The 72,089-nt window shown below is 41.1% G+C and overlaps 3 protein-coding genes and 1 pseudogene across 3 annotated transcripts; 1 reads left to right on the top strand and 3 right to left on the bottom strand.

Moving 5' to 3' along the window:
* Positions 1 to 1,640: 1,640 nt before the first annotated feature.
* LOC148481264 (olfactory receptor 1M1-like) lies at positions 1,641 to 2,570 on the bottom strand. The gene has a single exon (XM_088453722.1). It carries the CDS (start codon positions 2,568 to 2,570, stop codon positions 1,641 to 1,643), a length of 930 nt encoding a protein of 309 aa, XP_088309848.1.
* A 24,233-nt stretch (positions 2,571 to 26,803) lies between these two features.
* LOC148481263 (olfactory receptor 1M1-like) lies at positions 26,804 to 27,784 on the bottom strand. The gene has a single exon (XM_088453768.1). It carries the CDS (start codon positions 27,782 to 27,784, stop codon positions 26,855 to 26,857), a length of 930 nt encoding a protein of 309 aa, XP_088309894.1. The 3' UTR covers positions 26,804 to 26,854.
* Positions 27,785 to 29,825: 2,041 nt separating this feature from the next.
* LOC148481262 (NACHT, LRR and PYD domains-containing protein 12-like) lies at positions 29,826 to 56,142 on the top strand (annotated as a pseudogene).
* Positions 56,143 to 56,186: 44 nt separating this feature from the next.
* Positions 56,187 to 57,014, bottom strand: LOC148481261 (olfactory receptor 5P68-like). The gene has a single exon (XM_088453721.1). It carries the CDS (start codon positions 57,012 to 57,014, stop codon positions 56,187 to 56,189), a length of 828 nt encoding a protein of 275 aa, XP_088309847.1.
* Positions 57,015 to 72,089: the final 15,075 nt, after the last annotated feature.

Genomic DNA, 72,089 nt, shown 5'->3' with positions numbered 1-72,089 from the left:
TGCGAGGAGACCCTGTGGTAGGGTCTCTGCTCTCGCAAACCGAGTGGACTTCCTGCTCTAATAGAGCAGGAAGTCCACTACTGACATCACAAGTGATGTCAGTAGGGTCACCCACAAATGCCAGGCATTCCTAAGGGAATGCCTATGTTTGTGCAGCCACCCCCCTCCCTGCCTACAAAATTGGGCGAGCTGTCAATCAACATCAACAGCTGCCCCATCTTGTAGCGAGACCCATTGCAATGGAGCTGCCATCGCAGTATGGGTCTGAGCACACCGGAGTCGGTGGATGCGCAGTCAGGGACCATTGACCCGGTGGTGAGCGCTGTGTGCTCATGAGTGCATCTGAATCAGGCCCTCAGTGCACATCCCCTGGAAAGACAGCACAGTGCCTGGATGGATAGCACAGTTCCTGGATAGCACAGCCCCTGGATGGATATCACAGCCCGAGGACAGATTCAGCACAGCCCATACAGCACAGCTTGACTGAAGCAAATGGCGCCAATCATCGTGGGGAGGGACTTATATGTAATCCAAAATCCACAAGAATCTGATGCAGGATTGATGACATTCTACCTCATTTTCAGATCTGAGTCAGGTGGGAAGACCTGAGCCCAACTCGGATCCAGTTCGTATCTGCAATGTTTGGGTGGGTCCGGTTCTCAGAGAATTATGTAATTTGGTCATGTTTACTTGCAATCCAAAAATGGGATTCTGTTGTTAAATTTGAGTTCAAAACTTACAGCAGACCCAAGTTGGTTCTTTGTTCTACTCGGATCCCCAACAGTGATCTGAGCCAATACTTGATCTCACTCAGAACCCCAAAGTTTGTGTGTGTTTGTTTTTCAGCAAAAAAGAACTGCACATCTCTACTAATAATAATACACAAATGTTACATTTATTTGAAGGCATTTTGAAATAAATATATACAGTATGTGTACATGTGCTCCTTAATATATCCATCTGCATTGCATCATGTAAATAGACTATAAACAGAGATCTTTCATTATTTAAATAACACTGCTCTACATAATTTTTGAGGTTAAGTTTTTTTTATGTTATCTTTTATAATTAGTACTAATACTAGTATTAGCGACTTCAAAAATATAACAAATTTTGCTTAATCAGGTCAGGTTTATTGCTCTCTCAAGTTTAAAAAAGTTCTTATTTCATAAATAAATTATACAACGGTTTGTGAATTATAATGTTTATAGTTTCAAAGTAGACTTGCATCAATTATACAGTACATATATATGAAATGGTACACAAATACAGTTATTCTGGAAAAAATTACCTTTTCAAAGACTTTCATGTGTTTTCCACATGGAACACCTCTCTTGAGGCACTAGCAATAGTCCGCAAGCATACTTGCTGTAATTTTGAGTTACATAGATCTTGAAATACATAAGTTTGAGATGTCAATTTTGCACCTACATATACTGTACCATTGCAATTTTTTTCGTTATTCATGATGATGATAATGATTGCTACATCTTTGCCCTGGGCTCATCTATGTGCTAGACTTTAGGTTGAACGAATGTTGAGATGTGTCTAACACCAAATACAAGTATGGAAACACCACATGCATCTTTCAAGGATCTCTAGATCAGGCCTTCAAGAAGATGAATGTGTCCTGGATATTATCATTCTTCTAATTTGTGTGACATGAGCTTATAAATAGCTTCCTTGACATCCTTGTTTCTTAATGTATAAATGAAAGGGTTTAACATAGGAACAATAACCGTGTACATAAGAGCAAGAAACTTGTCATACTGACTGCCTTTTGGGTTTATGTAGACAATGATGACTGTACCATAGTAGAGGCAGGAAACTGTTAGATGGGAAGAGCAAGTGGAGAATGCTTTGTATTTTCCTTCCACGCTCTTAATTTTGGTGATTGTAATAATGATGTGGATGAAGAATCCTATGATAAGAATGAAAGGAGTAAGACCTGCAAAAAAAGCTGCCACACTGGTCGCTATGTTACTAATGATGGGATTAGAACAAGCCAGGTTCTGTACTGAGGCCAAATCACAGAGAAAATGGTTTATTTCATTAGGTCCACAGAATATTAAATCAGCTGTGAAGATTGTGGGAAATAAAATGATGATACAACTGAGGATGAAAGGCAGAACCACTGAAAGATAAACAAACAAATAATTCATGATTGATGAGTACCTTAAAGGATGATTAATTGCCAAATCTCTGTCGAAAGCCATTACTGCCAGCAAGTAACATTCTGTTATCCCTAGTGCATTGAAGATATATAACTGTGCAAAGCATCCAATAAAAGAGATCTTCTTCTTGCTACTGTCAATTAAATTCGCTAGAAGTTTGGGAATGGTAGTAGACACGTATAAAATTTCAATAGCTGCAAATACAGAGATAAAATAATACATTGGACAATGAAGTGAGGTTCCAGTCTTCACAAGAACAATGACTGCAAAGTTTCCCATGATACTAGTAATAAACATCAGTAGTGTAACAATGAAAAGTAAGATTTGAAACTGGTGGAGTTCGGAAAATCCCACCAGTATAAATTCTTTGACCGTTGTTTTGTTTGATTCTTCCATTGTTTATAACTTGGATACCTAATGAAATAATATGATAAATAATATGATAAATAATTATATTTACAAGTGATTTTAAAATGTGCACATTTAAGTTAATAACTGTCTTATTTTCTTAATGCATACAGTAGATGAAATAAGTAGCCATCATGCTCTGGTCTATTATTATAGTTACCCTTTAATTATATGGCACCACAAGAGTTCTGCAGTGCCTTACAAAATACATAAGCAAATGAGCACACAAGAAAACAATTATAAACAATACAAAACAATATAGGATAAGGTTTATAAATATTGCTGTATTAGCAATCATGACACTTAAAAAAAAGCAGCAGGGCAACATCAACAAAGTATTAAGTGCGGTTGTGAGGAGTTACGATTACATGATAATATAAGGAAGGGTAGGAGAAGCACATGAGGGAAGAAGGCCCTGCTCGTGAAAGTTTACATTCCTCAGGGAAGAGGCAGACAGAAAGGGGTAACACAGATGGTGTATACAGTGTGGAAGGAGCATGGCAGTTTGGGTTAGGGTAAGAGCTGAAGGCTATGATGAAGAAGTGGGTCTAGAGAGTCCTTTTGAAGATTTGTAGAGAGACAGAGAGTATTATAAAGATAGGGGGAGAATTCCAGAGGTAGGGATAAGCATGGACAAAATCTTGGAGATGGGAGTGGGAGAAAGTAATTAGTTGACAGGAGAGGCAACATGTATTTATGGAGTGAAGTGGGAAGGTTGGTGTGTGAAGAGAAATTAGTTCAGAGGTGTAAATGGGAGAGGATTAGGTGAGGGCTTCATAATTGAGTGTGAAAAGCTTGATATGGGTTCTCAAGGGGATGGGGAGCCAGAGCAGAGCTTGTAGGAGAGCGGAGCCAGATGTAGAACATATGGAGGGGAAGATGAGCCAAGCATCAGCATTGAGGACAAATTGGAGTGGAGGGAGGTAGGGGCCAGGGAGGCCAGATAGGAGGAGCTTACAGCAGTCCAATGTGGAGATGACCAGTGAGTGGATGAGAATTGTAGTAGCATCCTGTGTGAGAAAGCATCTGATCCTGGAAATATTTTTGAGATATAAATGGCAGGACTGCAAAACGTACTGATTTGTTGTTTGAAGGAGAGTGAGGAGTTGAGGATATTTCCAAGACAGTTCACTTAGGAGCTAAAGGAGATGGTTGTGCCATCAATAGATAATTAAATTGTTTTAAGTGAGGTTAAGCAGGAGGGTGGGAAGACGATCAGCTCAGTCTTAAACATGTTTAGATTAAGAAAGTGCTGAGACTTCCAATAAGATGTAGCAGAGAGACAGTTGAAGATAGGAGTGAGAAAAGAAAGGGAAAGGTCAGCAGAGGAAAGGTAGATTTGGGTATCATCAGCATAGAGATCATATTGGAGACCAAAAGAGCTGATGAGATAACTTAAAGAGGACATATAGAGGGAGAATTGGAGAAGTCCTAGAACAAAACCTTGGGGGATACCTACTGTTAGTGGAAGTATAGGAGGAAGAGAAGTCATGAGAGGAGACAGAGAAGAAGTGGTCAGAGAGGTAAGAGGACAGCCATGAGAGAACAGTATCACATTGACCAAGGGAGTGAAGGATTTGTATGAGGAGAGGATGGTTTATAGTGTTAAAAGCAGCAAAAAGGTTGAGAAGAAAGAGCATAGAGTAGTAGCTTTTGGATTTGGCAGCAAGGAGATCAGTGTTGTCCTTCATGAGGGCAGTTTCAGTGGAGTGGAGAGGATGGAAGCCAGACTGCAATGGATCAAGCAGAGAGGGGGAGGAAAGAAAGGTGGTAAGGTGATTGTAAATAATACACTTAAGGAGTTTGGAGTCAAAAAGGAGGAGAGAAATTGGTCAGTAGTTGAAGAGAGTGTTAGAATCAAGAGTGGGTTTTTTAGAATGTGTAGACAAGTGCATGCTTGAATGCAGAAGAGACAGTACATGATGAGAGGGAGAGATTGAGGAGGTGAGCAAGATAGGAACAGGTAGGAAAGAGGCAGTAACTGAGGTTTAAGGGGATAGGATTAAGGGTGGAGGTGCATTGGGGAAGGACCAGATGAGGGCCATGACTCCCTCTACAGATACAGAAGATAAAGATGTCAGTGTTTGTGAGATGGATGGGAAGGGGTGGTCTGGGAAAGGAGGGGGTGGTGTGCAGAGGGCCTGGTGGGATGCCATGTCTTGACATATGGAATACATTTTAGATGTAAAGTAGGTGGCTAAGTCAAGGGCAGAGAGTGAGGAGGAGAAGCAAGAAGGTGGTGGGTAGAGGAGGGAGTTAAAAATGGCAAAGGGACACTTGGAGAATGTGAGGTTTAGAAATACAAATGTTTAGAGAGGGAAAGTTCAGCACTATGGAAATAGAGCATAATTTGAACTGGAAGAAGTCTGCCTTAGAGCATGATTTCCTCCACTGTTGCTTGGCACTTTTGAAGGTATTTGGTGTATTTTCAATGTCGGGGCTGAGGTGTGAATCTTCAAGAGTGGGCAGCACAGACGGTGTAATGGTTAGCATTACTGCCTCACAGCAATGAGGTCATGGGTTCAATTCCCACCATGGCCCTAACTGTGTGGAGTTTGTATATTATCCCTGTGCTTGCGTGGGTTTCCTCCGGGTACTCCGGTTTCCTCCCACACTCCAAAAATATACTGGTAGGTTAATTGGTTCCCCACCAAAAATTAACCCGTGTGTGTGCATGTGGTAGGGAATATAGATTGTAAGCTCCACTGGGGCAGGGACTGATGTGAATGGCCAAATATTCTCTCTGTAAAGCGCTGCGGAATATGTGTGCGCTATATAAATAACTGATAATAATAATAAGAGTGAGTAGTGATTGCCAGAGCAATAGAGCCAAGAGCAGAAGTAAGGAAGGCATTGTATAGGGAAATGGCTTGTTCAGAGCAGCAGAGAGAGAGAGAAGTGAGTCGAGTAGGGAGGATAAGGAAATGGTATCAATAGTCTCAATATTAAGCTTAGTGATGATGGCCTAATGAGGCAGAAGTGGAGAAAGATAAAGGGATAAGTGAATAAAGAGAAGGTGATGGTCAGAGAAAAGGAATGAGGAATTTGCTTAATCAGAAATATTACAAATATCACCTCCTCACCCTTCCATCTCTATTTACGTGGGAGGGTGAGGAGGTCAATTGGGTTAGACCAAATGTTGATGTGACGGTAAGGAGTTTAGAGGCAGAGGAATCTGTGAGGACATCGATATGAATATTAAAGTCACCTAATATGAGTATGGGAAGGTCTGAGGAGAGGAAGTGGGGGAGCGAGGAGGCAAGGTTGTCAAAGAATTTGGAGGTAGGGCACTTGATCACCTCAAAATATCTTCCTACACTAGTACATGTATATATATCCTCATGCCTGGACTCCTGCAATGCACTCTACCTGGGCCAAAAAGCAAAAGAATTGCACCACTTTGAGCTGTTACACAATGGAGCAGCCATGCAGTTAACAAACCATGCCTGTTCCTGCGACATAACATCCATTCACTGCACCCTACGCTGGCTTATGGATTTTCAAAGCACTACCCAACCAGGATCCAAAGTACTTAAAGCAGACATTGATGCCTTATGATCATAGTCACATACCTTGATTAGCATATAAAGCACTATTAGGAGCATCTAGAAAATCCAATAATTTCTTTGGGGCTCGAGGTTTTAGCTTTTCTGCTCTAACTGAACACTTATCTGTATATGCAAACTTTTTACTCATATGCATGTATAAAAATGTTCAACATTTTCAAAATAATTTTTGCAACTTCCATGCCTAAACTATGGTATAGTATTTTGTTAGGAGTGTAGAGTTGTAGCAAGAGTGGTACTACCCATTAAAAATAGTGATTTTGTTCAACAGATACCAGTTTTTCCCTGTAATACCTCTGCAGGTGTAGACACAGAATATTTAAATATGCTTATAGTGTCAGAAATTAAGTTAAAATATTTTAGTTTCATTTTTTTTTTTTTGCTCAGATAACTATCATAGAGAGTGTGATTGAAATGTTGGGAGAAAGAGTGGGGCTTTTAAACTTTTTTTTGCATGTTTGATTGCTTTATGTGCCTTAAGTGGAGGTATGGGATACTGGCATGGCCGTACCATTACTATGCAGCATGTGTGTCACTTCCTTAATTCCTTCATTGGCCAAAATCCACTGCCAATTAACTGGTGATCGGGGGCAGCTCTGCTTAATTTGTTGAACACAGCTGACTTACATGTAAAAAACTATTTCTACATATAGTGCAATGCTATATAAAATAACAGAGCACTGCAAAAACTCTACCCCAATACAGAGAGCACTGACTGTCTAACTAATAAAGAAAATGTAAAATCTAAAAACAAAGGAGATTAATGTTTCAATAGCAAAATCAATCATCAGTTTCCAATAATCAATGCTAAAACTAGATGTAATACACCAATAATAAAACATACAAGACAAGTTAAAGCATTAACTAAAACACAGCATACATATAATCAGATCAAATATCAATTTGCAGAATTAAGAAAGATAGTGAAAAGAATTACAGTAATTAACAAAAGTAAATGGTTTATATTTTGGATATATACTTTTTCATACATTTTCTAGTATGTTATTTTAGTATTGCCATATTTGTTAGCATATTTATTGTACTACAGTACATGGTATAGCCTCAGTTCCTGCTTGATAATAAACAAATAATAATATACATACAATATTAGTCTATAGATTCAGTAAAAAGATCATGCTGTAGACATGTAGGACCTCATTTAGAGATTGGAGTAAATACAGATAAATGGTACAAATTGCAGACCCCTAATAACACAAAATCTACACATTTTACATTTGTCCTCCAATGCAGCACAACATGGCTTTGCCAAGGTGAAAAACTGCATACTCTCACTGGACCTGCTCTTAACTCTGCATTAGGCCCAGCCCATAGTGTATTATTCAGCCTAGTCATCCATGCATATAGACTTGTGTAGGCAGATAGGACTGAAATATGTGTAATAACTGTTCAATTGAAGACAAAGTGGGTTCCCAGAGTGTTCCAGAATTTCAGTATGCTACTTTACAGTAAGATACCTTAGGACAGTTGTATCAGGGTATCAGGAAAAAAACTTTCACTGTAGGTCACTACCAAGCTTATAGGGCACAGGGAAAAAGTTGACGGTTACTTGTATGCCTGTTGACAGTCAAAGGGCCAAATGTAATAGGGTGAGTTTAGAAAATGTGAGAGTTTAGCAGTAAACTCTCACACTTTTAAACTCGCCTAATTTAATAGAGTCCGAGAACATGCAAGCTCGCATTTTTTAGACTAAAAAAACTCTCACGATTTAAACTCTTACCCTGATGTTTTCCCATTTTGAAGATAAAATTCCACCAATGTAATAGTTTACTGCTAAACTCTTAGTCTTAGACACTTGGAAAAATCTTACAGAACATGAAGATTTATAATACACCATTACTAAATAAAGTGAGCCAAGTACATGTTTGCCATATTTTTAAAATGGCAATCACTTTAAAGGCTAAACCAGTTTAGTTTAGCCTGTAAAATGATTGCTGCTTTAAAAATACAGGGAGACTCACAAAAATTCCTGCAGCGGCTGAAGATCACAGGCTATTACATTTAGCCCTATATATGGAACATACAAAGCATAGTCATGTAGTTACCAATGACTTAATGGACTAAGGTCATTTTCTGTAGATCCCTAATGATGTGTTTGTCTAAATAGTCCTCTTACAACTGTATACCGGTGATGCAACTCAGGGACAGCTGCTGTACTTACTTGCAGAATAGTGATTGCAGATTGGATTGCCTGTAGAAAGTCTGGATAACTCATGCAGACATACTTATACTTTCTAGGCAAGATAATTAGAGAGCAAATAATGTGTCACTTGGGGAAAATAATGTCCCTTATCACCAATAATTGCTACATGGAGCTCTCTGTGAACTTACAGCAAATTAATTGATGATTAATAAGACCCATAGTGCATATATATTTATTTTTCATTAAAACATAAAACTGGAAAATTTATATAAAATTAAAATAAAATCTAATTAAACATAACTAATGATATTATTAACTTAGATGATCATTCAAATATATTTTCAAACCTTCATATTTAGAGATATATCACAATTATAAACATAATGTTTATCGTTTAATGGAAATGAACTGTCCCACTGCTTTCGTGACATTCCAATGTAATAGCACACATATAACTGTATAATACACAGAACATAGGATTTAATAACCATAAAACAAGATCACAGGAAATGGAGCCAACTGGCAATGTGAATGCAAAACATTACTGGAAAATATGCAATACAGTATTTTAGCATAAGTATATTTCAATTGATCAATATTGTTTAATATTTCATATCTATCACATTCTTCCTGTGTTTTATAAGTACCTCACACTAGTAAATAAATATGTGTGATCTGTCCCCAATGTACTTGTATTTAGGAAATCTATCTACCATTGGTATCAGCCATCAAGTGCTTGAATTGCTGAATTTGGACGCTTTATAGCTGTAAACTGAAGTTAAACACCATCATTATCAGCCACCTCTATAGGAGCAGCATTTGGCACATCCAGGGCTGTAATGGTGGGGGGAGTGAAAGTGGTGCCATTGTCCACGAGAGCCCGTATATTTGCTGCCTCATGGCACCTGTATCTGGCTTGCTGGCTACCATGTAAATAGATCAAAGCCATACAATGGTTACATTTACTTTTTTTGGAATAGCAAACACCCCCATTTCACACTTCTATTAATATAAAAAATCTTCCGTTAGTAATTCAATGAAAATCTTCAAGTCTTTTAATTGGAAATAGCAATAAAAACTTATGAGAGGTACATTACATTGTTTCCAATGAGCCCTATTGCAGAATAATAAAAGTACCAATTGATTAATAGTGTCATTAGTCATCCCGTAAATCCTGAGAAGTTTACCTCACTAGTTTCAATAAAATCCACTACAAATTCAAGTGCTCTGTTGAAAAACTATTTCAGTATAAATAGTACATTTATTTATTGCAACTTTAGCTGCCAGTCCAAATAAAATATACAGTTTTTCAATGGGCTTTAGTTTATATAGCAAACAAAAAACACACACTGGACGTGCGCTGCTAAATAATAATAATAATGACAATATTTAATATATAAATGACATGGCCAAATGCACATATAAAATTATTAAAAGAAACAATGATGGCAATACATATAAATGTACATACAATAAACCCCAACAATGGTCCTAAATCTGCAGATGTATCTAATAATGGCTGAGTGTCATGACACTAGGTAAATGCTATCCAATTACTGGTAGTTTAGTTCCTTGGAGGAAAAAACGTATGATAATAGGAACTCCACTTGTTGCCAAAAACTGTGACAGTAGCTATAGCATAGTAACAATGTATCCTGTGTGAAGAAATAGACACAAATGTCAATAGTGCTAATGCACAATAGCCATACGGCCTTCTGGATACCCGACAGTGAAGAAAAAAAGGTAATAAAAAATGGTCACTTAGAAAACCAGCCTCAATGTATGGGCTTATAACTCACGGTTACAAATATAGATGAGGACGTCCGAGGTAAGCTGTATGACAGCAATCGCTATAGTAGCCGGAGAGCTCTTCCCACATAGGCACGTGTCCAGCGGGTCAGTTACCATGCAAGTAGACGTGTATATCACGGCAGTGAATTCCGGGCATCCCCGGAGACAACCGTGAGCAGGGACTCCACATGGTTTACCGCGGGCAAGTGCAAAGAGGCTTTCTGGAACAATCAAATGTCCTGGCATAGATGAACGTCCTGGTCCTAGTCAGGATAACCGGAGTGTAGTGTACCGCTATGTGTAGCATCAGGTACAGTCGGGTGTTCAGATGGTAGACACTGGTAAAAAGTCAGGAAGCCCTTTGACGCGTTTCGTCACATTCACGTGATTTTCTCAAAAAGGTGTGGCTACTGACTTCAAATGCTCCTTATATACCTGTCGGTATGATGTAAGGTGAGCTGTGTTTCTCAGGTCAGAAGCAGCAGAAGGGAGGGAGAGGGGAGGTTCCCAGGTACCGAGCTGCCAGATTCTGATTACACAGGATACATTGTTACTATGCTATAGCTACTGTCACAGTTTTTGGCAACAAGTGGAGTTCCTATTATCATACGTTTTTTCCTCCAAGGAACTAAACTACCAGTAATTGGATAGCATTCACCTAGTGTCATGACACTCAGCCATTATTAGATACATCTGCAGATTTAGGACCATTGTTGGGGTTTATTGTATGTACATTTATTTGTATTGCCATCATTGTTTCTTTTAATAATTTTATATGTGCATTTGGCCATGTCATTTATATATTAAATATTGTCATTATTATTATTTAGCAGCGCACGTCCAGTGTGTTGTTTTTGTTTGGTATCTATTATTGGAACTTTCACAGTAGGTTCCATCTGGACTTGCAGCGGAGTATTATTTTACAGTAATGTTTTAATACTTTTTCTAGGGGGGACTAGTTAAGCGCCGTGTTTATTTATTTTTTTAGTTTATATAGATACAACAAGACAAATTTAGGAATGATTGGCATTTCAAATTAATAATAACTAAAAAATAGTTATGTTGAGTGCATATATTTATTATTATTTTATTTATTTTTTCTTATTTAATGCCAGCATATTCTGTTGCATGCTTTAAATGCATCGAAAAGAATGTTTTTTTCTAAAATGTAAAAGTTTAATAATAGTAAAAACACATAATAATAAAAATTAATAATAATAATAAATTAATAACAAACAATAAAAACAAATATGTCATATGTATAACAATGATGTCCTAAATTAGCACAATAGTTACAAAATAGTATGCATGTATTTCGTAGGGAGTTGAGAGTCTCATATCTTCGGAATATAGATAAATGATGATTGATTTAAAATCTTTGATAATTGTCTTGTAAAAGTTTAATTATCAGTCTTGTTTAGGGATGCATTGTTCACCAATTTTTTTGAAGCTCAGAGTACAGTGAAACACAGTCTTATGAAGAACTCATCAAAGTGTTCATACTTAAATAAATATATGGATGACCACCTATCAATACTCTTGCTTGCTGTCAACAATCAATGTTAAAGTTTAGTATTCTCATGAGGTTCCACAAAGTCTGAGTTACAGTAGTTAAATCCCACTCCATACATCTCCAAATCTCACTCTCAGTCTTGATTTCTCAGTGCAATTTCGGCTGACTTGTTTAGTCGGATGAGGGTGCTTATGATTTTTTTTTGTGGGTTTGTTATTCATAATGATGTTTGAATATGGGCACTACTTATGTTTACGTAGAAAAATATAGGCTGTATGATGTAATGTTTTTTTATTTATTAAAATGTGTTAAAATAAAAACAATTGTAAACAATACAAAACAATAAATACAATAAGGTTTATAAATATTGCTGTATTAACAATCATCACACTTAAGAAAGCAGCAGGGCAATAGCAAAAAAGTGTTAAGTGCGGTTGTGGGGAGTTAGGATTATATGATAACATAAGTAAAGGTAGGAGAAGTACATGAGGGATGAGGGCCCTGCTTATGAGAGTTTACATTCTAAAGGGGAGGGGCAGACAGACATGGTATACAGTAAGGGAGGAGCAATGCAGTTTGGGTTAGGATGAGTGTTGGAGGACTGATGAAGAAGTAAGTCTAGAGAGTCCTTTTGAAGATTTGTAGAGAGATGGAGAGTATTACAAACATAGGGGGAGAGGCAGCATGTATTTATGGAGCGAAGCAGGCAGGTAGGTGTGTGAAGAGAAATTAGTTCAGAGGTGTAAATGGGAGAGGATTATGTGAGGGCTTTGTAATTGAGTGTGAAAAGCTTGATATGGGTTCTCAAGGGGATGGGGAGCCAGAGCAGGGCTTGTAGGAGAGGGGAGGCAGATGTAGTACATATGAAGGGGAAGATGAGCCAAGCATCAGCATTGAGGACAAATTGGAGTGGAGGGAGGTGGGGATCAGGGAGGCCAGATAGCAGTAGATTACAGAAGTCCAATGTGGAGATGAACAGAGAGTGGATGAGAATTGTAGTAGCATCCTGTGTGAGAAAGGGTGTGATCCTGGAAATATTTATGACACAGAAATGGCAGGACTGCAAAAAGTACTGTATTGTGGTTTGAAGGAGATTGAGGAGTCGAGGATAATTCCAAGACAGTGCACTTAAGGGCTAGAGGAGATGGTTGTGCCATCAATAGATAATTCAATTGTTGTAAGTGAGGTTATGTGGGAGGGGGGGAAGATGATCAGCTCAGTCTTAGACATGTTTAGATTAAGAAAGTGCTGGAACATCCAGGAAGAGGTAGCAGAGCGATAGTTGAAGATAGGAGTGAGAAAAGAAAGGGAGAGGTCAGCGGAGGAAAAGTAGATTTGAGTATCATCAACATAGAGGTGATGTTGGAGGCCAAAAAAGATGACAAGTTTACCTAAAAAGCATGTATAGAGGGAGAATAGGAGGTCCAAGAACAGAACCTTGGGGAATACCTACTGTTAGTGGACATATGGGAAGAAGAGGAGTCATGAGAGGAGACAGAGAAGAAGTGCTCAGAGAGGTAAGAGGACAGCCATGAGAGAGCAGCATCACATTGATAGTGTGGGGAGTGAAGGATTTGCATGAGAAGAAGGTAGTTTACAGTGTCAAAAGCAGCAGAGAGGTTCTGGAGAATGAGCATACAGTAGTGGCCTTTGGATTTGGCAGCAAGGGGATCAGTGTTGTCCTTCATGAGGGCAGTTTCAGTGGAGTGGAGAGGATAGAAGCCAGACTGTAATGGGTCAAGCATAGAGTGGGAGGAAAGAAAGGTGGTAAGGTAATTGTAAATAAGATTCAATCCAGGGAAAAGAGGGAAAAGGAGAACCACTGCACTAACAGGTAGAATTACAAACGTGTCCCTATAATAAATTGGTTGATCAAAAGATCATGTATAATAAATGGGGGTGCTGCCACTGACAATATGGGGAACCATATAAGTTAAATTCTAAAGACAGAAAAAGAAAAAATAAATTGTACAATGTGGCGCACAAATGTAAGAGTATTCATTAACTAAAACATAACTTTTAATACTGTATTAAAAGTTATGTTTTACTGAAAGGGCTGAAAGTGGTGCCATTGCTCAAGAGGCCTGTACATTTGCTGCCCCGTGGCACCTGTATTTGGCTTACCTGGTTACCTTGCTAATCACTAAAAACTGCAAAATCATGCAGCAGGCTCCGGAGTGCTACTTATGGTGCTGATACTGAGATTCAGTTGCTATTCACAACATACAATTTATAGGAGCATATAATATTACTTTACACTTAACCCGAGCACGTTCTTTAATGCTAGTCACAACATTCAATTTATATGGAGTATATAATAATAATTTACACTTAATCCGAGCATGTTCCTTAAGTTTTTTTATTTGTATAGAAGGTTTTATTACAATAGAAAATTTGAGCATACCAATTATTTTTATATCAGGTTATTCACATACAGTAGGTCATATTACAATTTTATGTATTAAAAAATGCTTTTTACTGTGTGCAAACAAATAAGTTCTATTACTTTAATATGATGTTAATATTCTATGTTGCCTTTTTCTTAACACTTATTTGATTTCTCTTTGCATAACTGGGATTTTTGACTAGAAGTTTGTGTGGACCCTGTGTTGTGGTTATGGTTTATTAAAACTCTTTAATTGTTTTGGCTTGGTTTCCCTTTTGGATTTCTTTACATATTGATAAAAACAGCTAAAATCATGTAACCTGGTCCTGTTTTTATTCCTATAGTATTATTAAAATAATTGACATTCATTCCCAGTCACTTTCAGTCAATTTTGACCACCTCACAGCACCCAAAATCACAAGGGAGGGACTTATATGCAATCCAAAATATGTGAGATCCGTTTTTTAGAGTCGAGTTCCAAACTTGTTGTGGAGACCAGATCGGGACTGGTTCTACTCAGAACCCCATATGATCAGAGCCAGTACTTGGTTCTACTGGGAACCCCAAAGTCCGGGCGTGTTCAGTTTTTAACAAAACCGGACCACTCATCTTTATATTTGACAGTCAGCTAATATATACTCTACACTCCTCCTTTACTTTGATGTATTTCATGTCTGGTGTACCTGTACTTTGCATGTGATGGAAGACTCTCTCGCACGCATGTGGGAAAAGAAAGGAAACATTCAGTGCCTATAGAAAGTCATCATACCTTGACAAAATGCAGACATTTAGTCACAATACACCCTGGAAAATAAAATACATTATATCAAGTTTGTTCCAGCTTTATTTACAAATTATAACCCTCAACACTATACTGAAATTCACATTTGCATAAAATCTTAACAATTAATATAATGTAATTACAAAAATTATTGGTTTGTGTCTCTACACATGTGTATAATGAATACTCTATGTGTACAATGACTAGCTTACCCTCACAATGCCACTGACAGGATCCCAGCATGGGTTTAATACTGGGATCCTGTAGCGTTTTACCCATGCTAGTGTTATAACTTTAAGTATGCTGCTTATTGGCTGAATAGAGCACTAAACCCATGTTGGATCACAGTGCCTGTATTGTGAGGTCAACATACTCACTGTACGCATAGTGTACTCACTATAGGATTTATGATATATCTATAACAAACTTGTTGTCTAAGGTGGCTGTGTACCATACACCAGTCTGACAAGTATAGGTTCCTAAAATACTGAAAACAGGAAACTGGGAGTGTTAATGTATCCAAATATAATAATTTAATATCTAAGTGGAAGTGTTTGTATGAAGTATCAAAGAGCATAAAGTCAGCACTTAAAATAACCTATAGATGGACGGTCTCAAAATACAAAATACATGTATATTTATTTCATTATATAAAATTGACACTCAAAGAATGCATGTATCCATGCAGAATAAATTCATAAAATAATATCATAAAAAAAACAAATTTTAAAATGAGAATAATAATACAGGGTACAATCATCCCCCAATGCATAGTTAGTGCATAGGCAAATGCAGGGGGATTCCAGTTGCCTGGAAACCGCCCTCCCTAGCCCACACCATGACCACAATAGAAATAGTAGTATAGAATTTTACTAGTGCTGCATGTTCTACTCAGTATCACAAATGAAATAATTAGCACCACCTGTGGATCTTTTAACATGTCAGCCAATAGTAAATACACCTGTGAACCAACTATGAGATATGGAAAACATGCACTGTTAGGGGAACACTGCTAAAGACCACCTATGAGGTTAATTATTAATACTGTATATACTCTATCCAGTGCAGAAGGAGACCAATATGTACATATATGTACAGGCCAGTGCTAGATTCTTCTGCTGCAATCCAAGACTCCCGGACTTGTTCCAGTGCTCTGTAATGGTGCCCACATGTGAAATAAAACCATTCAGCTCAGGCAGGATGGCTTACTGTGATCCCTGGTCCTGTATATGCTGGAATTATGACACATAATACACTTTGTATGACGCATATTATAGCTGGATAAGAGCTAATTCTGTCCTCTTCATGGACTGGCCACACTCACTCTGAAATCCTGCATTTGCCACAGTAGTGTATTAGTAAGTAGCTGCAGTAGGTTAATGGCAGTATAGTGTTAACCAGGGCTGCCATCGGGGGTGACAGCCGGGACTGGAGTCCCGGGCCTGGCCTCTGGCTGCACGGGGGGCGAGGTGCCGGGGCCTGCCCACTACCACACCTTTGCAGAGCCTGCAGCCTGAATTACCCCCTTGAAGAGAGGGAAGAGGGCCTGGACTGCTTCTGCTACCGCCCGCCGACCCATCCCCGTTACTACTGATGGAGCTGGAGGAGGCAGCCCAGCCCGCTTGGGCTACTCCTCCACCAGCTTATAGTGGCACAGTCAGACTCCAAACCAAGCTTTCAATAAAGCTTGTTTTGGAGTCAGCACGTGTGATGTCATGACGTCACGTGCGCCACTGGAGGACAAGGTCGACATCGAAGGAGCTGCAGATCAAGAAGAGGAGCTGCAGTGGACTGTGGAAGAAGTAGTCACCACCAGATCTCATCGCAAACAAGGTAAGTGGGGAAATTGCGCACAATAACAGGGGGGAGGTAATAAAAAAAAGGCAGGAGTCGGACCATGGATGCACCACTGACTGTGTATAGACTGCAATAAAGGTGGAGAGAGTGAGGTGCATTCAAGGGGGGGTAAGAGTGAGGTGCATTCATGGGGGGGAGAGTGAGGTGCATTCAAGGGGGGGGAGAGTGAGGTGCATTCAAGGGGGGGAGAGTGAGGTGCATTCAAGGGGGGAGAGTGAGGTGATATATATATATATATATATATATATATAAGGCAGGGCGCACCGCAAACAGACTGCATTGAATGATGGGAGGGGCCTGCCTATTCTGTCAGTCCTGGGCCCCACAATTTCTGATGGCAGCCCTGGTGTTAACAGTGGCATCACAAAGGGGATGTGGGCTGCACCCGGGTGTAACACGCCGAGGGGTGACACCAAGGTATAGACTCCCCCTCAGTGACAGGAGCTGGGTGCTGCACTGTATAATAAGTGCAGCACTCGGCTCCTGGCAACGGTAAGGGAGCTGGCCGGCACTGTACACAGGGCAGGCCACAGTGCACCTCCCGCACCCCCCCTGCACCCCAGTAATAATGGGATCACAAGGGTTCAGCCGTGAGGCCACACCCTGTCTGCGAAGCCACACCCCTCCCCGCACTGGGTGACACCACAGGGAAGGACGCCACTGACTGTTAATCCATATGCGCAGTCACTATGCTCATTGTAAACATAAAATCCATATAATCCAAAGTGAATACTGGGAAGTGTAATCCGTTAGTAAGCAGCAGCAATAGGTTAGTGAAAATATCGTAGCAATCCGTATATACAGTACAGTCAATTGAAAAAATACGCAATTTACTATGATCCCTAAAAAACAAAGGGGTTGAGCCAGTAACAGAAACAGGGCGAAATGAAACATAGTAGAAAAAATTGAAAAAATATTAAGTATGGATAACAATGCAGCTAAAATCTGACATGTGTGAGCATGCATGCTGCAGTGTACCTGTACTCCTGGTGGAGACTCCTAGATGAAACCGTGTGGACAGGTTTCTCTGCAGGCCGGCAATCACATTCCAGGTCCATGTCTGGTGGTATGCCGTTGTGAATGGAGAGGCTTCTCCTATGTTCTGGATGGAGCAGTCTTTTTGGGATCATAGTAAAATTTTATATTTTTTTCAATTGACTGTGTATACGGATTGCTACAATATTTTCACTAACTTACTGCTGCTGCTTACTAACGGATTACACTTCCCACCTTTCACTTTGGATTATATTGATATTCTTTTTAAATGAGCACAGTGACTGTGCATATGGATTAACACCATACTGACATTAGCCTGCTGCTGCTATTTTACTAATGCACTAACTATACTGCGGCACAGGGCCGCCATCAGACTAACTATACTGCTGCACAGGGCTGCCATCAGGGGGGGTCTGCCGGGCTTGGAGTCCCAGGCCCGGAGAGAGAGAGGGGGTCCGGTGACAGCAGGGCAGAAGATGTGAAGAATCAGGCTTCGGCAGCCTGGGAGAAACAGTGCAGCGCCGCCGACGGTATTTGAAACATGGCACCATCCGCGAACATTACAGCTCGCGGACCGACAACCAATCAGGAGTGGCCACGATGGCCGCTCCTGATTGGCTGCTGGTATGCGAGCTGTGATTGGCTCACAGCCAATGCCATATTTGAAAGACCGCCAGCAGCACTGCGCCGTTTCTCCCAGGCTGCCATTGTATATCTGCACCGCTGTCCCCAGGGCCCCGCTGATGCTGACAAACAAGGTAGGACTCAAAGTCCTTGCCTTATGCCCCTCCACCTAGTGCAGCTGGCCTTTCCTACCCTAACCCTCTACTCCAGCCAGCCTTTGCCTGCACTGTGCTCCCCTTGTCCAGACAGACTTATCTGCCTTGTGCCCCCTCAGTCCAGCCAGCCTTTCCTGCCCTGTGCCCTCTAATCCAGCCATCTTTCCCTGCCCTGTGCCCTCTAATCCAGCCAGTCTTTTCTGCCTTGTTCCCCCTTCCCAGTCCAGCCTTACCTGCCCTGTGCCTCCCCCCTAGTACACCTAGCCTTCCCTGCCCCCCTCTAGTCCAGCCAACTTTCCCTGCCCTGTGCACCCCCAGCTCAGCCTTTTCTGTGCCCTCCCAGTCCAGGCTTCCCAGCCGTGTGTCCCCACGTCCATCCTTCCTTCCCGACCCCAAACTTTGAGAATTTTTAAACTGGTTCAATCATCAATTGATGTCCCACCCCACAGTGTAACTCCACCCACATTATACACAGCTCCACCCACCTATGCGCCATCCCCCAGGGGAACCCTGCCTATTTTGTCAGTACCGGGGCCCACGATTTCTGATGGCAGCCCTGCTGCTGCATATAAGTCAGACTGCATTCACTTGTTTGTCTGTTACTTGTGGCCACAGTGTTCCATATTTATGTGTTTGCTCTTACTGGGTATAGTCAGCTGCTAGTCCTGTGTTTTATGTTGTCTGTCATGTGTTTATTTTATATCTTTATTGTTATATGCCAGATCGTCATGTTATAGTGTATGTTCCCTCCCGGGTCATACACATCTTTGTTTCATACTTCATACAAACACTTCCAATGAGATAATCAATTATTATATTTGGATACGTTAACACTCCCAGTTTATAGTTTTCATTTTTTATCTAATTTAGGGGTTAGCCACCCTTTTCTGGTAGAGCTACTATAAGGTCCCACAATATCAGGCCTATTACTGAAGCGCCTAATATATTTGTTGTTGGTTTCCTAGAACAAAAGTCTGCATGCCTGTTTGTATGTCTATGTGTGTTAGTGTGTGTGTCTATGTTTGTGTGTGTGTGTGCTCTGATGAATACCTGAAGTGAACAAATAATAGAGGTCTTCAATTATAGCAGATGTTTTTCCCTTAAAACTCAATATATGCTCACCAATTCTCAAGTGCTCCAGAACATTAATCCATGTAGAAGAGGCTTTTCACAAATGAGGTATTATTGTGTTTTATAGGTAGACAGGACACTAAGACAAGGACTTTATATAAAAAGCAGTGGCATTTTGAAGGTGTCGATTGTCAACATTTTTGCCCCCAAAAATAAAAACAGCAATACCATTAAGTACAAGCACAAGCATTAAGATTTGCACATAATAGTATTGCTGTTTAAATCCTGCGTACACAACCACAGATAATCTGCAGCTTTGAAAATGAAGGATTTTAGTTCCCTCTATCACCCCCATCATAGAATGTAGCTTACCTCTTTCAAATTATGTTGTTCTCTAGTAGATTGTCTTTGTGAAGATGCCCAGGTGTACTTCAAACTTTGTTCATCCTTGCTCACTGGGACAAATAAAGTGTAATATTGTTTGAAGTACACCTTGTGGAATAGATTTAATTTTTTTTAATCACTTACTGTATTTTCATTCTGTTCACACATAACATTTATATTTTTCTCTATTTTTTACTATATGTTTGTCTCCATTATAGAGGAATCGAGCCCAGGATGTCTAGCATTGATTCCATTTCTATTATTTATGTACTAAAAATTATTAGGGATGTGCACAGACCACTGTGTTTCGGTTTTGTCAAAAATCATTCTGAAATTTTTTTGTTTGGACTCGGTTTTGGATTTCTTTAATATTAATAAAAACTAGAGATGTTTGCTGGGCCAGTTTTGCTAAATTTGGTTTTGGATCTGTATCTCCTTTGTGTTTTGGATCTGGATTTGATTTTGCAATCCGCCCTTGAGAGTTTTGGATCTGGATTTTTTGCCAAAAATTATAAAAACAGCTAAAATCATGTAATTTGGGACTGTTTTTGTTCTTACAATATTACCTTTCTTAATAACAATAATTTTCAGGCATTTCCAGTCAATTTTAATCACCTCACAGCTCACAATATTGTTTTCACTATATTTCACCAATATAGGCCAATGGCTGCAGCGAGCTGGCTGGCTAAAGTAAGCGACAGAGCAGTGGCACAAACACACTGCAGTTTGAAAAAAATATAGGACATCTATGAAACATTACCACACAGCTGTAGCAGACAAAATGGTAGTTTAATAAACTATAAAACGTCAGTAAGCAATGTCCCAAATTGTGCAAAAAGAAAAGAGGTGCAAGCTGAAATTGTCCTTGGGCCCTCCTACCCACTCTTATGTGAGATATTAGAAAGGACATACACAGTTTAACAAACCAAGCACTTTATTGACAAGGACTGTTACTTTTGTGGCTGAAGTCCTTGGTTTGTTTGAGCTCCCAAAAAATATTTTCTTGGAAGGACTATCTCCAATTATTAAGGAGGAGGTTGATGATGAGGGAGTTGGTGGGGGAGATTGCATGTGCTGGTCCAAACTGCTGATAGCTGATTCTGGACTGCTTGTTATTAATTTACAAATTATAATAATTTTGCTACATAAATTGCATGAACTCGCTGGAAATTATGTAAAAGGGAGGAGGTGCCTAGATGGTTAACGTCTCTACCTGTAATAACTTTGGCTTTTCAAATGGTACAGATGCTTTTACAACTGTTGTCAGGATTTCTAATTCCACACCCAAGACATGGCTTTTCTGGTCTTGGGCATGACAATGGCTGTTTTTTTTATCACAAGCAGGAATTGCTGCCACTGGCAGTGGATTTACACAAGCAAGATCTGAATCATCAACATCCTCATTAGCTTTAGATAGGACACAAATATCCCCCTAATCCTCCTTTGGCACTTCCTCCAAACTATCATCATCAATTTATACTATTTCACCATCTAATACTAGTATAGCTGTCATGAGACCTATGATCCATTCTGCAACTGAGTGAAAGCTGCTGTTATACTTGTTTCATCTATCAAAGGATTGTTTAACAGTCAATTGTTTTCTTAAACTACTACTAGTAGTAGTCTTCTTGGTCCCGTTCTAGCATGAAGATCCACCTCCAGCAGCAGCAGCAGGCATAGCACTCAAAGATTCTTCTGGGGAATCCTGGTTAAGGGAGGAGTCTTCTAGACTTATTCTGGATGCAGAACTACCGCTGATCATTAGTGAGGATATTGATAATGAAGGTGTTGGCAATGGAGATTGCAGGTGATGGGATCTAGCTGAGGGAAGGGAGCAAACTGATGCTGGACTGTCTGTTGTGATTTTTTTTAGCACCAGTTTTTTATTTTTACAAAAACATTACATGAACTTGCTGCAAATAATGTAACAGTGAGGAGGTTCCTAAATGGTTAAGGTCCCTACCTCTACTTACTGTGAATTTGCAAATGCTACAGATGGCTTGACAATTGATGTCAGGAATTGGGTAGAAATAATTCCATACATAAGAGGTGGATTTTTTCATTTTATGCACAGGCATGACAATGGGCTTTTTCTTAACATGGGCAACAACTGTTTCCATTGGTACCTGACTTGCACAAACAACCTCATCAACAACATCCTCATCAACATCCTTATTAGCACTGGTGTCAGCTACAAAAATATCCCAGTGCACTTCTACATCAGCATTTTGACATGTGCTGCTCATTCCCACATTTGCAGAGGGTGCAAAAATGGTGAAAGGATGGTCCTCTTCAAGTACAGTACTGGAAAGGTCAGGCTCACACATTGCACTCTTGGACACACTTAGACTCTCCTCAGGAATTTGTGATGTTTCTGAGCACATAGTTGGCTCCTGTGCCTTAGTGGTTTTCATTTGACACCTCTTCAAAAGTGAAAAGAGTTTACATCATCATGAGAGGAAAAAGAAGATGCCTCACAGTTGCAGAACTACCCCTCGTAAATAAAGGCCAAGGCTTTAGCCTTTCCTTGTGACTTTGTGTGGTGAATGGTATATTGTAAATGTTATCATTTTCTGCACTATACTTTATTAAAGGTGTTTTTTTCTTTACCACTGTAAAATAATGATTCTTTGATTTTAGATGCCCTGACTTAAACCCTCTATGCCCTTGGGCGTCGGCTTTAGTAGATTACGTTGAAGGACTAGTATTGTCATGACTGGTGGCAGCAGCTGCAGCAATTCGTTTGTTGCTCCTGCTCTTTTCTTCTAAACTCATCATTATCCATTTTTCAATTTGCAGCTCAGCTACAACTGCAGGGATTCACAAGGCTTTGTACGTGAACAAATTCACTGTGGTACAGCACACAGAACTGTACAAGTAACAATAGACCCGAAGATATATATATTTATTTTTTATACTTGATTTTATAGACTGACACTGCTTGGAGTCACAGTGCTTATGCAAAGTTAGTGAATGCAGTGGACTATGGCTTGTGGAGTCACTGCAGTATCAGACTGTGACAGGACAGGGAGTGGATTCCTAACACAGCACAGCCACTGAATAGAACAGTACAACAACAAATATATATATATATTTTTACTTTTTATTAACTTTTTAAAACTTTGTTTGCATTTGACACTGTGGAGTCACACCACTTATGTGAACACAGTGGGGTACTGCTTACAGCGTCACAGTACTTCTATGGAAACACAGGGGTATGGTCTGGAGCATCACAGTACTTCTATAGTTACACTTGGGTATGGCCTGCAGCATCACAGTAGTTCTATGGATATACTGGGGTACTGCCTGCAATATCACAGTACTTATATGGATACACTGGAATATAGTATAAAAAAAACATTTTTTTTCCTTTTTTTAACCTATTATTTTATTTACTTTTTAAACTTTTTGAATTTGTACTTTTTTTTACTTTTTAATTTTTTTTTAACACTGGAACAGATGTACATCAGACAGGTGCATTGGCAGCACTGGAGCAGATGGACACCAGACAGGTGCATCAGCAGTACGATGAATACTGGACAGGTGCATCTGCAGCACTGGAGCAGATGGACACTGAAATGGTGTATCAACAGCACTGCAGCAGATGGACACCAGACAGGTGCAGCAGAACTGGAGCAGATGGACACCGAACAGGTGCATCTGCAGCCCTGGAGCAGATGGACACCGGACAGGTGAGTCAGCAGTGTCAGGGCTCAGCCGGGGATCGGCTCCCGCTTACCGTGCCGCCGGCTTCCCCTGTCATCCTGGGTGGTCGGGCAGCTTGCGTGATGGCGGGGGAGAAGCTGAGTATTCTCCCCGCATGCAGTGGCTTCCTGGTGGGCTGGTGTCCGGCATCGCAAGTCTGGACATGGGCGCCGCCATGACAGTCAGCCCATGTGACTGTATCCTTCTCCCTGATAGGTCCGTGATCAGCTGATGCTGTTCACCTGTCTAAGGGTTCCCCTGGGTATAAAACTGTTCCACAGGTTATAGGAAATTGCCTGAACAACGGTTGTCTCCTAGCGTGCTTTAGAGAGTTTCCCGGTCCAGGTTCCTATTTTCCTTACAGTAGCAGTGTTACCATCTTTACCTGTGTGCCTTAAACATCTCTGGTGAATACCCGTGCAGCAGCGTTACCATCTTTACCTGTGTGCCTTAAACATCTCTGGTGAATACCCGTGCAGCAGCGTTACCATCTCTACCTGTGTGCCTTTACGTCCCTGGTGAATACCCGTGCAGCAGCATTATCATCTCCACCTGTGTGCCTTTACTTCTCCAGTGAACATCCGTGCTACAGCGTATACCACCTTTACCTGTGTGCCTTCTATCTCTGGTGAATTCTCAAGTAACCGTGAGTCGCTCCCAACTTGTAATCCTTATTATTGATCCTCGTGTCAAGGTGTATTACTGTACAGTGTTTTAAAGGAATTGCTTTGTGCCTAAGCAGGCATAACCTCTCTGGGCCATGGGTGTAGTGTCTCTATCCCTGCAGGGCTTGGGTACCTGGTCAAAGGACCGCGACCTGCTCACGGGGTGCAGCTAAGCCCAAATCCCAATTGGGGGGGTCACTGGCGAACACCATCCTGTGGGTTAGACTCCGCACCTCTGCCCAGGTCTCGCCAACACTCAAGACCTGTGGATGAGGAGAACATATATCCAGGCCCCTCATCTCCGCTTCCTTCCCCAACTTAGACCCATCACGTCCTCTCCTCCAGTCTCAGACGTAACAAGCAGTACTGGAGTGGATGAACACTGGACAGGTGCATTAGCAGCACTGAAGTGGATGGACACCTGACAGGTGCATCGGCAACACTGGATTGGGTGGACACCAGAAATGTGCATCTGTAGCAATGGAGCAGGTGGACACTGGACAGGTGTGTTGGCAGCACAGGTGCAGATGGACACTGGACAGGTGTGTTGGCAGAGCTGGAGTGAATAAACACCAGACAGGTGCATGTCAGCAGCACTGGAGCAGATGGACACCTGACAGGTGAGTTGTCAGCACTGGAGTGGATGGACATGAAGAGGAGCATTTGATAGCACTGGAGCAGATGGACACTGGAAAGGTTCATTGGCAGCACAGTAGAGGATGGACACAGCACAGCACTGAGCACAGTAGCAGCCAATGGAGGTCATGGACAGGACACAGCACAGCCCATGGCTGGACATACCTCAGCCCCTGGATAGCCAGCACAGCCCCTGGGTGGACAGCACAACCCCTGAATAGACTCAGGGACTGATTCAGAGCCACTCACTGTTTGCAAGTGCTTGCTCTGAATCAGGGTGTATTTTTTTTGGCCTCCAGGTCGCTCGCTAAGCTGTGGGTGACCACCCACAGCTTTTGCGAGTGGCCTGGTGATGGTCATGTTTATCGGGCTTGCGAGGAGACCCTATGGTAGGATCTCAGCTGTGGAAAACCTGAGTGGACTTCCTGCTCTAATAGAGCAGGAAGTCCACTACTGACATCACGAGTGATGTCAATGGGGCCGCCCACAAACGCCAGGCCTTCCTAAGGGAATGCCTGCTTTTCTGCAGCCACCCCCCCTCCGGCCTACAAAATGGGGTGAGCTGTCAATCAACATCGTCAGCCGCCCCGTCTTGTAGTCACAGTATGGATCTCACGCATGCGCACGCCGGAGGCAGCATATGTGCAGTCAGGGACCATTGACCCAGTGGCGAGCACTGTGCGCTCACGAGCACGTCTGAATCAGGCCCTCAGTGCACATCCCCTGGAAAGACAGCACAGTGCCTGGATGGACAGCACAGTTCCTGGATAGCACAGCCCCTGGATGGATAGCACAGCCCCAGGACAGATTCAGCACAGCCCATACAGCACAGCTTGACTGAAGCAAATGGAGCCGATCATCACGAGGAGGGACTTATATGTAATCCAAAATCCACAAGAATCCGATGTGGGATTGATGACATTCTATCTAATTTTTGGATCCGAGTCAGGTGGGAAGACCAGAGCCCAACTCGGATACAGTTCGTATCTGCAATGTTTGGGTGGGTCCGGTTCTCAGAGAATTATGTAATTTGGACATGTTTACTTGCAATCCAAAAATGGGATTCTGTTGTTAAATCTGATTTTGAAACTAACAGCAGACCCAAGTTGGTACTTTGTTCTACTCTGATCCCCAAAAGTAATCTGAGCCATTACTCGATCCGACTCAGAACCCCAAAGTTTGTTCATGTTTGGTTTTTAGGAAAAAAAACTGCACATCTCTACTAATAATATTACACAAATGTTACATTAATTTGAAGGAACTTTGAAATAAATATATACAGTATGTGTACATGTGTCCCTTACTATCTCCATCTGCATTGCATCATGTAAATAGACTATAAACAGTTAAAATTAGTACTAATACTAATATTAGTGACTTCAAAAATATAACTCATTTTGCTTAATCAGGTCAGGTTTATTGCTCTCTCAAGTTTAAAAAAAGTTTTTATTTCATAAATAAATTATACAATGGTTTGTGAATTATAATGTTTATTGTTTCAAAGCAGACTTACATTTGCATCAATTATACAGTATTTATATATATATATATATATATATATATATATATATATATATTTATATATATATATATGAAATGGTACACAAATACAGTTCTTCTGGAAAAAAATTACCTTTTCAAAGACTTTTGTGTGTTTTGCACCTGGAACACCTCTCTTGAGGCACTAGCAATAGTCTGCAAGCATACTTGCTGTAATTTTGAGTTACATAGATCTTGAAATGCATACGTTTGAGATGTCAATTCTGCACCTACATATACTGTACCATTGCAATTTTTTGGTTATTCTTGATGATAATAATAATTGCTACATCTTTGCCATGGGCTCATCTATGTGCTAGACTTTAGGTTGAATGAATCATGAGATGTGTCTAACACCAAATACAAGTGTGCAAACACTACATGCATCTTTCAAGGATCTCTAGATCAGGCCTTCAAGAAGATGAATGTGTCCTTGATATTATCAGTCTTCTAATTTGTGCGACATGAGCTTATAAATAGCTTCCTTGACATCCTTGTTTCTTAATGTATAAATGAAAGGGTTTAACATAGGAACAATGACCGTGTACATAAGAGCAAGAAACTTGTCATACTGACTGCCCTTTGGGTTTATGTAGACAATGATGACCGAACCATAGTAGAGGCAGGAAACAGTTAGATGGGAAGAGCAAGTGGAGAATGCTTTGTATTTTCCTTCCATGCTCTTAATTTTGGTGATTGTAATAATGATGTGGATGTAGAATCCTATGATAAGGATGAAAGGAGTAAGACCTGCAAAAAAAGCTGCCATGCTGGTCGCTATTTTACTAATGATGGGATTAGAACAAGCCAGGTTCTGTACTGAGGCCAAATCACAGAAAAAGTGGTTTATTTCATTAGGTCCACAGAATATTAAGTCAGCTGTGAAGATTGTGGGAAATAAATTGATGATACAACTGAGGATGAAAGGCAGAACTACTAAAAGATAAACAAACAAATTATTCATGATTGATGAGTACCTTAAAGGATGATTAATTGCCAAATCTCTGTCAAAAGCCATTACTCCCAGCAAATAACATTCTGTTATCCCAAGTGTATTGAAGACGTGCAATTGTACAAAGCATCCAATAAAAGAGATCTTCTTCTTGCTACTGTCAATTAAATTCACTAGAAGTTTGGGAATTATAGTAGACACACACAAAATTTCAATAGCTGCAAATACAGAGATAAAATAATACATTGGACAATGCAATGAGGGTCCAGCCTTAACAAGAACAATGACTGCAAAGTTTCCAGTGACACTAATAATAAACATCAGTAGTGTAACAATGAAAAGTAAGATTTGAAACTGGTGGAGTTCGGAAAATCCCACCAGTATAAATTCTTTGACCACTGTGTTGTTTGATTCTTCCATTGTTTATAACTTGGATACCTAATGAAATAATATGATAAATAATTATATTTACAAGTGATATTAAAATGTGCACATTTAAGTTAATAACAGTCTTATTTTCTTAATACATACACTAGATGACATAAGTAGCCATCATGCTCTGGTCTATTATTATAGTTACCCTTTATTTATATGGCACCACAAGGGTTCTGCAGTGACTTACAAAGTACATAAGCAAATGAGCACACAAGTAAACAATTATAAACAATACAAAACAATATAGAATAAGGTTTATAAATATTGCTGTATTAGCAATCATGACACTTAAAAAAGCAGCAGGGCAACAGCAACAAAGTATTAAGTTCGGTTGTGGGGAATTACGATTAAATGATAATATAAGTAAGGGTAGGAGAAGCACATGAGGGAAGAGGGCCCTGCTCATGAAATTTTACATTCCTCATGAGAGAGGCAGACAGAAAGAGGTGACACAGATGGTGTATACAGTGAGGAAGGAGCATGGCGGTTTTGGTTAGGATGAGAACTGGAGGCTATGATGAAGAAGTGGGTCTAGAGAGTCCTTTTGAAGATTTGAAGAGAGATGGAGAGTATTATAAAGATAGGGGGAGAATTCCAGAGGTAGGGATCAGCATGGACAAAATCTTGGAGAACGGAGTGAGAGAAAGTAATTAGTTGACAGGAGAGGCAGCATGTATTTATGGAGTGAAGTGGGAAGGTTGGTGTGCGAAGAGAAATTAGTTCAGAGGTGTAAATGGGAGAGGATTAGGTGAGGGTTTCATAATTGAGTGTGAAAAGCTTGATATGGGTTCTCAAGGGGATGGGAAGCCAGAGCAGGGCTTGTAGGAGAGGGGAGGCAGATGTAGAACATATGGATGGGAAGATGAGCCAAGCATCAGCATTGAGGACAAATTGTAGGGGAGGTAGGTAGGGGTCAGGGAGGCCAGAAAGGAGGAGGTTGCAGCAGTCCAATGCAGAGATGACCAGTGAGTGGATGAGAATTGTAGCAGCATCCTGTGTGAGAAAGCATCTGATCCTTGAAATATTTTTGAGATATAAATGGCAGGACTGCAAAATGTACTGAATTGTGGTTTGAAGGAGAGTGAGGAGTCGAGGATATTTCCAAGACAGTGCACTTAGTGATTAAAGGAGATGGTTGTGCCATCATTAGATAGTTAAATTGTTGTTAGTGAGGTTATGCTGGAGGGTGGGAAGATGATCAGCTCAGTCTTAGACATGTTTAGATTAAGAAAGTGCTGAGACTTCCAATAAGATGTAGCAGAGAGACAGTTGAAGATAGGAGTGAGAAAAGAAAGGGAGAGGTCAGCAGAGGAAAGGTTGATTTGAGTATCATCAGCATAGAGATCATATTGGAGACCAAAAGAGCTGATGAGTTTACTTAAAAAAGATATATAGAGGAAGAATAGAAGAAGTACAAGAACATAACCTTGGAGGATACCTACTGTTAGTGGAAGTATAGGAAGAAGAGGAGTCATGAGAGGAGACAGAGAAGAAGTGGTCAGAGAGGTAAGAGGACAGCCATGAGAGAGCAGCATCACATTGACCAAGGGAGTGAAGGATTTGTATGAGGAGAGGATGGTTTACAGTGTCAAAAGCAGAAAAAAGGTTGAGAAGAAAGAGCATAGAGTAGTGGCTTTTGGATTTGGCAGCAAGGAGATCAGTGTTATCCTTCATGAGGGCAGTTTCAGTGGAGTGGAGAGGATGGAAGCCAGACTGTAATGAGATAAGCAGAGAGTGGGAGGAAAGAAAGGTGGTAAGGTGATTGTAAATAATATACTTAAGGAGTTTGGAGGCAAAAGGGAGGTTAGAAATTGGTCAGTAGTTGAAGAGAGTGTTAGAATCAAGAGTAGTTTTTTAGAATGTGTAGACAAGTGCATGCTTGAATGCAGAAGAGACAGTAACTGATGAGAGGGAGAGATTGAGGAGGTGAGCAAGATGGGAACAGGCAGGAAAGAGGCAGTAAAGGAGGTTTAAAGGGATAGGATTAAGGGTGGAGGTGCATTGGGGGAAGGACCAGATGAGGGCCATGACTCCCTCTACAGATACAGAAGATAAAGATGTCAGTGTTGGTGAGATGGATGGGGAGGGGTGGTCTGGGAAAGGAGGGGGTGGTGTGCAGATGGCCTGGTGGGATGCCATGTCCTGACAAATGGAATACATTTTAGATGTAAAGTGGGTGGCTAAGTCAAGGGCAGAGAGTGAGGAGAAGCAAGAAGGTGGTGGGTAGAGGAGGGAGTTGAAAATGGCAAACACTACCCAACCAGGGTGCAAAGTACTTAGAGCAGATTTTGATGCCTTATGATCACAGTCACATATCTTGATTAGCATATAAAGGACTATTACTAGCATCTAGAAAATCCAATAATTTCTTTGGGGCTCGAGGTTTTAGCTTTTCAGCTCTAACTCAAGACTTATCTGTATACTCAAACATTTTTATAAAAATGTTTAGCACTTTTTTTTGTAGTCTGCTAATACGTAGGTTGTTTAATTTGCATCATGTGCATTTTTACTCTGCAAAAGTAAAAGTACTGCGAATCCTACTGGAAAAAAAATATTCTATAAATGAAATAATAATAATAATATATTATTATTATTATTAGTAGTAGTAGTAGTAGTAGTAGTAGTAGTAGTGGTAGTAGTAGTGGTAGTAGTAGTAATAAGTAGTGGTATTAGTCGTAGTGTTAATGTTGTTATTATTATTAGTAGTAGTATTATTTGCTCTTCACCGATATGTATGTATACAAATGTTCAACATTTTCAAAATAATTTTTGCAACTTCCATGCCTAAACTATGGTATAGTATTTTGTTAGGAGTGTAGAGTTGTAGCAAGAGTGGTACTGCACATTAAAAATAGTGATTTTGTTCAACAGATACCAGTTTTTCCCTGTAATACCTCTACAGGTGTAGATACAGAATATTTCAATATGCTTATAGTGCCAGAAATTTGTAACTGAAGTTCAAATATTTTAGTTTCATTTATTTTTTTATTTATTTTTTGCTCAAATAAATATCATAGAGAGTGTGATTGAAATATTGAGAGAAAGAGTGGGGTATTGAAACTTTTTTTTGCATGTTTGATTGCTTTGTGTGCCTTAAGTGGAGGTATGGGATACTGGCATGGCCGTACCATTACTATGCAGCATATGTGTCGCTTCCTTCATTCCTTCATTGGCCAAAATCCACTACTAATTAACTGGTGATCGGGGGCAGCTCTGCTTAATTTGTTGAACATAGCTGACTTACATGTAAGAAACAATTTCTACATATAGTGCAATGCTATATAAAATAACAGAGCACTTCAAAAACTCTACCCCAATACAGAGAGCACTGACTTTCTAACTAATAAAGAAAAAGTAAAATCTAAAAACAAAGGAGATTAATGTTTCAATAGCAAAATCAATCATCAGTTTCCAATAATCAATGTTAAAACTAAATGTAATACACCAATAATAAAACATACAAGACAAGTTAAAGCATTAACTAAAACACAGCATACATATAATTAGATCAAATATCAATTTGCAGAATTAAGAAAGATAGTGAAAATAATTACTATAATTAACAAAAGTAAATGGTATATATTTTGGATATATACTTTTTCACACATTTTCTAGCATGTTATTTTAGTATTGCCATTCTTGTTAGCATATTTATTGTACTACAGTACATGGTATAGCCTCAGTTCCTGCTTGATAATAAACAAATAATAATATACATACAATATTAGTCTATAGATTCAGTAAACAGATCATGCTGTAGACATGTAGGACCTCATTTAGAGATTGGAATAAATACAGATAAATTGCAGACCCCTAATAACACAAAATCTACACATTTACATTTGTAAGCAACACAACATGGCTTTGCCAAGGTGAAAAACTGCATCCTCTAACTGGACCTGCTCTTAACTCTGTATTAGGCCCAGCCCATAGTGTATTATTCAGCCTAGTCATCCATGCATATAGACTTGTGTAGGCAGATAGGACTGAAATATGTGTAATAACTGTTCAATTGAAGACAAAGTGGGTTCCCAGAGTGTTCCAGAATTTCAGTATACTATCTCATGGTAAGATACCTTAGGACAGTTGTATCAGGGTATCCCCCTTAAAAAAACTTTCACTGTAGGTCACTACCAAGCTTATGGGGCGCAGGAAAAAAAGTTGATGGTTACTTGTATGCTGTTGACAGTCAAAGGGCCAAATGTAATAGGGTGAGTTTAGAAAATGTGAGAGTTTAGCAGTAAACTCTGACACTTTTAAACTCACCCAATGTAATAGAGTCCGAGAACATGCAAACTCGCATTTTTTAGACTAAAAAAACTCACGATTTAAACTCTCACCCAGATGTTTTCCCATTTTGAAGATAAAATTCCACCAATGTGATAGTTTCCTGCTAAACTCTTACATTTTCAAAACTCTCACCTTATTACATTTGGGCCAAAATGTTTTATTGCAAGAATGTAAATCTAGTCATTTTTGTCTAATTTATTGTCTAATACCAAGAGAACAACATTATTTTACAATAGTATATTGGACCAGGCAAATTCCCTTTCCCTTGTTTCTTGCCCATACAAATACCCTGATTGCACTTTGACTTCCTTTTCTATGTCCACTGCAGTGGGAGCCATTAACGAGGGCGGGCACTTCCACTGCTCATGTCGATCTCAGGACATGCCATAGCTGGTTATTATGTAAATCATTATATATTAGATTATATAGATTATTACTACTTTACTGAATGTAAAACAATATGTTAGTACAAAATAATCCTAAGAGTCTACAGCACATAAAAATCAACCAATTCATGATAAATGTACATATTCAGAAGTATTTGTAGCTCCCTTGGTTTATGGTTTATGCTAAACATTTTTGTAAAATGAATTGGCTACTATGGAAAACATCTCAACTTCTTGAAACCCGCATTTGAGTAAATATACCCCTATTTGTGAAATGGACATTTAAACTATATAATAATTTATATAGATTATATAGATTATTACTTCTTTAATGAATGTAAAACTAGAAGTCAGTACAAAATAATCATGAGTAACTGCTGTCACAATGTATTATAGCATGAAACCAGTTTAGATTTTCACAGCAAGGAAATCAGCAACATTTAAAAAAAAATAATTTTAATTTTAAATAAAATTTCTAATTAATTGCATGTAAGTAGGGTATGCAGTAGAGTAAGCTATAAATTACAGTTCTAACAATGATTTATTGTTATATCTGCAAAGAAGGTAGAAACAACTAAATCTAAACTTTCAGAGGAAGAAAATTATCATCTTTAAAATGTAATTATTCAAATGTAAAATGTTGCTTTAAACAGTTTACTTATAAGCATGAGATTAGAGGAGAGAGAAGGGGATATTATTAAATAGAATTCATGAAGGGAAAACAGAAAAGCTAAATTTTCAATGAGGCCACACTCCAAAGAATGCTCAATGTCCTTAATTTTTTTGGTGCACTATATTTTTATTGGCTTTTAATTAATGTTAATTTTTAATTCATGTTAATTAATGTTAATTATTATTGTTAGAAAATAATGTTTATATAAAAGAGTCTCATGCACTTGGAAAAATCTTCCAGCAGATGTATATTCATAATACACCATTACTAAATAAAGTGAGCCAAGTACATGTTTGCCATATTTTTAAAATGGCAATCACTTTAAAGGCTAAACCAGTTTAGTATAGCCTGTAAAATGATAGCTGCTTTAAAAATACAGGGAGATTCACAAATATTCCTGCAGCGGCTGAAGATCACAGGCTATTACATTTAGCCATATATATGGAACATACAAAGCATAGTCATGTAGTTACCAATGATTTAATGGACTAAGGTCATTTTCTGTAGATCCCTAATGATGTGTTTGTCTAAATAGTCCTCTTACAACTGTATACCGGTGATGCAACTCAGGGACAGCTGCTGTACTTACTTGCAGAATAGTGATTGCAGATTGGATTGCCTGTAGAAAGTCTGGATAACTCATGCAGACATAGTTATACTTTCTAGGCAAGATAATTAGAGAGCAAATAATGTGTCACTTGGGGAAAATAATGTCCCTGATCAGCAATAATTGCTACATGGAGCTCTCTATGAAACTTACAGCAAATTAATTGATGATTAATAAGACCCATAGTGCATATATATTTATCTTTCACTAAAACATAAAACTGGAAAATTAATATAAAATTTAAATAAAATCTAATTAAACATAACTAATGATATTGTTAACTTAGATGATTATTCAAATATATTTTCAAACCTTCATATTTGTAGATGTATCACAATTATAAACATAATGTCTATTGTTTAATGGAAATTAACTGTCCCATTGCTTTGGTGACATTCCAATGTAATAGCACACATATAACTGTATAATACAGAGAACACAGGATTTAATAACCAGAAAACAAGATCACAAGAAATGGAGCCAACTGGCAATGTGAATGCAAAACATTACTGGAAAATATGCAATACAGTATTTTAGCCTTAGTATATTTCATTGCATCAATATTGTTTAATATTTCATCTCTAGCACATTCTTCTTGTGTTTTAAAAGAACCTAGTAAATAAATATGTATGATCTGTCCCCAATGTACAGTACATCTATCTCTCATTGGTATCAGCCAGCAAGTGCTTGAATTGCTGAATTTGAATGCTTTATAGCAGCAAACTGAAGTTAAACACCATCATTATCAGCCACCTCTATAGTAGCAGCATTTGGCAATTGGCACAACCAGGACTGTAACGGTGGTGGGGGGAGTGAAAGCAGTGCCATTGTCCACGAGAGCCCGTATATTTGCTGACCCATGACACCTGTATTTGGCTTGCCGGCTACCATGTAAATAGAACAAAGCCATGCAATGGTTACATTTACTTTTTTTGGAATAGCAAACTCCTCCATTTCACACTTCTATTAATATAAAATATCTTCCCTATTAGTAATTCAATGAAAATCTTCAAGTCTTTTAATTGGAAATAGCAATAAAAACTTATGAGAGGTACATTACATTGTTTCCAATGAGCCCTATTGCAGAATAATAAAAGTACCAATTGATTAATAGTGTCATTAGTCATCCGATAAATCCTGAGAGGTTTACCTCACTAGTTTCAATAAAATCCACTACAAATTCAAGTGCTCTGTTGAAAAACTATTTCAGTATAAATAGTACATTTATTTATTGCAACTTTAGCTGCCAGTCCAAATAAAATATACAGTTTTTCAATGGGCTTTAGTTTATATAGATACAACAAGACAATTTTAGGAATGATTGGCATTTCAAATTTATAATAATTAAAAAATAATTATGTTGAGTGCATATATTTATTATTATTTTATTTATTTTTTACTTATTTAGTGCCAGCATATTCTGTTGCATGCTTTAAATGCATCCAAAATAAAGTTTTTTTCTAAAATGTAAAAGTTTAATAATATAAAAAACACAATAATAAAAATTTATAATAATAAAAAAATAATAACAATCAATAAAAACAAAAATGTCATATATATATATATATAACAATCCTGTCCTAAATTAGCACAATAGTTACAAAATAGTATGCATGCATTTCGTAGGGAGTTGAGAGTCTCATATCTTCGGAATATAGATAAATGATGATTGATTTAAAAATCTTTGATAATTTTCCTGTAAAAGTTTAAATACCAGTCTTTTTTAGTGATGCATTGTTCACCGATTTTATTGAAGCTCAGAGTACAGTAAAACACAGTCTTATGAAGAACTCATCAAAGCATTCATACTTAAATAAATATATCGATGACCACCTATCAATACTCTTGCTTGCTGTCAACAATCAATGTTAATGTTTAGTATTCTCATGAGGTTCCACAAAGTCTGAGTTACAGTAGTTAAATCCCACTCCATACATCTCCAAATCTCACTCTGTCTTGATTTCTCAGTGCAATTTCGGCTGACTTGTTTAGTCGGATGAGGGTGCTTATGATTTTTTTTTGTGGGTTTGTTATTCATAATGATGTTTTAATATGGGGACTACTTATGTTTACGTAGAAAAATATAGGCTGTATGATGTAATGTTTTTTTTTTTATTAAAATGTGTTAAAATATGTACCAGCCACCTTTTTATGCAGCATGTACAGTATACATAATTGTGGGGATGTAGTCAATTTACCTACAATCAGGATGCTGGCAGTCAAAATCCCGGTGCCAGAATCCCAACCCAGCGGCCAGAACACCGGTGCAGAATCCCGACATCAGTTGAGATGCTGACACCGGAATCATAGGTATAGCAAGCTGGGTTAGCTGTTAGCCGTGGGGGGATTAGGGTTAGCCTGCAGGAGGGAGGAGGTTAGGGTTAGGCAAGGGACAGGGGTATTTAGGGTTAGGCACCACTGGGGGGTTAGGGTTTGGCACTAAGAGAGGAGCATTAGGTATAAGCACTAAGGAGGGAGGGTTAGGTTTAGGCACTAACTGGGAGGGTTAGGGTGCAGGGTTGGGAGGGTTAGGGTTAGGATGCAAGAAGGGAGGGTTAGGGAGTGAAGGTGGAAGGGTTAGGAAACTTACCTAGCCCCTGTCTGGATTCTGAGTATTGGGATGCCACTTTTGGTGTTTTGACAGCCGGCATCCTGACTGACGGTCTCCAAAACCCAACTCATAATTATGTGCAGGTAACAGCCTAAATTTTAATTCAGGTAATCAATTATTAAATGTTGCAATTGCAAAAAAGACAAGGAACTTGGGAGCTGAGATGTTCTTGAAAGGGCAAAGGATAAAGGTTAACATCATCTGCTTCTGGTAAGCAAACTCAACCATCAACTCAACAGCTATTTTATAAAAATGGCCCACAGAGCAATAATGTTGCATATGACATCCAACACATACAAAGGGGCTCCTCCAGATCAGTCAGTACAATGGAAACTGGTTATAGGGACCAAACTGGTTGAGGCATTTGTGGAAATGTGTGCAACTTTTTGATCTGTAGATGAATTACATATAGCTAACAAATACCAGCTCATGCAGACTACTCTGTGTATCACTGGTTCACTAAGAGGCATGCTGCTGAGAACCTCTTAGAGAAACTCAGGGAAATCATTGCAAAATGGCTTACACCACTTGGCCTCTCCACGGGATTTGTGATTTCTGACAATACCAGCAATATTGTGCGAGCATTACAGGTGGGCAAATTCAATCACATCCCATGTTTTGCTCACACAATTAATCTGGTGGTGCAACATTTTTTTAAAAGAATGACAGGGGCGTGCAGGAGATGCTCTCGGTGGCCTGAAAGATTTCTGGACATTTTCGTCATTCAGCAACTGCGTGTCAAATATTGCAACACCAGTAAGAACTGTTGAATTTGCCCTGCCATCAGCTAAAGCAAGAGGTAGTAACTAGGTGGAATTCTACCCTCTATATGCTTCAGTGGATGGAGGAGCAGAAAAAGGCCATCCAGGGCTACACTATGGCCTATGACCTAGGTAGAGGAGCGGGAATGCACCTTAGTCAAGTGCAGTGGAGAATAATTTCCATGTTGTGCAAGGTTCTCAAACCCTTTGAACTTGTCACATGTGAAGTTAGTTCAGAGACTGCCAGTTTGAGTCAGGTCATTCCCCTAATCAGACTTTTGCAAAAGCAGATGGAGAAACTGAAGGAGGAGCTGAAATGAAGTGATTCCGCTAAGTATGTGGGACTTGAAAATCAAGCCCTTCATTCACTTTGACAGGATCCAAGGGTCGTCAATCTCTTGAAATCAGGTCATTATATTTTGGCGACCATACTTGATCCTAGGTTTAAGCCATACCTTGTATCTTTCTTTCTGATGGACATAAATCTGAAAAGATGCAAAGATCTGGTGGTGAAAAAATTGTCAGCTCAAGCGGAACATGACACGGCAGCATCTCCTCCTTCAGTTTCTACAGCTGTCAGGAAAAAACTACATTTTCCTAAGAGACCCACTGCTGGTGGTGATGCAGATCAGTCAGCAAAATCTAATGACATATAGTTGGTTCTAAAATAACTGCCTACAATAATTGACATGTCTACTGTGACTTTGTCTGATATGGTCACAATTCATAAAACGGTGGATGACTATTTTAGGGATAGCATCCAAATAGACATGTCAGACAGTCCATTTCACTAATGGCAGGAAAAAGAGGCAATTTGGAGTCACTTACACAAACTGGCTTTGCTGTACTTAAGTTGCCCATCCTCCAGTGTGTACTCTGAAAGAGTTTTCAGCGCAATGGGGAACCTTGTCAGTGATCATCGTAGGAGGTTACTTCCCCAAAATGTGGAAAAGATATATGTTTATCAAAATGAATCGCAAATTCCACGAGGAAGACCTTTACCAGCACTTATGTCCAAAAAATACAGAAGCGTCTGACTGTAATGGTAGATTCCAGCGGGGACAAATTCATATTGTGTGAAGAGGAGGAAAACACACTGATGGGGATGATGATGATGATGGTGACATTTAATCTAATGTATTGTAAAGCCAGTTTGTGTATGGGATCATTGCCACCAATGTCCACTGCGCACTGGCAGCTTGTTTTGTGGGGGGTCCAAACAAACCAATAATTTCAGCCACAAGTGGCAGTTCCTGTCACTGAAGTGATTGGTTTGTTAAACTGTGAATGTCCTGTTTCATATATACAACATAAGGGTGGGTTGGAGGGCCCAAGGACAATTCCATCTTGCACCTTTTTCCTTTCCATTATGTGCTGGTTGGGGCAATGCTGCCTGACATTTTAATGTTATGGTTTATAAATGTCCACAGACAGCATCTCCTGCATGCCCCTTTCATTTTTTTTAAAGAAAGTTCTGAACCAATTGCTGCTTGTTGCGTCAACCCGATGGCACAAGTCGCACAACAGTGACATTCAGCCAAGGTTTCTCAGCCCTTAAGGCTGCTAGATGGCCCAAAGGCTGCATCCTACTTCATGGCCCAAAGGCCACCTGTCGTTACTCCTCACCGGCCCTCAAGGCTGTAATGGCCGCAACTTGCCAAGAGTTCCAGGCCTCAAGGCTGTTGCAGGACTAATCATAGCTCTGTATTCCACTGCTACTCAGCCCGGAGGTTGCATCAACAATTAACTGTGAACTATCAATTCTTCAGCCAGGGGCTGCACCAATTATCAATTCTTCAGCCAGGGGCTGCACCAATTATCAATTCTTTAGCCAGGGGCTGCACCAATTATCAATTCTTCAGCCAGGGGCTGCACCAATTATCAATTCTTCAGCCAGGAGCTGCACCAATTATCAACTCTTCAGCCAGGGGCTGCAACAAGTATCAATTCAGCCAGGGGCTGCACCAATTATCATTTCAGCCAGTTGCTGCAACAGTTATCAATTCTTCAGCCAGAGGCTGCACCAATTATCAATTCAGCCAGTGTCTGCACCAACTATCAATTCTTCAGCCAGTGGCTGCACCAATTATCAAGTATCAACTCTTCTTAATTCAGCCAGTGTCTGCACCAACTATCAATTCTTCAGCCAGTGGCTGCACCAATTATCAACTATCAATTCTTCAATCCTCAAGGGGTACCCCAAACGTGTACCTCAACCATCATCTTTGCACAGTCCTCATCTCTATTTATCAATCAGTCTTGAGCCAGCTAGCTGGATGCAACCTTTTGGCCCTTAACTAGATGAAAAAATCAATATTGTGAGCTGTGAGTTGGTCAAAATTGACTGGAAACGAGTGGAAATAAATGTTATTGAGGTTAATAATACTGTAGGAACAAAAAAAGGCCCATTTTATGAGATTTTAGCTGTTTTTCTGATTTTTTAAGAAAAAATCCCGATCCAAAACCAAAACCGAAAAACAAAACACGGAGGTGAGGTTTTGGCAAAACCAATCCAGATCCAAAACCAGGGGAGATCCAGATCTAAAACTAAAACCAAAACATGGGGTCAGTGCACATCTCTAATGTTAATTATCGGGGTATGAATAGAACCCATAGTCATTTTGTCACACTTCATACTTGTGTGCTGGTATTGGTTTCAGGTGTTCTGCTAGTGCTAAGCACTGTAATTGCATGGATGGTTTGATACACTGAATGGATTATTTCCCTTCTGACGCCCTAAATCTACTGTCTGTTGGTCACCTGGGGGTTGCCAGTGTATCAGGTCTGTTTCCATGTGCTAGGTGTTTTGTTCTGCTGATACTGTTCAGGATTCATCTCTGGTAATATATGAATACGTGTATGACCTCTGCTGTCTCAGGGGTATATTAACTAAAGTGAGAGTTTTTAGAAGTGGAGATGTTGCCCATAGCAACAAATCAGATTCTAGCTGTTATCTTCTAGAATGTGCTAGGTAAATGTTAATTAGAATCTGATTGGTTACTATGGGCAACATCTCCACTATAAAAACTCTGTATCCTGTGATTTAGCATTTGTGCTATTATTAGTCAGCATTGTCATTTTGGTTATCCATGTGATTACTACCCAGGTGCCTCACACATGACTTGCTGCTTACTGCATTTGGGTTTGTCTTTTGCTTAAAATAGATTAGCTTTGGTTAGACAGTTTAATAAGTCTGAGATCAGTTTAGCGTCAGTTAGGTAGTTTAGCTGAGGTAAATAAGTCTTAGGGCCTGATTCAGCAAGGAACGCAGTTGCTAAAACATACACAATCGGCCAATTGTTGCGTACTGGGCATGCGTATGCATTGCAGTGCACGTGCTCGAACCAGCCACTGCGATTGGGACTACGATTGCAGTGGCTATGCAGATCCATCACAGAGTGATTGAAAGGAGGTGCCATTTGTGGGTGGTAACGAGGGGGTGTGGATTCGGTCGTACGCAGGCATGCCAGTACGTTTGAACGGCAATGCAGAGGCATGCATAAATTATCCACTGCGATGCCCTATGCAGCCTGAGGCCTGATAACAAGCGTGGATGTTAGCAATTTCTGAGTTAGGTCAGGGCTTGTGCAAGTGTGTGTGAGGCTGCGATGGTGCTCGATTGTACCGATGGTTTCGCAGTCTTGCTAAACATTATGGATGTGTGCAAGGTACAGTGGGCTTCCTTACGTAGTGCAGTGGCTGCATAGCGATCGCAATGAATTAACATACTATAGCAGTTGAACTGTGTGCGTAATCGCTATTGCATTCCCAGTTGCATTTCATAGTGAATCAAACCCTTAGATCAGTATAGCTTTGGCTAGGCTGTGTAGCTTAGGTAGATAAGACTTAAATTAGTTTAGCTTCTGTTAGGCAGTTTAGCTGATGTAGATAAGTCTTAGATCAGTTTAGCTGTGGTTATGCACTTTAGCTCATGAGACACTGTAATGGCCGGTACACACTAGACAGTGAACAGTGTGTACTGACCTCGTCAGTGATGGGACCCGGCGGGGTGTTGGCATTGGCAAGTGTGTACACACTTGCCGATGCCGGCAGCTTTGGCAGGGACCATGCTGCATTTGGCAGCATGGCCCTCGCTAATTATTTCACCCGTTGGACCTGCATGCAGGTCCGACTGGCAATGTCACTGACAAAGTGTTGGAGTGCGCATCGTCAATGACATAGCAGGTACACACTGGCGGATGTGCCCGATCTGTTGCTCTTATCTGCCTGATTGGAAGACATATCGCTTAGTGTGTACCCGGCTTAAGTGTTAAATCAGTTTTGCTTTGGTTTGGTAGTGTAGCTCAGCTAGATAAGTCATAGATCAGTTTAGCTTTGGTTAGGCCATTTAGCTCAGGTAGATAAGTATTACATCAGCATAGCTTTTGTTAGGCAGTGTACTGTAGATAGTGCTGTTTGTGTGAACTGTGGAACTTCTGTTTCATTTTGCATATTCTATGCTACTCCTCACCAATAACCTACTATAGGAGCCACAACCTGGTCAGTAAAGCAGCCTAGTCCATCCTGCCCCATGGTGTGCACTGGTGAATACCGTTTAGACCCTGACCCTGTGTGCTATAGTAGGAAGAATGAATATCGGTAATAGGTTGCTCATTTATTCTTTTATATTTTGTCACGAAACCATAAGGAGCTCAGGAGGCCCTGATTGGCTGTATCTAATCTTATAAATAAGATAAAGCCCCTGATTGGCTGTCCAGCTATTATCTAGCTGCTTCACCCATAATTGCTTATGCTCAGTTCTGGAACATGCCCAGGTCAAGGACACTAATGAACGCTCTCCTTTCTATCTAGTGTTCAGGTTCTTGAGATGTACTGTAGCTGCTCTGGGACTAAATACCAGCATCTAGAGTATATATTGTAGTGTAGTTTTTTTCTTAAATTACTGCATTTATAGGCCACAGGTGCTCTTGAGACAATAACAACTAATGGGACCATATCACAGGGGAAATCCTCCCCATGTGTTGTATTCATAATGGTTTCTGTAGTGTAGGAGGACATTGACTGATAATCACAATGACCACCAGAATATAACAACAAAGGGAGGGCACATATTTTCAAAGAGGGGACTCTTCTTGATCATTCAAGGCTACCCTCAGTTTCTGTTTGGCAGAAGGGGAAAATAGGGCACCATGTCTCTACAATATTTTCTGTAGAGCAGTGAGCTAAGCTCCAAGAGATGAAACTACTGTTGGGGTTCTGTCCATTCTTCTGATCTCTCCAGGATCAGTCACATGAAGAGAATGTGAGGTTTCAGTTTCTATCTAATCTTTTTTTTATTTTATTTTATGAAACTACTGTGCAAATGATTTAACTGTAACTAACTTTTTACCTTGTTTATACATTGGTACTGTACAGGTTCCATTCACTATTATAGTGAGATTATGTACTCTGTAGAACTAATGAAAGTGATTTTGTTCTTTCTTGGGTCAGACTTTGGTGAAGCAAATTTTGCTGGACCAATGTGGACACCCACTGGCTGCAGAAATGCAGAAATTACAGGTAGCAATAAATAACTATATTTGTTTGTTTTTTTCAACCATACTGGGCCCACACACAATCATTCTGCATAGTTTAAAGCCAGTCAGATGTATGATACCCAATTGACCAAATGATAAGATCTGCAATGTGCAGCTGTTCTATGTGTGGCCCAGTCTTCCATATATATACGTGGTTGCTCTGGATTCTCTATTGAATAAAGTTTTAACTTAAAATTGCTGTGCTAATGTTTTATTTGTATTTGTTTCCTAAGGTTATCCTGTGGGTCATTTATGAGACATTGAATTAAACAGTTAGTGTTATATGATCATGTTTTACATTTCCATGTCACTTTGAGGCTCATAATTTCTTTGGACTTTCTTTAGAAATCAGAATCACCACAAGCAGCACCTGTTTGAGAAAACAGAAAAGCTGGTGGAGTGCAGATCTCGAGGATCCAACAAAGATCCTCAACATGTCCCCATTTCTGTCCGCTATTTGGATCTGGTTCTCATCTCCAGCCAGAATTTCAGAAGTCATTCTCAACACGAGATCATAGACACTGGTGGGAAGCACGAGTTTTACTTGAATATAGCCAAGAGTTTATTGGAATGCATTGCCCCCAGGAGACTGTTTCGCTGGTGCCATCGATCAGGATGTAATCCACGAAGTGTCATGATGAGCAGAGTCCCTGTGGTAGAGAAGACCACACTGATGCAGAAGTATGTCTATGATTTGATGAATGGACAACTCTATCAGATATTTGCTTTTGTTTTCTTTAAATTCTGGATACTGAACAAACTGGATAAGATCAACCTGGAGGCAATGATTCTTCATCAGAATCCCTATCTTCAGAAGCACCTTGAAACCATCTTACAGGATCCAGAAAAACTGCTTTTTATATTTTATGGTTTAGATGAATGTAATCACCAAATGGATTTCTCAGCAAGTCAGGATTGCACCAACAAACAATGGCCAGAGGTGTGACTGTGATTGTGGTCAGTTTGTTGACAGTCTCTTTTCAAGGGCTGTTGTGTGCTAATGACCAGCCATCCAACCAAGCTGTCATCAATGGATACCAGTCTCTTCCAATGAGTTTCTGAGATCATGGGATTCTTCCACAAAGAACGAGATATGTACTTTGAACAATTCTTTGGAAGCAAGAAACTGTCAAAGAAGGTGTTTAATTATTTCAGGGAGAATGATGCTCCATATACTTTCTGTTATATCCCATCCTACTGCTGGATCATCTGTACAGTATTATCAATGTCCTTCAAACCTCAAACAGCAAACACTGATCAGATGGTTTGATTGCCCAAAACGGTGAAACAGCTCTTTGTAGTTTTTGTTACTAACATTTTGGCCAATCACAGTCATGATACAGACAATGCTCGGAAACTCCTAACATTTATTGGGTGGATGGCGGAACACGGAATGACTAATCACATTCTTGAATTTGATAGCAGAGATTTAGGTTCATTCAGTGTGGATACATCCTCAAATCTCTTGTCAAGTTTTTTGATGGAATCTGATCAAGCTCCTAATTTGACCGTTTCATTCTTACATCTCATAATACAAGAGTTTATTTCTGCATTAGTAATCTATCTTGACTATTTTCTCGAGAGAGAGATTAAAGAAATCTCTAGGAGAATCCAGATCTTGTGAAGATGGCTGGGTTGAAATATTCTCTTGGTTCCTCTGTGGTCTCTCAGACCAGGTCTCCCTTGACCACTTATTTGGGGGAACTCTCTCAGTAAGCTTCCATAGAAGTCAACAGTTGGCTTTCCAAGAGTATTTTGCTGGAAGATGAAGCCATGGAAGATGACGATGAAGAGCATGAGAATGTGTTTGCTAACTTCTTTGAGTCCCGGAACAAAGCGGTGGTGTTACATAGTTTTGGGCCGAAAGCAGATATAGATTTTTCAATAATATACTTGACACCTGTGGACTGTACCATGTTGGCTTTTGTCCTTGAGTCTTGCAGAGAGGTTGAAAGCCTCAATCTAGATGCCAGTTTTATTCAGACCGAGGGGCTGGAGAGACCAGCACCCTTTCTTCATCTTGTCCGGGATCTCAGGTATTGTAGACAGGGCTGTATATAAATTGGACACTGCCTTAAGCATTGTAAATGTAGCACACAATTACTGTTTATAGTCGTGCTTCAGAGCAATACAGTAGACCCCACTGCGCTGAGCATAATGCAGTGCTCAGCCAAAGAAGACACCATGTAAAGCAAGATAGGGACAGGCAATGTCTGGTAACTCCGGATTTCGGTACCATACAGACATGGCCATAGACATGCTAGGCCACTAAACAAATATAGGCCCTGATTCAGAGGCGCTCGCTATTTGAATCAGGGTGGGACATTTTTTTTCCAGGCCACTCGCTAAGCTGTGGGTGACCTTCGGGAACGCCTCCGTTTGTGCAGCCACCCCCCCCCCTGACCTGCCTATAAAACAGGGTGAGGTGTCAATCAGCATCGACAGATGCCCTGTTTTGCTGCAAGCCCTGAGCGAGTTAAGTTCTCACTCGCTGCGGGGCTCGCTGTGCACTCGCGAGTGGTTCTGAATCAGGCCCATTTAATGTCTTATTTGTGTGTTGTAGTGTTTTGTACATAGTCTTCTTATTCCCATACATTTATGTTTTCATGTACACCTTGCAGGCTGTCCAACAATGACCTGAAAGTTTGTGATACTGAGCGATTATATCCTATACTAGCGCATTCACAGTGCCGGATCCAGACGCTAAGGTACATATTCACTTCCCAATACAGTGTTCTACTCTCCAAGCAGAGTTCAATAGAGAAAGATTACTAAATTTGTATTATCATATTAGCAGTATTTCATATAGCAGTTACACATCACATCGTGCTTTACATAATATTAATTGTTCACGTCAGTATTTCCCCCAGCATGTAGCAAGATGTTTAAAACTGAGTCTTAGGTTCCACCTTCCCACGTCCATGGTGCTGTATTTTCAGGGTACCAGGGATCTTATACAGGGAAGCCTGCTGTACCGCCCCCAGCAATGGCCACCCCCAGGCATGTGCTTCATATGGGAAATTCGCCACTGCGAAGGCGCAGTTTAAATAACTCAAATATAATCTTATATTCTGAACTTTTATACCTTTTTGTTTTTGATTGATTTTACAAATATTCTTTTTTTTTGTATGTCATTTTTTTGTAAGCACTGTATATCTTTTCTATACAGTATATTAAATGTAATACGTTTCCATTTGACTGCTCCAAACAAACCCAGAAGCTTTACAAAGAGAAATGTGGCTACCCCATGTTAGTAGGAATAGTAACGGGATACAACTTGCATGAATACATTAATGCCGTAGACGGTCAAAACATTGACAGCATTATGTCAACAGGAGAATGCAAACGCGATTAGTAATGTGATTTTAAGCATTTTTACTGTGTCACCATTATAACTTTAAAGTTATAAAACCCATTACAACTGTGTCGGCAGTCTCTGGTGGACATTAAGCCTGATTCACTATGGATCGCAATATAGTGTACGCACGCAGTTCAACTGATAATCCATAGCAATCGCAATGCCGCCGCACCACTGCATAAGGCGCCCACTTCACCTACATGCACATCCGTAATGGTTAGCAAGATTGCAAAAACATTGGTACAATCGGTTACCAATGAAGCCTCACGCACAGTTAAGGCGGGTCAGACCTCACTCAAGAATTGCTTATTTCAGCGCACGCTATGAGGCCTCAGGCTGTGTATGGGATCACAGTGGCTAATATATGCACACCCCTGCAACGATGTTGAAACTCACTGGCACACCTGCGTTCAGCTGAACACCCCCCGTCACCAGCCACAAATGGCAATTCCTGTCAATCACTCTGCCATGGGTCTGCATTGCCACTGCGATCGAAGTCCCAAGCACACGGGCTAGTTTGTGCACTGCGATGCACATGCATGCGCAGAATGCGACAATCGGCCAATTGCGTGGGTATAAGCAGCAATCCTTGCTGAATCAGGCCCATTATGCTGTCAACAGCATTACTGTAAACCAAATAACTACTTAGAACATTTAGCTAAATCTGTACAGTACAGTATCTTAGTGATAGGTGACTGCAATGTGCTGTATGTACATAAGATATGATTTCTGTGTTCTCCAGATTGAGGAATAACTCTCTAACAGAGAGATCTTGTACGCCATTGGCTTGGGCAATAAGTAGTAACCAGACCATGTAGGAACTCGACCTATCACAAAACAATCTGCCCGGGCCACACTTCTGTGTCCTGACAACTGTTCTCTCCAGTGATACGTGCAGGATAACACATTTGTCATGAGTATAATTATAATTTAATAAGAATATGAAATAAGACACAAGTCGATGACAAGTATGTATTGACTTGAAGACCTGTACAGCCATGATATCACCACTGATTAAGGATGGTCATCAGTGGGTTAACCATTGATGGTCACAATTGATGGCACCATTAGTGGTTAACCTCAATGGTATGAAACCATCAACGGGAAACCATTGATTGTTTTGCCCACCAATAGTTATTCTTGCTAATTTACTCATTTGGCCAATCAAATTTGGGGCTGGGCTGCATTGGGAAGTTTAGCTAGCACCAGGGAGAAAGAAAATAAAGAAATATTGCGAGGCTCTTTGTCATCAATGGCAGAGAACCACTGGATTTCTGCCGTTTATGGCAAAATCATAGGCCATCGGTGGTTAACCATCGATGGATTTTAATCATGAATGGTCAGTGGCCATCCCATCAATGGATGTTAATCATGAATAGTTGATGGCCATCCCTACCAATGATTGTATAAGACCTATGCTGACAGCTAGTGATTTCCACAAGGAGAAAATACATTTTCAGTAAGATATTTTAATGTGAATATAAAATGCTGTTTATTTGGCTTCTTTTTAGTGATGTATTGTCAGTGGCTTTTATTAATTAGATTGTTGCATGGACCAGAAAACCTCCAACCACTTGATGACCTCACAGGACCACATTGCAGCCAGGTGCACAGTCCTCAGCCATAGTGATATTAGTGCTCATGTCATTGCATTGCACTTAGATGCACATCTCCTTGCACTGGACATATAAAAGCTGAATGCTTATTGGTTGCCTTGGGTTAGTGCAATGCAGTGCTATCAAATGAGACATTATGGAATAGACTACAAAATTTGTGCCGATTTTGCCTCCAATTTGCTAGATAGGAACAGAAAGAATGATTGATTACCTGTTTCTTTGTTACAGACGTTGTCTGATGGGCCTGAAAGAATAATAAATAAAACATCGTGACCAACCCAAACGCAACAGGATCCAAAGAGCAGCGGCTGCAGGTTTAGTAAAACATCAGACAGTCTGGTTAGTTTTTAGCTGGACAGCCAATCAGAGACTTTGGAGCTGAGTGTGAAATTGGACGCAGACCTGGCCACAGCAGCGTCTTTTGCTGAAGCCGCATCTATATCTTAATGCTATTGCCGCGCCCAATGCAATTCATCCTGAGATGACCATTTACCGCAGCACTAATCCGCACCATCAGCACCATGATTGGTGCAGTTTCTCCACCTGAGCACGTCGTCCTGTGTGACGGATCCAGCGGCTTTATACACTGTGTGACCAACATGACCGCACCTGCCTAACCACCCACCTGTTACCTCCCAGCACGCCCACTAAAATCTACACTCCCTACGTCCAAATTTGACCTTTGTCTCCATGCGGTAACCATTGCGGAGCTGTGACACTTGCGTGGACCTACAATATCATCCATTTGCCTGCGGCATCCCCTCTGCGCCCACCCTGAATCAGGCCCTTTCAGTCTTCATTTGTGTGCGTATGCCTGGGCCGGTGTGTGCGCTGTCTGCGCGGTATCTGTGACGCATGTGCAGTGTTCAGATGTCGGCGGGATCCAGCCGCATTTCCACCAGATTCAGGATGTCTGTCATATCTGCCATATCAATGGGGGTGATTCAGATCTGTACACTGATCACATTACTGCGGTGTCTTTGGATGCAGCAGGGATGCAAAAATATAGTAGGTGGGAGGTGTTTGAAGAAAAAGTCGCTCCATGCCAGCCATATCGGCCATCTGAGTGAGCTTAATCTTACTAAGCCTACTCAGCATGGCCACCAGGAAATCTGTATCAGAAGACACAGTTCCTGGCCTTGGCCCTTCTTCAAAATGGGGGCAACATGCCCCTATTATGTAAAACGGATCATGTGGCCGCCCCCTCGCTGCCCTGTTAATCATAATATTTAATGCTATATATTGCAGCCCACCTATATCCTATACACACTGGTTCTACTTGTCTCTCGCAGGCTCCAGCAGGTGAAGCTGACAGATGAATATTCTCCATTACTGGTCTCACTGAGTGACAACAAAAACCTCACACACCTCATTCTGAGCCATAATTACATGACCAATAGCAGCACCAAGTACATTGAGGATCTTATACTGGAGTCGGCAAGCCTAAAAGAGATCAGGTATTTACAGTGTATAAAAAGATTGTACTTGGAGTGATTCTAGGTGAATGGAGAGGCGGGATGAGGGGTAGGGATGTACTTATTTAGATTGGATACACTAAGGGCATGCAGAGACACGTATATGTCTGTCAATGCTGTATCACAAGCGGGTACCTTAGGGCTGGTGCAAATAAATGCTGCTGAAGATGATGGTTACAAGGGCTAGCAAAACGCTTCTGATTGGCTGATTGCAGATCCACGGCTGACGCTAATAGATGCGTTCTCTTTGTGGCTTGTGCTTATATTACAGTGTTTGATTTCTTTCTCTCATACACAATATTTTACAATGAAAGCAAATGCTGTAAAATGCGTAAGTGTATGTGACTATACCTGGCGTAAACTGGCTGCACCTGCTTCTCTAATACACCCTAGTGTGTATGAAATATATGGATTATTAGTTTCCTGAATGTCACGGGCCTATTCTGAGGTGCATGTATGTTTGAATGCGGCCGCATCTAGTGATTTCTCGCTTACAGCGCAGTCACATGGATCGCAGCCATTTCTCTGTGGGAGATAACTCTCATTTCTGTGCGGCTACTGGACGGAAACAATGCGAAAGCAAATAAAAGAACCGTTTTGTGGGTGTATCGGCCTGTAGTCAGTGTTACTCTCTATTCTGAGCCATGCCAATGCACCCAGTATAGGATAGGTGCAATTAATGATGATAGGGATGACAGCTGCTCTTACAAATGGCGTCATTGCATAGATGCATATAATTCAGTATATATGGGCGCATAGGGGAATTAGCATAACATTCGCAATCCGTCCACAGAATGTGTCAGTGAGTAATGACTACACCTGTGCACCTGCTGGATGACCTGGGAAATGTGTCAGTGAGTAATGACTACACCTAGGCACCTGCTGGGTGACTTGGGAAATGTGTCTGTGAGTAATGACTACACCTAGACTCCTGCTGGGTGACCTGGAAAATGTGTCAGTGAGTAATGACTGCACCTGTGCACCTGCTGGGTGAACTGGGAAATGTGTCTGTGAGTAATGACTACACCTAGGCACCTGCTGGGTGACCAGGAAAATGTGTCAGTGAGTAATAACTGCACCTGTGCACCTGCTGGGTGAACTGGGAAATGTGTCTGTGAGTAATGACTACACCTAGGCACCTGCTGGGTGACCTGGGAAATGTGTCAGTGAGTAATGACTACACCTAGGCACCTGCTGGGTGACCTAGAAAATGTGTCAGTGAGTAATGACTACACTTGTGTACCAGCCCAGTGTCCTGAGGACAGAGTTTGAGAACCACTGGTCTAAATTAGGGATGAGCGGTTCGGATTCTGTGGAATCCGAACCGCTCCGAACATCGGGGATCCGAGTCCACCCGAACGCTGTTCGGGTGTTCCCTGCCTAACACGGATCCCCCTTCGAGGCCAAACGGCAGCCTCCTCCGATATCCCTATAGTAACAAACACACAGCCACCAGTGGCGACTGTGTATTTGTTATAGCAGCCAATGAGAGTAACACAGACTCTCATTGGCTGCTGCGTGCACTGAGGGATCCGGCTGGAGCTCACTCATGAGCTCCAATTACCAGGTCCCCCTGCTGTGGGTGATGGGAGAGAAGACCATGACGTCTCTCCCATAGTGCAGAGAAAAGCAGACAGCAGCGGTCACGGCAGGAGCGGGGATTCAGGTAAGTTTTTTTTCTTTCTTTGTGTGTGTGTGTAAGGGGGCACCACTGGGGGCACAACTACTCGGGGCACTTCTAATGGGGGTACAACTACTCGGGGCACAACTACTCAGGGAACTTCTAATGGGGGCATACTACTGAGGGCATACTACTAGGGATACACTACTGGGGGTACTACTAATAGGGGCATACTGCTGGGGGCACTATTACTGGGGGCATACTACTGGGGGCAAACTACTAAGGGCATACTACTGGGGGCACTACCAATGGAGGCATACTACTCGGGGAACTACTAATGGGGTAATACTACTAGGGGCATACTACTGGGGCACTACTAATGGGGGCATACTACTGGGGGCACTACTAATGGGGGCATACTACAGTGGGCGCACTTCTAATGGGGGCGCAACTACTTGGGGTACTTCTAATGGTGGCATACTACTGGGGGCATACTACTAGGGAGTCACTACTGGGGACACTACTAAAGGGGGCATTACCACTGGGGACACCACTAATGGAGGCATTACTACTGGGGGCACTAATAATTTGGTATTACTACTGGGAGCACTACTAATGGAGGCATACTACTGGGGACACTATTAATGGGGGCATTACTACTGGGGGCACTACTAATGGAGGCATAGTACTAGGGGCACTACCACTGGGGGCATTACTACAGGGGCATTACTATTGGGGGCACTACTACAAGATGCATTACTACTGGGGGCATTGCATAGGGGGCACCACTACTGGGGGCATGCCACTGCTGGGGGCATTGTGTAAGGGACACTATTGCTGTGGGCATTGTATAAGGGGAACCACTACTGTGGGCATTGTACAAGCGGCATTACTACTGTGGGCTTTGTGTGCAAGGGTCGCTACTGTGGGCATTGTGTAAAAGGGACACTAATGTGTGTCGTAACATAAATAAGAGACACTACTTTATGGTGTAATGTGAATCGGGCACTATGTGCGGTGTAATATGAATAAGATTGTGCACTGTGACTCCTTGGGCCGTAGCCCACTGTGTAAACAAGTACTGTGACTCTGTTGGCCATACCCCACTGGGTGGGTGGGAGGAAAGGCAATGTTTCATACAGTAGATGCGCTTTAGTGTCTGTGCCGCTGCTCTGACGCTTAGTAACCAGCCAGCTCACTGCAGCCTTTGGCCAATAATGGTGAAAACAATACTATAATCTGTGAGGTGGTCTAAATTGACTGTAAATGACTGGCAATGAATGTTATTGAGGTTAATAATACTCTAGGGAGAAAAAAAAGCCCAATTTATGTGATTTTAGCTTTTTTTGTAAAAAATCCAAATTCAAAGCTAGTCACAGCAGTTTGGCAAATCCAAATCCAAAGCCGGATGATGAATCAGAGCCAAATCTGGCAAAAATGGTCTGGCGTAAATCCCTAATCTAAATCAATGATCTGTTAGAAAATGTGCAATTTAGAGGCTAAGTAGCACATTTGCTAACATTTAAAAATCGTTATCAAGAATCATCTGTTAGTAAATGTTCATTTAGCCTCTGATACATAACATCGATTTAGATCAATTTAAAATTGACCTTCAGTAAATTTACCCCTTATTGTTCCTCTTGGTATCTGGGATGTTGCAGTGATAAAGCTCACTTATTTACCTGAAGTAGGATCTGGCACAGTGCTCTAGTAGGTCACCTACTGGTAGCAATGATGGAGTCAGGTAGAATTATTTTTTGTGACTTGGAAGCAGCCTGATGAGGTTTCCTCTCTTCCCAAGGCATAGGTCAGCTCACTGGGCTTAGCAGCAAAGTGCTCTAGGGACAGTAATGGCAGAGTCCCTGCTTAATCTCAGGTGTGGTGACTTCAATGTTACTGTCTTTATGGATGATAGATGACATTGACAAAATGCCCCCAGTCAGCAGGGAGATCACCTGTGAGAGATGGTAGATTGTGGTAGATGATCCTGCAGAAGACTGTCCTTTAGTGTTGATGTTGCACCTTAAATAAATAACAAACACACGGTGCAACATTCAACTTACGTAGGATACCAACCATCATCCACTAGCCCAGGGTGCTCTGTGTCATCTGGAATTCAGCCAGAGATCCAATCAAGGATCTCCATGGTCATCACCAGCAGTAACCCTGGCAGCCATTCAGCTAAGTCACTCCATGACCAAGTATTTGGTGAGACTTTTACCAATGTTATCATGTATTCTGGGGGAAAATTACAGGTAATATAAATAACACTGGTCCTGGGATTCAAACCAGTAACCCCACAATAAAAATGAGCTAACAACCTACCAGCTAGGCCACTAAACTAGCACATGCACCTAATCAATGTCTTGAACCACCCAGCTGCAACTGTCAATGAACTAAGATAAAAAGAAACCAGACAGGATTATCACTGTGCTGTATATACAGTAGAGGACCTGGCTGTTAGCTCACGGACCCTACCTGCACTGTGTCTACACACCTGACATATATCTGCAGATGATGGTCTTTCATACATACTGAACGGCCATCATCTACTTGTGCCCTTGGGTCCTGGCGGCCGGGGGGTGGGACCCGGTGGCCAGGGGGTGTATCCCACCCCCCTCCTCGTGGCTGCCGCTGTCTGTGTGCAGCACAGCCAATGCGATATGTCGGTGAATGTATATATCGGGTACACACTGGCCGACAGGCAGCAGATACATTGGCTGATCAATTGATCGGCCAATGTATCTGTCAGTGTGTACCCAGCATAACTCGTTATACTTATCTCAATGCTTATAATCTTTCTGCTGTAGAATTCAAAGTACTAAAATGAAAGACAGCCTTGGTCTCCGCTATCACTGCACACTAGTGCAGTGCGCAGATCCCCGTGTTTGTGCTTTGGATCTTGATTCATCTTCCTGTTTTGATTTTGGATCTGTATTGACCTGTTTACATGCAATCCAAACCCGAGTTTTTAAGTCTGTGTTCCGAAGCACAGGAAGATTTGAACCAGGACTTGGTTGGACTCGGTACCCCAAAGTGATTTCAAACTTGGACTTGGTTTAACTTGGAACCCCTAAATTTGGTTGTTGTCGGTTCTTAGAGAATTGGACCTGCACATCTCTAGCGTAAGTGATATTGTGCTGAGTCACAGGGCTTGTAGCCTGATACTGTACTGCTAAGTGATAAGGAGGTCCCGGTTCTATTCCACGTGCATCTTTTGTTTTAGTACTTTGAAGCCTTTATATCAAATAATATTTTTAGGATATTACCCAAAAACACCAGTTTTCAGGGGATGTCAGCTCCCGGTGACTCATACGCTGGGTGAACATGCTCATTGGCAGCTGGGGACCTGAACCAGGAAGCAGTTTGATAGTATTACTCTATCACAATGCTCCTCGCTGTTTGCCAGGACATGCTCTTATTGGAGCCCATCTCTTTGCCAGAGCATTTTAGCAAATGTGCGTGAAAAAAAATAATGGAACACTAAACAAGCCGGGGCAGCTTATAAACCTTATAATTACTTTGGTTCTTATTTTAGGATTGGCGTAGTGCCAGATTGTTCTGCATATAGTTGTGTGGTGGGCAGAGAATGGGTGTGTCTAATGGTACAATACATAAGTGGGTTTACCATGTGAATTTCCTCTTTCCCAAATTTTTGGGAAGTCTGTTGTCGGCTTTTGAGTTGTTGACGGGAGTGATCGGCAACCCAGTATTCATCTTGCACTGGTAAAGTGTGCTCCTCTTCAATACACCGGGTAGGCTGACATCTCCCTACTGGGGTCCGCTGCCCACCTGTCTGTGTGGGCTGTGGGTGTGCACCCGGTATGGGAGTTGGACACGTCTCACTTCTCTGCCATTGTTGTTAGGGCAATTGGCCCATGCAGATGTTTGAAGTGAACTTATGTTACAGTAAGTGAAGTGGCTCCTCTGATTAGATGGCTTTTCTTTCTTCCTCTACCATACTATTTTTATGTTAATTAAATAATAAAGCTGACTATTAGCACATTACATAAACAATTATGCTTCAACAATGTATAGGAGATCTTCCAGTAAAAAGCAAAAAATAATCATCTATTTGTATGATCCGGTATCAGTTCAGTAGATATCAATGCTCCATTCAAAATGTAACAATGTACTCACAGATGTTACTTTGTGTCCAACAATTTATAACATTTTGTCCTTCAATAAACAAGAGAAATATATGATGTTGCATTTAGTGTTTGAAAAAAATTCTAGATGGAATTTAATTGAAGACGTGAAAAAAGTTTACAATTCCATTGCGGACTGCACTTATTGAAAATGAAGTGGAAAACAATAAATAAATAGTTGCACAAAGTTTTCAAATAAATTTTCATTTTAATTGTTTTTATAAATAACAATTTAGAAAAAGAGAAACATTTTCAAATATAAAAATCCTTAAGAAAGTGTATAAAGTGAAAAGTGTTGGTTTAGAACACAATACACAAACTATGTCATTTTTAGGTCCAGGATCGAACAGGAACCTAAAAACAAAATATTGAACTTGATGTGTCCCACCAGAAATTTAGTTATCCACATTTGAAACAGCGCAGGTTGCTAGACACCCAGAAAAATACATTTTGAAGAAAAAGTGACAGAGGGAAAGTTTTTTAAAAGTAAGAGTTACACTCTTGTGTTTATTGTTTTACATCTGGAGAAAGAGGAGCTTACTACTAGCAAACACATTAAGAACTCTGGGCCTCATGCAGCAAGGATCTCAGTTGCTAAGATGCACGCAATTGGCCGATTGTTGTGTATTGTGCATGCATCAAAGTGCACGTGTGCAAACTGGCCACTGCATTTGGGACTGCAATCGCAGTGGCTACACAGACCCATTGCAGAGTGATTGACAGGAAGTGCCATTTGGGGGTGGTGACAGGGTGTGGTTGGGCAAACGCAGGCATGTCATTGTGTTTCAATGCCATTGCAGGGGCGTGCATAGATTATCCACTGCATGGCCAGACTCAGCCTGAGGTCTCATAGCATACATGGCTGTTAGCAATTTCTGAGTAAATTCAGGGCTATTGCAAGTGTGCGTATGGGTCCGATGTTACTCGATGTTACTGATTATTTTGCTATATTGCTAAAGTATATGGATGTGAGTAAGGGCAAGTGGTCATCCCTATGGTTAGGCTGCGATCGCAATGCAAATGCAATCATTTGCATATCACCGCTGATATTAGAAACAGCGTTGCGTGCGTATTAGCAGAATAGCGATCCTTGCTGAATCAGACCTTCTATCCTCAAAGGGCTGCAGCATTTTTTATTCATCTCTCATTGCACTCTATGTAATGTATTATAGTGATTGATAAAACAGTATCTCCCACACCATAGAGAATTAAGATTTATCCTCCATTAAAATGTATCTTTACATCTTTATCAGGCCGTAATGAGGTTAAGCGGCTGTAGCTCTTGTTAGTTATTGTTGAGCTTCTCAGTTCTTTAATTCATGAAACATGGTTTTAAGAAGAGTTTCCTTAACATCCTTGTTTCTTAAAGTATAAATGAAAGGGTTTAACATAGGAACAATGACCGTGTACATAAGAGCAAGGAACTTGTCATACTGACTACCTTTTGGGTTTATGTAGACAATGATGACTGTACCATAGAATAGACAGGCAACTGTTATATGGGAAGAGCAAGTAGAGAATGCTTTGTGTTTTCTATCCATACTCTTCATTTTGGTGATTGTAATAATGATGTGGGTGTAGAATCCTAAGATGAGGATGAAAGGAGTAAGACTTGCAAAAATAGCTGCCACACTTGTCACTATGTTACTGATGAAGGGATCAGAACAAGCCAGTTTCTGTACTGAGGCCAAATCACAGAGAAAATGGTTTACTTCATTGGGTCCACAGAATATTAAGTCAGCTGTGACGATTGTGGTACTTAAAGCAATGATAAAACTGATGACAAAAGCTGTAACCACTAAAAGATAAACAAACAAATTGTTCATGATTGAGGAATACCTTAAAGGATGATTAATGGCCAAATCTCTGTCAAAAGCCATAACTGCCAGCAAGTAACATTCTGTTATCCCAAGAGCACTAAAGATGTATAACTGTACAAAGCATCCAATAAAAGAGATCTTCTTGCTACTCACAATCAAATTAACTAAAAGTCTGGGAACAGTAACAGACACAAATGACATTTCTAAAGCTGCAAATATAGAAATAAAATAATACATTGGACAATGAAGTGAGGGACCAGCCTTAACAAGAACAATGACTGCAAGGTTACCAGCGACACCAGTAATATACATCAGTAGTATAACAATTAAAAGTAAAATTTGGTACTTTTTGAGATCAGAAAATCCCACCAGAATAAATTCTTTGACCATTGTTTTGTTTAATTCTTCCATTGTTCATGACTTGGATACCTAATAAAATAATGTGAAAAACAATTATTTGCAAGTGCCATGTGTATGAATTTCTGTAAATTATGTTTTTTATTCAACTACTTCTGCTGAAAATGTATTCCAAGAATTCATTACTATTTCAGTACTGTCAATTTTTATAACAGGGGTACTGTAGTTAACCCTTGGCATTAGTGCCACAATGTAGCACTCAAGCTTTTTTTGGGTGTGGTCAGTCCCTCACCTGCTATTTGTGCTGCCCCCTTCCACTTCCACCTCCTTCCCCATAGAGGATAATATTTTGGTGCATTTTACTGTCTTCAATCGAAAGAACCAAAGTATTGGCCTGCATGCCCAATAAAGCCTAGACCTATGGAGAGTGAACCACAGTGACTCCTGCTCATTGACGAATAACAGTACAAAATCCTGAGGCAAGTCTTTATCTTCAGACTACAAATTATCAACCTAGCATGAGCAAGTTAGTTTAAGAAAATTAAGCCCAGGGAAGCCACTAACATTTTTAGTACCCACCAATGACATATCTATAATAGACGCAGGGAACATGGGCCTCTGGGTTAAGGGGGCCCACACCGCACACCCTGCACCCATAAAGTAGTAAATTGACCTCTCCAGAGACCCACGATGGTCAGTTCTGCAGACTTTAATCCCCATTAAAATGGTGCTGTGGCCATTTTCATGGTGATTTGTGCAGTAGTAATGTCCCTGGGTATAAGGCATGGGCATCATGTTCCTGGAGACCTGTTTATGTGCAGTAGAATTTAGCACAAAGCCAAAGTATACTGTGCTGCTGGAGAGGAGGTAGTCCCCACAGAGGCTGCATATGGGCCCCAACCTCAATTAAAATGCCCATGTACCCACCTATTAATTTTGTAAGTGTTTGTATATATTTCAGTCATGATGAGACTCCAGAATTGATTTTGGTTTGTAATGTTCAACATCTGGTACCCAAAGTAAAAAATGTTGCCTACCCCTGTTTTATACAGTAGTTTCCCCCAAGTTAGTTTAAGACAGGGGAGGTAATGTTTTAAAAACAAGCATACTGTAGACCATTTAAATTTTTGCCCATCTACAAATTTATCAGCATTGTGCATTCTGTATATAGCTGATCATTCACATACCCCCAAGGAAATAAGGCTGTACCTACTGCACTTGTGTGTTAATCTGGGATTCAGGAACAGAATAAAAGCACCAATCCTATCATGTTATTGCCAGCCCTTTAGGAATATCACATTGAAAAATAAAAAATAAATAGTGTAGTTAATCCCCATTATTTTTTTAAATAAATAATAAGTCACATGACAACAAAACTATCATATTTCTTGACATTAGTAATATTTTTTACATAGAAATGTGACTATAGATGAGTTTAGCCTGGAACAGCACCCTGCAGCCATTTGCACTGGCATGTTTCTGTGCAATAGAACTGAGGTCATGCATCGCCTTACCAGCATAGGGAAAGGCTAAGGCCTCATTTGATTGTGGAAGCCTTGCAGAGTAGACAGTAGAGGCTTTTATACAGTACATTGTAATCTAGCATCACTCCAATAAGACATCTCTCATTATTCCTTCTCTTCCTCACCACCCTACAGGACCTGTAAAGCTCTACAGCAGAAGTTTCCAAATCAACTAAGTACAATGGCAGCTGCTTGAAGCAATTGGTGGATATTCCTGGAGAGGGGCCTCTCTTATCTAATAATCTGGTTAAAAGTTGTAAAATGTAATAAACCTCCCAAATGGAAATAAGATATTAGACTTTATTAACACTTCACTGTTCCCTTTATTTTACACATTTTTTTTTAAAATTAAGAATAGAAATTATAGATAATTTGAGATGGTCTATTTATGGAGACGATTCAAACAAAATTAGTTTACATTATTATTACTTTACTGAATATAAAAGTTAAAGAAATGACAAATACAGTATGAAGGTCTACATGAAACCAACCAGGTCATAATACACACATCATTTCAGAAAGATACATAGTGAAGCTATGATAGATGAGGAAAACAAAATACAATCGGAGACTCTTTGAAATTTATTGTTGTGGTTTATCATTTTATAATTGGTCTTTAGCTTGCTTTGTAATGCCACTGACTATTATCAAGAAGAGTGAAAAAAAATCAATTTGCAAAAATTATTCTCTTCTCTGTGGATGGTATAAACATATTTACATCCCTCATTTCATAATATGATAATGTGACCAATGTTATCTTTTCTGCTGCCTATTTTTAACTTATAGTTGTGAACTGGACATTTCAACTGATCCTCTCCTGTTCACTGCGTTAGAACATAGTAGACAGCCGAGGCTGCTGTTACAATTTTTAACTTTGTTACTTAAAACAATGCTCTCTGCAAAATAGTTAATCCAATGTACTGCAGAAAGCTGATCATTTTAAATATTGTTTACAAACATAAGGATACAGTTAGATATAAATAAAAATTTACTTTGTGTTTCGCTACCAAAAGCATTGCCATTTAAAATTTTAGGCTTAAACATGTCAGTAAGTGACGCTTTTTACAAACCGCTGGTTAGTAAAAAACAAAAACAAAATTTGTATACGCTGCAATTTAGAAATTATAGGGTAGATGTACTAAGCTGAAAGAGATAAAGTACCAACCAATCATCTCTTAGCTTTTACTTTACAGTCTCTGGGGTCTATGTACTAAGATTAAGGTTGGTAGTTTGCCTGGTATATAAAGAGTGTAATAATATAGGTACCAGTGATTTATTGGACCAAAGCAGTTTTCTGTAGCTATTTAAGGAATTGTTTGTCTAACTAGGCCTGGATATCGGTGATGCGGTTTAGTTACAGATGCAGCACTTACTTGCAGAATGGTGATTGCCACTTAGATAGCCTTTAGAAGCTTCGACGGACCCCATGTAGATATATTTATACTATCTAGGCTGGATAATTAGAGAGCAGCTAATGTGTCACTCAGGGGAAATTATGTCCCAAAACACTGACAATTGCTATATGGGTCTCACTATGAAATTAGCAATAGTTTAATTGATGATTAAGAAGACCCTTATTGCATGTACTGTTTATTTTTTTCTCTTACTGAGAGATAAAATTATAAAATATACAACAAATTTAAATAACATTAAAAATAAACTAATGATACTGTTTTTTTAAATGATTAGCAAAATTGAATATAATTTATCTTTCCATTTCAAACCTGTATACAGATGGGCCCAGCTAGTTTGTTGCTCATGCAGGCCTCTGTGTCGCACCATGGAACATTACGTGAAGGCTGGACTTTGGCGTACCATGGTATTCTTCAACGATACGCTACGGCATGTAATACACCGCTTAACCGCTGGGTGGTGAGTGCTCCACTGATGTAATTTGTACTGAATACCATACTGTTAAATTGGATGGATATCACATTCACAGTGTATTTGCATATTGCATGTTCGCACAACCAATCTTTTCAATACAACATAAGGTCTTAGAATGGGACGCAAATCAGTACACATACTGTACATAACTGTACAGTAGTGTAATTGCTGTGTTCTTATGACAGTATAACTGTCATGCCTTCAGCATAGGGTTTGTTATGTTACACTAATTCACATTAGCAGCCCCACATAGTGGTCAGGACAGCAGCAGTTTAAATCTGATCTATTTTGTCCTTCTTAGCATTCCATAGCAGTCTAGCAATGCATTCTGGCTAAAGAAGCTGTAAGCAACCATTTTCCTTTTCACATGGTCCCACACAGTCATCATTACATATGTTCAACCTGGTACAACATCCGATGGTGAGTTCTAAGCTTCAACTGTGCCATCATATTGTAGATCTGCTTAGTCAGTAATGCATGTTAGCTGTACTATGTTACATTGCAGCCTGTACTTTGCATACTGTATGTTTCATGTTGTTTGCATATCCCATGTTATGTATATGTTTGCCTTGCATTCCCATGTACATATAGTAATTGCTTTTCATTGTTTATTTGTTTACAGTTTTACCACATTACTTGTCATCACTTATCATCACTCACATTACTTATCATTGCCACGCAAGTTCCTCTATCGAATAATAAACTCAGTTCTTCAGATCACATCTGACTGGATTATTTGAAGATAGAGTATTGGTTATGCTGGCTGCTTCAAATTTGTCAGACACTTAGTGCGGGGCACAGTAAAACATTGGGCTCCCAGCGTGTGATGCATATATCTGACTTCATCAGCAACATTTCTGTCAGCAAGTGGGACACATACCGACTCACAGATCTGTTACACTGCCAGCCAGAGCTATCTGCATATGACAGCACTAGAGTTTCTATACAGTCTAACCGTGGTAGCTCAGCAATAGGACAGTCTAACTGTGGTAGCTCAGCAATAGGAGTACCGCCATTGACTACACAGGAATTTCACACTGTCAGTACAGCCACCTGCATATGGCAAGACAACAGTCCCTGCACAGTCAAACAGCCTAGCAACAGTCCAAGACCCTGACTACTCAGAGACCTGCTACAGTGTCAGCTCAGTTATCTGCACATTACAATATAGCAGCCTCTACACAGTCAAAGCATTTCCATTCCATCATCATGTCACAGAAAACAACATCTTCATACAAAACAAGGTCCCAAGTCTCTAGTTCCTCCAAATCTTTATCTATCAGCAATGCAGCCATAATGGCACATGCAAAAGTGGAAGCTGCAAAAGTGCGGGCCACCTTTGCTGAACAAGAGATGCAATTGAAAATAGAGAGGTCACGTCTGGATGCAGAAAGGTCACGTCTGGATGCAGAAAGAGTTATGGAGAAACAATGCCTAGAAGCAATTAGTGAGAAGCTCACTGCAGAGAAGGAGGCAGCAGCTGCTATCGCTGAAGCAGCATTCTTAGAATCTGTAGAACTTATTAATATAAGGAAGATCAATGTGCTTGATGCAGAGCTTGGATCGCAGAATTCATTGCAAAGCACATCAGAATATGTCAATCAAGCATCCCAAATGAGCAGCAAACCTCAATCAGTACAAAGCATGCATTCAGATTTCATCAGTGAAACAAGCCAAACACACAATGTAGTGCCCACACTAGTCAACATTGAACTGCAAACTTGCAAACAAGAGAATTCTAGACACAAGGAACGCATGAGGGACAACCTTTCCCAACACCAGGTGTCTGAATCTGCAAACTACAACAAAGGCACAACTACCCACAAACAAAAGTGGTATGATACAAGCCAACTATACAATACAAACAGGTATGACCACACACCATTTACTCACCATGTTAATGCACAAACAGCATCTCCTAGAGCCAATCAAGACACATTAGACTTTGCCAAGTTTCTTGCTCGCCGTGAGCTGGTCACAAACAAACTCTCAAAGTTCAATGATGGCCCTGAGAGCTTCAGAGCCTGGCAATCCTCTTTCCAAAATGTAGTTAGAGGGTTAGACCTTTCAAATAGCAAAGAGATAGACCTTTTAATTAAATGGCTTGGGAAGTAGCCAAGTGTGAGGGAGACTTACCAGGACTTGCCTTCCTCAACACAGCCAGAGGCATTAACCCTATAGTGCAAAATCTACCTTACAATCTGCAGGAGCAATGGCTCATCCATGGTTCCAAATATAAGCAGCGGCACAACGTGCCATTTCCACCATTCTCTGTTTTTGTGGGCTTCGTGCACCAACAAGCTAAGACCAGGAATGATCATAGTTTTGCCTTTACACTGACTAGCTCAACCACTATTCTACCTAACCCCCACAAAATGTGAGTCACAGTTCATAAGACTAATGTGCATTATACAGATTCTTCCCACAGGTCTACCTATTCTACTCGTCAAGAGAACAAAGATAAAGATCCTGCCAAGCAGTGTCCCCTGCATAAGAAACTGCATCCTCTTCTAAAATGCAGAGCCTTCAGAGAAAAGTCCCTGGAGAATCGCAAAGCATTCCTAAGAGAAAACGGCATCTGCTACAAGTGCTGCTCTTCTACAATCCACCTTGCCAAGGATTGTAAGGTTAATGTTAACTGCACAGAATGTCACAGCACAGAACACCACACAGCTCTACACCCTGGACCTTCCCCATTGACTTTACAACACAGTTATGTTGACACAGAGCATGGCGGGGAGCTCAGTGTGGAGCAAAGAGACACTACTGCAGTCATGCCAGAGATAACTTCACAATGTACTGAAGTCTGCAAATACACTATTAGTGGCAGATCTTGCTCCAAAATCTGTTTAGTCAGAGTCTACCCTAACGGCCAACCAGAGAAAGCCGTCAAACTTTATGCAATACTAGATGATCAAAGTAACAAGGCCCTCATTCAGAGCCGGACGCTCTGAGCAGAGCGCATGCTCTGAATGAGGGCTGTCCTCCATAATTATGGAGCGTCCTCCTGGACGCTCGTATAGCTTTGGGTCACCACCCACAGCCAATGCGAGCGTGCAGGTTGATGGCCGCGATGGTCTTGACCATCGCGACCATTGCCACTGCGAGCCGGAGCCTGCAGTTGAGTTTCTCAACCGCAAGGCCCGGAGTGATTTTGGCTCTATCAGAGCCAAAATCACTCCCACTGAGAGGCATGCCCCCGGCACGCCCACCAAAGGGGGCGTGCTGTCAATCAACATCGACAGCATGCCCCCTTTGATCAGACACAATGAGCGAAGGAAAGTCCTTCGCTCGTCGCGTCTGGCACATGCGCACGACGGAGCTCCATCTGTCATGCGCATGCACAGTGCACACCATCGACCCACTTGCGAGCGGACAGCCGCTTGCGAGTGGGTCTGAATCAGGCCTCAAGTCTCTAGCCAGATCAACCTTTTTTGAGACCTTTAATATCAAAGGACCCTGCACTCCATACTCCTTAAGGACTTGTGCAGGGAGTTTTGAGACAATGGGGAAAAGAGCAATCGGCTATCAAGTCAAGTGCTTAGACGGAAAGACGTGCCTTCCCTTATCCACTATCACTGAATGCAATGAGATCCCTGATAATAGGTTGGAAATCCCTACACCAGAAGCAGCTATCCATCATGCACATTTGAAACGTATAACACATCTGATACCAGAACTGGACCCACTAGCCCAGATAATTCTACTCATTGGGAGAGATATCTTACAAGTCCACAAAGTCAGAAGTCAGATTAACGGTCCACACAATGCTCCTTATGCTCAAAGATTAGACCTTGGATGGGTCATAATAGGAGAAGTATGTCTTGGAAAAGTGCATAAACCAGTTACTGTCAAGAACATGCTTACCTGTACTTTAGAAAACGGACGCCCTTCTCTATTTCAACCATGTCACATTCACTTCCTCATAAAGGAACTACCACACTGCACTGTCATAGACTCTCCTAGTGACAACCACATCTGTGACAGCTACCAAGAACATTTGGGGTGCACAGTCTTCCAAAGCACAAAAAGGGATGATCAAGTCGCAATGTCTATAGAGGACAATCTATTCCTGGAAATAATGAAAAAGGGACTAGTCAAAGATTATGTCAAAAGTTGGGTTGCACCTCTACCCTTTAAAACACACAGAAGGCGCTTACCTAACAACAGAGAACAAGTATTTAAACGCTTCTCTTCACTAAAACGCAACTTCCACAGGAAGCCAGAAATGAAAGATCACTTCTTCTCTTTCATGGACAAAATATTTGAGAATGGTCATGCTAAGATAGCTCCCATTCTTAAAGACACAGATGAATGCTGGTACTTACCAATGTTTGGAGTATACTACCCAAAGAAACCAGGTCAGATCAGAGCTGTGTTTGATTCCAGTTCCAAGTTCGAAGGCATCTCCTTAAATGATGTTCTGACAAAACCAGACCTTAACAACAAACTCCTTGGAGTACTCATACATTTCCTTAAGGACTATATTGCCTTCACAGCTGACATTCAACAAATGTTTCATTGCTTCCTCGTGAGGGAAAGTGACAGGAATTTCCTAAGATTCCTTTGGTTCAGAGACAATGACCACTCTAAAGATATTGCAGAGTACCGCATGAGGGTACACAACTTTGGTAACAGCCCTTCCCCTGTAGTTGCCATCTACGGACTCAGACATTCAGCTCAAGAGGGCGAGCTAGTGTATAGCTCTGTGTCAGAGTTCAGCCGGGGATCGGCCATCCCTTACCGTCCCGCTGGCTTCCTCTGACTTCCCGGGCAGTCGGGCAGCTGGTGCGGTGACGTGGGAGGTGCTGAGCATTCTCCCTGATGCTGGTGTGTCAGGCAGCCTGGTGCACGGGGATTGGAGTCTCCGTCATGGGCGCTGCCATGACACTTCCTCCTCTGACTTGCCTTCCTTTCCTGACAGTCTGGCCGGTCAGCTGATGCTGTGGACCAATCAGCGGGCTTCCAGTGGTATACATCCAGCTCCTGTGTATCAGGTAGTTGCCTGAACAACCATGGTTGCTGCTAGTGTTACTAGTGGTCTGTCATTCCAGGTTTCCTTGCTTTCAGTGAGCTTATCCCAGTGTGTGCAGCTATATTGTCCATCTCACCAGTGCTTTTCCACCTCGGCCTGTGTGCAGCTATATCGTTCATCTCACCAGTGCTTTACCACCTCAGCCTGTGTGCAGCTATATTGTTCATCTCACCAGTGCTTTACCACCTCAGCCTGTGTGCAGCTATATCGTCCATCTCACCAGTGCTTTACCACCTTGCCTGTGTGCAGTATACCTCCATTTCACCAGTGTGTTACAACCGTCGCCTGCGTGCAGTATACTATCCATTTCACCAGTGCTTTACCATCACAGCCTGAGTATAGTTAAACATACCCACCTCTCCAGTGTTATCATCTCTGGGTGGGCCCAATACCACTACCCACCTCGTTACTGGACTCCGTGGTTCCTACCTACATTTTACAGTATTACACAGTGGTGCGCTCCTTCTGACCGGCAACCCGGTAGATTGTGTCCACAGTGCACACTCTCTTGTACCTCAAGTACAGTATCCTGAACTAGGGGTTCCACCCCAGTCCCTACGTGCCTCTTACTGGCACCGACCCATTGGGCCACGAGTGTTCGTCTCTCCTTTTCCCGCTGGCTTTGGTCACCTAGTCAAAGGACCGCGACCATCTTACGGGGTGCAGCTCAAGACCACATCCCGATTGGAGGGGTCACTGGTGAACACCACCTCGTGGGTTTAATTCTGCACCTTTGACTAGGTCTCACCAACGACCAAGACCCGTGGATGTGGAGATCGTACATCCAGGCCCCTCGCTTTCATTTCCTCCTGCAGCCTCAGGCCTCAGCTTTCAAAGACCCGCCTCCCAGCATGACAGTTCTGATGTTAGACAACTTGTGGAAAAAGATTTCTATGTAGAAGACTTTTTAAAATCTATGCCAACAGATGAGACAGCAATCAGCCTCCTCAAGAGAGCTCAGGAAATGCTTGCCTGCTCTAATCTCAGGCTTCACAAAATAGCTTCAAACAGCAAAAGAGTGATGGAAGCCTTCCCTTCTCAAGATCATACCAGTGACTTAAGGGATTTAGATTTAAGAACTGATTCTCCACCAGCTCAACGTAGCCTTGGACTCTTATGGGACTTAAAACCTGACTCCTTTACCTTCCAAGTGAACAGTGGGGAAAGACCCTATACCCGCAGAGGTGGCTTGTCTGTTATAAACAGCTTGTATTACCCCTTAGGATTTGCTGCTCCTGTCACTATCCAAGGTAAAGCCTTGCTCAGAGACCTAACCTGTGAGTCATCTGACTAGGATGCGCCACTGTCTCCTCAGAAAAGAGATTTGTGGAAGGAGTGAAAAAGTTCTCTGTCCACCTTAACCAACCTTTATATTACACGTTTATATGCTCCTGTACCTTCTACAGAAGTACAAAACCAGAGACTATGTGTATTTTCTGATGCTTCAATCCAAGCAATTGCCACTGTTGCATATCTTAAAATTGTGGATATTAGAGGCCAGTGTCATATTGGGTATGTCATGGGCAAAGCGAAGTTAGCACCACTTCCAGAGCATACCATACCCAGGCTAGAACTTTGTGCTGCAGTGCTACCTGTGACAAGGATCCATACCATGATCTCACATTATCAACTTAAGTCACACAGATTCCAAAGATTTTCAACTTGGAAATCACTTCTTAGAGCAATTACCTGCCTAGCTCACATAGCCCGTTCATTTAAACGTGCCACATTTCTATGAGTGACTGGATGTAAAGGTTGGCATCACTGTCAAAATATTTATGCAACCAAAGAATTACAAATTCACTCAAGCATCAAGGTTTGAGTGAATTTGTAGAGAGATGGTGTAGAGAGATACATGAAGGTGTAGAGAGATACATCAGTGAGCAAAGTTGTACATGGACTTTCAACCCGCCTCATTCTTCTCATATGGGAGGTATATGGGAAAGGATGATTGGCATCATACGCAGAATCCTTGATTCCATATTCCTACAAGTAGGACTTACTCAAGAGAGTTTAACAACTTTCATGGCTGAAGTCTAAGCTATCATCAATGCTATACCTTTGACTTCAGTTTCTAATGACCCAGAAGATCCGGTTCTGCTTACTCCTGCTACTCTTCTTACTCAGAAGACCAGGATTATCTATGCTCCTTCTGGAGAGTTCACTAACAAAGACTTATTCAAATGACAATGGAGGCAAGTTCAAAGTCTAGCAAACACCTTTTGGGACAGGTGGAAAAGACAATATATCTCTACCCTGCAGCCAAGGACCAAGTGGCAAGTGGCAAGTTGCCAAACCCAACCTAAAACCTGGTGACATTGTGCTTCTCAGAGATTGTCAGTCACAACCTAACGAGTGGCCTTTGAGTATTGTCACCAAGACGTTCCCGAGCAAGGATGGAAAAGTTCATAAGGTCAAGGTCAAGATCTGTAAGCAAGGAGAGACTAACTGGTCTGAGAAACAACTGTCTGAACTGTTCTTATTGTTACCTACTTAGAGTTTAAATTTGTGGTATCAACGATACCAGACGGGGAGTGTCATGCCTTCAGCATAGGGTATGTTATGTTACACAAATTCACATTAGCAGCCCCACCTAGTGGTCAGGACAGCAGCAGTTTAAATCTGATCTATTTTGTCCTTCTTAACATTCCATAGCAGTCTAGCAATGCATTCTGGGCTAAAGGAGCTGTAAGCAGCCATTTTCCTTTTCACATGGTCCCACACAGTCATCATTACATATGCTCAACCTGGTACAGCATGCGATGGTGAGTTCTAAGCTTCAACTGTGCCATCATATTGTAGATCTGCTTAGTCAGTAATGCATGTTAGCTGTACTATGTTACATTGCAGCCTATACTTTGCATATTGTATGTTTCATGTTGTTTGCATATCCCATGTTATGTATATGTTTGCCTTGAATTCCCATGTACATATAGTAATTGCTTTTCATTGTTATTTTGTTTACAGTTTTACCACATTACTTGTCATCACTTATCATCACTCACATTACTTATCATTTCCACGCAAGTTCATCTATTGAATAATAAACTCAGTTCTTCAGATCACATCTGACTGGATTATTGGAAAATAGAGTATTGGTTATGCTGGCTGCTCCAAATTTGTCAGACACTTACTGCGGGGCAGTACAATAACTGATACTATACATTAATGAGATGCATGCACAGCTTTCAATGAGATGGGATAAATTATTCTCTAATGGTGGGGCACTGTGTTTATACTGTATGTACTAGTATATTATTTTGTAAGGAAGACACATTTTTTTATTATTAAAAACAGCAGCTTGTGGGTGGAGTGCACAAGGATGAGCCTGCTATTGACACTGTACACATTGCCTGCTGTAATTCACAGATGTCACATCACATACATGACGGGTGCAGCTCCTGATATGGCTGGCATGTGGGATGGAGGTTAGGTGATCGCCTTGCTACAGTAATTGTCCCAGGGGCTCGAGACCTGGAAAATATATATATATATATATTCCATTCTTCCCTACAGGATTAAAAAGAGACCACTTGGTGGTGTTTGAGTTCTGTAATTTATACAGATATCTGTGTTGACCAAAAAGACGCACTCCCAGCATTGCATAAAGACCAAGCTATTGAAGTTCAGTATTGTTATCCAACCCTTACTGAACTCAATACATTATCCACAACTTCCCACCATCTGACATTTCTATGTTACTTTATGCCATTGTACTGCTGATGCACTGTGTGCACAAGAAAGTGGTGTGCGGCACTGCATATGCCATGTAGCACCCTGCTAGTCGTGCTATGCTGTGGCATATGGAGGCTCATACTGTAGTACTACGCATGCCCAGTGGGTCGGTACTCACACACTGCATCCCAGACTATAGTTATTTCATTACTTTAGAAACTAGTAGTGGGGTCTGTTTAAAAGTAGGGTCTCTGTATTACAAACTGACTGTGCATTTTAAGCCACACACTTGCGTCAATGTCGGCACTGCCAGCGCTGTCCCAGTTAAACACTATAGTGATTCCTTGACTTTAGAAACTCACAATGAGATTTTTGAAAGTGGGGTTTTAATCTGCACAATTGCAACACTGTCGGCACATCGGCACTGTGGTGGCTGCCAGCTCTGGGGGTTGCAATGGGATCTCTGGTGCATGCCCAGTGGAGCCACTCCATACACCAGTCATGCTATGCTGTTAAAAGTGGGGTGTCTGTATTACACACTGACTGCATTTTAAGACGCACATTTGCATCAATGTCGGCACTGTCAGCGCTGTCACATACAGACACTACATGACTTTAGAAACTAGTAGTGGGCTCTGTATGAAAATGGGGTCTCTGTTTACAAACTGTGCATTTTCAGACGCACACTTGTGGCACTGTCGGCGCTGTCTCACACCATGCTAGTCCTGCTATGCTGTGTCGTATTGAGTCTCATAGTACAGTACTGCGCATGCCCAGTGGAACTGATCTGGAATGACACAATGCATCAGCAATACACTCATACACTGCGTGCTGTTTACAAAAGGTGTGACTGTGGGCTAGAGGTCTGGTAATCAGCTTGTAAGAGTGGGCATCAGGGGTTTGAGACCTGGTCAGGGACATTTTTTTTTTTAAATCTTCACTACAGGACTTGGTCACACACAGTGCATCCCAGACTTAGACACTATAGTGATTTCATGTCTGTAGAAACTAGTAGTGGACTCTGTTTAAAAGTGAGGTCTCTGTATTACAAACTGACTGTGCATATTAATCTGCACACTTGTGGCACTGCCAGCACGTCGGCGCTATGGTGGCTGCCAGGTCTGGGGATTGCACATGGGATCTCTGGCACATGCCCAGAGGAGCCACTCCATGCCCCATGTAGCGCCCTGTTAGTCGCACTTTTTGTGGCGCATGCCCAGTTGAGCCAGTCGGAAGTCACACACAGTGCATCAGGTCCCTTCCCGCAAAGCAAGCAAGAGCCTTTCATTACCATAATAAAGGACACTTTGTTAGCCATTTAAGCAGTCAGCTCAAGATTTGCCCTTGTGTCCTGAAAAGGCGAGGATTGGTAACCATTGCCAATGACACCATCCTCCATGTGCTAGGACAGCTAATGTGCCACTATGAATGTGTTGGTCACTGCGGCACTGCAGAGTATGCAATGGCATGTTTTAGTAATTTGTAGTGTTGTCTTAACAGTGGTGCATAAATTCATCACTGAACTAGAAGTAGGCACTGTCCCAGACTTACAGTAGATACTGTAGTGAATGCATGTCTTAGAACCTACAGTAGTAGTGGGGTCTGTTTAAAGTGGGGTCTCTGTATTACACACTGACTGTGCATTTTAAGACGCACACTTGTGTAAATGTCAGCACTGTCGGCGCTGTCCCAGACAGACACTACATGACTTTAGAAACTATTAGTGAGCTCTGTATGAAAATGGGGTCTCTGTATTACAAACTGAGTGTGCATTTTAGGATGCACACTTGCGGCACTGTCGGCACATCAGCAGTGCTGTGGTGGGTGGTTGGGATTTCTGTAGCATGCCCAGTGGAGCCGCTCCATACACCATGTAGTGCCTTGCTAATCGAGCTATGCTGTGGCGTATTTAGTATCATAGTACAGTACTGTGCATGCCCAGTGGAGCGGATCTGGAATGACACAATGCATCAGCACTACACTCATACACTGCTTGCTGTTTACAACAGGTGTGACTGTGGGCTAAAGGTTTGGTGATCGGCTTGCAAGAGTGGGCGTCACGGGTTTAAGACCTGGTAAGGGACATTTTTTTTTAATTCTTCACTACAGGACTTGGTCACACACAGTGCATCCCAGACTTAGACACTATAGTGATTTCATGTCTTTAGAAACTAGTAGTGGACTCTGTTTAAAAGTGAAGTCTCTGTATTACAAACTGACTGTGCATATTAATCTGCACACTTGTGGCACTGCCAGCACGTCGGCGCTATGGTGGCTGCCAGGTCTGGGGATTGCACATGGGATCTCTGGCACATGCCCAGTGGAGCCACTCCATGCCCCATGTAGCGCCCTGCTAGTCGCACTTTTTGTGGCGCATGCCCAGTTGAGCCAGTCGGAAGTCACACACAGTGCATCAGGTCCCTTCCCCCAAAGGAAGCAAGAGCCTTTCATTACCATAATAAAGGACACTTTGTTAGCCATTTAAGCAGTCAGCTCAAGATTTGCCCTTGTGTCCTGAAAAGGCGAGGATTGGTAACCATTGCCAATGACACCATCCTCCATGTGCTAGGACAGCTAATGTGCCACTATGAATGTGTCGGTCACTGCGGCACTGCAGAATATGCAATGGCATGTTTTAGTAATTTGTAGTGTTGTCTTAACAGTGGTGCATAAATTCATCACTGAACTAGAAGTAGGCACTGTCCCAGACTTACAGTAGATACTGTAGTGAATGCATGTCTTAGAACCTACAGTAGTAGTGGGGTCTGTTTAAAGTGGGGTCTCTGTATTACACACTGACTGTGCATTTTAAGACGCACACTTGTGTCAATGTCAGCACTGTCGGCGCTGTCCCAGACAGACACTACATGACTTTAGAAACTATTAGTGAGCTCTGTATGAAAATGGGGT

Source organism: Taudactylus pleione, unplaced genomic scaffold (assembly GCF_031769625.1).
Source record: "Taudactylus pleione unplaced genomic scaffold, aTauple2 ptg000587l, whole genome shotgun sequence".
NCBI classification, from domain to species: Eukaryota; Metazoa; Chordata; class Amphibia; order Anura; family Myobatrachidae; genus Taudactylus; species Taudactylus pleione.
The sequence above is the reverse complement of the archived record's forward strand: the minus strand, read 5'-3'. Positions and strand labels throughout refer to the sequence as shown.

Excerpts from the sequence above, each read along its gene's own strand:
- LOC148481264 (XM_088453722.1), bottom strand. The coding sequence starts at position 2,570 with ATGGAAGAATCAAACAAAACAACGGTCAAAGAATTTATACTGGTGGGA.
- LOC148481261 (XM_088453721.1), bottom strand. The coding sequence starts at position 57,014 with ATGTATATTACTGGTGTCGCTGGTAACCTTGCAGTCATTGTTCTTGTT.
- LOC148481263 (XM_088453768.1), bottom strand. The coding sequence starts at position 27,784 with ATGGAAGAATCAAACAACACAGTGGTCAAAGAATTTATACTGGTGGGA.